Genomic DNA, 72,089 nt, shown 5'->3' on the forward strand with positions numbered 1-72,089 from the left:
GCCGCTCAAAGCACAAACTCTGAGAAGACTCACTCTTCTTGTACTTAAGTCGGCACTGTGCCTTTTATATTCAATTCCGATGCGATTTCTGTGTTTCATCGTCAATGTGAAGGTCCAAGGGATACAGTAAACCTGCACTGGTGCATCGGAATCCAATACTGGTCTCCCGGGAGCCGCTCAAACCACAAACTCTTAGGAGACTCACTCTTCTTGTACTTAAGTGGTATTGTGCCTTTTATATTCAATTCCGATGCGATTTCTGTGTTTCATTGTCAATGGGAAGGTCCAAGGGATAGAGTAAAATTGCACTGGTGCATCGGAATCCAATACTGGCCTCCCAGGAGCCGCTCAAAGCACAAACTCTGAGAATATTCACTCTTCTTGTACTTAAGTCGGCACTGTGCCTTTTATATTCAATTCCGATCCGATTTCTGTGTTTCATCGTCAATGTGAAGGTCCAAGGGATACAGTAAACCTGCACTGGTGCATCGGAATCCAATACTGGTCTCCCAGGAGCCGCTCAAAGCACAAACTCTTAGGAGACTCACTCTTCTTGTACTTAAGTCGGCACTGTGCCTTTTATATTCAATTCCGATGCGAGTTCTGTGTTTCACCGTCAATGTGAAGGTCCAAGGGATACAGTAAACCTGCACTGGTGCATCGGAATCCAATACTGGTCTCCCAGGAGCCGCTCAAAGCACAAACTCTTAGGAGACTCACTCTTCTTGTACTTAAGTCGGTATTGTGCCTTTTACATTCAATTCCGATGCGATTTCTGTGTTTCATCGTCAATGTGAAGGTCCAAGGGATACAGTAAACCTGCACTGGTGAATCGGAATCCAATTCTGGTCTCCCAGGAGCCGCTCAAAGCACAAACTCTTAGGAGACTCACTCTTCTTGTACTTAAGTCGGCACTGTGCCATTTATATTCATTTCCGATGCGATTTCTGTGTTTCATCGTCAATGTGAAGGTCCAAGGGATACAGTAAACATGCTCTGGTGCATCGGAATCCAATACTGGTCTCCCAGGAGCCGCTCAAACCACAAACTCTTAGGAGACTCACTCTTCTTGTACTTATGTCGGCACTGTGCCTTTTATATTCAATTACGATGCGATTTCTGTGTTTCATCGTCAATGTGAAGGTCCAAGGGATACAGTAAACCTGCACTGGTGCATCTGAATCCAATACTGGTCTCCCAGGACCCGCTCAAACCACAATCTCTTAGGAGACTCACTCTTCTTGTACTTAAGTCGGTATTGTGCTTTTTATATTCAATTCCGATGCGATTTCTGTGTTTCATCGTCAATGTGAAGGTCCAAGGGATAGAGTAAACCTGCACTGGTGCATCGGAATCCAATACTGGTCTCCCAGGAGCCGCTCAAAGCACAAACTCTGAGAAGATTCACTCTTCTTGTACTTAAGTCAGCACTGTGCCTTTTATATTCAATTGCGATGCGATTTCGGTGTTTCATCGTCAATGTGAAGGTCCAAGGGATACAGTAAACCTGGACTGGTGCATCGGAATCCAATACTGGTCTCCCAGGAGCCGCTCAAACCACAAACTCTTAGGAGACTCACTCTTCTTGTACTTAAGTCGGCACTGTGCCTTTTATATTCAATTGCGATGCGATTTCTGTGTTTCATCGTCAATGTGAAGGTCCAAGGGATACAGTAAACCTGCACTGGTGCATCGGAATCCAATTCTGGTCTCCCAGGAGCCGCTCAAACCACAATCTCTTAGGAGACTCACTCTTCTTGTACTTAAGTCGGTATTGTGCTCTTTATATTCAATTCCGATGCGATTTCTGTGTTTCATCGTCAATGTGAAGCTCCAAGGGATACAGTAAACCTGCACTGGTGAATCGGAATCCAATTCTGGTCTCCCAGGAGCCGCTCAAAGCACAAACTCTTAGGAGACTCACTCTTCTTGTACTTAAGTCGGCACTGTGCCTTTTATATTCATTTCCGATGCGATTTCTGTGTTTCATCGTCAATGTGAAGGTCCAAGGGATACAGTAAACCTGGACTGGTGCATCGGAATCCAATACTGGTCTCCCAGGAGCCGCTCAAACCACAAACTCTTAGGAGACTCACTCTTCTTGTACTTAAGTCGGCACTGTGCCTTTTATATTCATTTCCGATGCGATTTCTGTGTTTCATCGTCAATGTGAAGGTCCAAGGGATACAGTAAACCTGCACTGGTGCATCGGAATCCAATTCTGGTCTCCCAGGAATCGCTCAAAGCACAAACTCTTAGGAGACTCACTCTTCTTGTACTTATGTCGGCACTGTGCCTTTTATATTCGATTCCGATGCGATTTCTGTGTTTCATCGTCAATGTGAAGGTCCAAGGGATACAGTAAACCTGCACTGGTGAATCGGAATCCAATTCTGGTCTCCCAGGAGCCGCTCAAAGCACAAACTCTTAGGAGACTCACTCTTCTTGTACTTAAGTCGGCACTGTGCCTTTTATATTCATTTCCGATGCGATTTCTGTGTTTCATCGTCAATGTGAAGGTCCAAGGGATACAGTAAACATGCACTGGTGCATCGGAATCCAATACTGGTCTCCCAGGAGCCGCTCAAACCACAAACTCTTAGGAGACTCACTCTTCTTGTACTTATGTCGGCACTGTGCCTTTTATATTCAATTACGATGCGATTTCTGTGTTTCATCGTCAATGTGAAGGTCCAAGGGATACAGTAAACCTGCACTGGTGCATCGGAATCCAATACTGGTCTCCCAGGACCCGCTCAAACCACAAACTCTTAGGAGACTCACTCTTCTTGTACTTAAGTCGGTATTGTGCTTTTTATATTCAATTCCGATGCGATTTCTGTGTTTCATCGTCAATGTGAAGGTCCAAGGGATAGAGTAAAGCTGCACTGGTGCATCGGAATCCAATACTGGTCTCCCAGGAGCCGCTCAAAGCACAAACTCTGAGAAGACTCACTCTTCTTGTACTTAAGTCGGCACTGTGCCTTTTATATTCAATTGCGATGCGATTTCTGTGTTTCATCGTCAATGTGAAGGTCCAAGGGATACAGTAAACCTGCACTGGTGCATCGGAATCCAATACTGGTCTCCCAGGAGCCGCTCAAACCACAAACTCTTAGGAGACTCACTCTTCTTGTACTTAAGTCGGCACTGTGCCTTTTATATTCAATTGCGATGCGATTTCTGTGTTTCATCGTCAATGTGAAGGTCCAAGGGATACAGTAAACCTGCACTGGTGCATCGGAATCCAATTCTGGTCTCCCAGGAGCCGCTCAAACCACAATCTCTTAGGAGACTCACTCTTCTTGTACTTAAGTCGGTATTGTGCTCTTTATATTCAATTCCGATGCGATTTCTGTGTTTCATCGTCAATGTGAAGCTCCAAGGGATACAGTAAACCTGCACTGGTGAATCGGAATCCAATTCTGGTCTCCCAGGAGCCGCTCAAAGCACAAACTCTTAGGAGACTCACTCTTCTTGTACTTAAGTCGGCACTGTGCCTTTTATATTCATTTCCGATGCGATTTCTGTGTTTCATCGTCAATGTGAAGGTCCAAGGGATACAGTAAACCTGGACTGGTGCATCGGAATCCAATACTGGTCTCCCAGGAGCCGCTCAAACCACAAACTCTTAGGAGACTCACTCTTCTTGTACTTAAGTCGGCACTGTGCCTTTTATATTCATTTCCGATGCGATTTCTGTGTTTCATCGTCAATGTGAAGGTCCAAGGGATACAGTAAACCTGCACTGGTGCATCGGAATCCAATTCTGGTCTCCCAGGAATCGCTCAAAGCACAAACTCTTAGGAGACTCACTCTTCTTGTACTTATGTCGGCACTGTGCCTTTTATATTCGATTCCGATGCGATTTCTGTGTTTCATCGTCAATGTGAAGGTCCAAGGGATACAGTAAACCTGCACTGGTGAATCGGAATCCAATTCTGGTCTCCCAGGAGCCGCTCAAAGCACAAACTCTTAGGAGACTCACTCTTCTTGTACTTAAGTCGGCACTGTGCCTTTTATATTCATTTCCGATGCGATTTCTGTGTTTCATCGTCAATGTGAAGGTCCAAGGGATACAGTAAACATGCACTGGTGCATCGGAATCCAATACTGGTCTCCCAGGAGCCGCTCAAACCACAAACTCTTAGGAGACTCACTCTTCTTGTACTTATGTCGGCACTGTGCCTTTTATATTCAATTACGATGCGATTTCTGTGTTTCATCGTCAATGTGAAGGTCCAAGGGATACAGTAAACCTGCACTGGTGCATCGGAATCCAATACTGGTCTCCCAGGACCCGCTCAAACCACAAACTCTTAGGAGACTCACTCTTCTTGTACTTAAGTCGGTATTGTGCTTTTTATATTCAATTCCGATGCGATTTCTGTGTTTCATCGTCAATGTGAAGGTCCAAGGGATAGAGTAAAGCTGCACTGGTGCATCGGAATCCAATACTGGTCTCCCAGGAGCCGCTCAAAGCACAAACTCTGAGAAGACTCACTCTTCTTGTACTTAAGTCGGCACTGTGCCTTTTATATTCAATTGCGATGCGATTTCTGTGTTTCATCGTCAATGTGAAGGTCCAAGGGATACAGTAAACCTGGACTGGTGCATCGGAATCCAATACTGGTCTCCCAGGAGCCGCTCAAAGCACAAACTCTTAGGAGACTCACTCTTCTTGTACTTAAGTCGGCACTGTGCCTTTTATATTCAATTCCGATGCGATTTCTGTGTTTCATCGTCAATGTGAAGGTCCAAGGGATACAGTAAACATGCACTGGTGCATCGGAATCCAATACTGGTCTCCCAGGAACCGCTCAAACCACAAACTCTTAGGAGACTCACTCTTCTTGTACTTATGTCGGCACTGTGCCTTTTATATTCAATTACGATGCGATTTCTGTGTTTCATCGTCAATGTGAAGGTCCAAGGGATAGAGTAAACCTGCACTGGTGCATCGGAATCCAATACTGGTCTCCCAGGAGCCGCTCAAAGCACAAACTCTGAGAAGATTCACTCTTCTTGTACTTAAGTCAGCACTGTGCCTTTTATATTCAATTGCGATGCGATTTCTGTGTTTCATCGTCAATGTGAAGGTCCAAGGGATACAGTAAACCTGCACTGGTGCATCGGAATCCAATACAGGTCTACCAGGATCCGCTCAAAGCACAAACTCTTAGGAGACTCACTCTTCTTGTACTTAAGTCGGCACTGTGCCTTTTATATTCAATTCCGATGCGATTTCTGTGTTTCATCGTCAATGTGAAGGTCCAAGGGATACAGTAAACATGCACTGGTGCATCGGAATCCAATACTGGTCTCCCAGGAGCCGCTCAAACCACAAACTCTTAGGAGACTCACTCTTCTTGTACTTAAGTCGGCACTGTGCCTTTTATATTCAATTACGATGCGATTTCTGTGTTTCATCGTCAATGGGAAGGTCCAAGGGATAGAGTAAACCTGCACTGGTGCATCGGAATCCAATACTGGTCTCCCAGGAGCCGCTCAAAGCACAAACTCTGAGAAGATTCACTCTTCTTGTACTTAAGTCAGCACTGTGCCTTTTATATTCAATTGCGATGCGATTTCTGTGTTTCATCGTCAATGTGAAGGTCCAAGGGATACAGTAAACCTGCACTGGTGCATCGGAATCCAATACTGGTCTCCCAGGAGTCGCTCAAAGCACAAACTCTTAGGAGACTCACTCTTCTTGTACTTAAGTCGGCACTGTGCCTTTTATATTCAATTCCGATGCGATTTCTGTGTTTCATCGTCAATGTGAAGGTCCAAGGTATACAGTAAACATGCACTGGTGCATCGGAATCCAATACTGGTCTCCCAGGAGCCGCTCAAACCACAAACTCTTAGGAGACTCACTCTTCTTGTACTTAAGTCGGCACTGTGCCTTTTATATTCAATTCCGATGCGATTTCTGTGTTTCATCGTCAATGTGAAGGTCCAAGGGATACAGTAAACCTGCACTGGTGCATCGGAATCCAATACTGGTCTCCCAGGAGCCGCTCAAACCACAAACTCTTAGGAGACTCACTCTTCTTGTACTTAAGTGGTATTGTGCCTTTTATATTCAATTCCGATGCGATTTCTGAGTTTCATCGTCAATGTGAAGGTCCAAGGGATAGAGTAAACCTGCACTGGTGCATCGGAATCCAATACTGGTCTCCCAGGAGCCGCTCAAAGCACAAACTCTGAGAAGATTCACTCTTCTTGTACTTAAGTCGGCACTGTGCCTTTTATATTCAATTCCGATCCGATTTCTGTGTTTCATCGTCAATGTGAAGGTCCAAGGGATACAGTAAACCTGCACTGGTGCATCGGAATCCAATACTGGTCTCCCAGGAGCCGCTCAAACCACAAATTCTTAGGAGACTCACTCTTCTTGTACTTATGTCGGCACTGTGCCTTTTATATTCAATTACGATGCGATTTCTGTGTTTCATCGTCAATGTGAAGGTCCAAGGGATACAGTAAACCTGCACTGGTGCATCGGAATCCAATACTGGTCTCCCAGGAGCCGCTCAAACCACAAACTCTTAGGAGACTCACTCTTCTTGTACTTAAGTGGAATTGTGCCTTTTATATTCAATTCCGATGCGATTTCTGTGTTTCATCGTCAATGTGAAGGTCCAAGGGATAGAGTAAACCTGCACTGGTGCATCGGAATCCAATACTGGTCTCCCAGGAGCCGCTCAAAGCACAAACTCTGAGAAGATTCACTCTTCTTGTACTTAAGTCGGCACTGTGCCTTTTATATTCAATTCCGATGCGATTTCTGTGTTTCATCGTCAATGTGAAGGTCCAAGGGATACAGTACACCTGCACTGGTGCATCGGAATCCTATACTGGTCTCCCAGGAGCCGCTCAAACCACAAACTCTTAGGAGACTCACTCTTCTTGTACTTAAGTGGTATTGTGCCTTTTATATTCAATTCCGATGCGATTTCTGTGTTTCATTGTCAATGTGAAGGTCCAAGGGATACAGTAAACCTGCACTGGTGCATCGGAATCCAATACTGGTCTCCCAGGAGCCGCCCAAAGCACAAACTCTGAGAAGATTCACTTTTCTTGTACTTAAGTCGTCACTGAGCCTTTTATATTCAATTCCAATGCGATTTCTGTGTTTCATCGTCAATGTGAAGGTCCAAGGGATACAGTAAACTTGCACTGGTGCATCGGAATCTAATACTGGTCTCCCAGGAGCCGCTCAAACCACAAACTCTTAGGAGACTCACTCTTCTTGTACTTAAGTGGTATTGTGCCTTTTATATTCAATTCCGATGCGATTTCTGTGTTTCATTGTCAATGGGAAGGTCCAAGGGATAGAGTAAAACTGCACTTGTGCAACTGAATCCAATACTGGTCTCCCAGGAGCCGCTCAAAGCACAAACTCTGAGAATATTCACTCTTCTTGTACTTAAGTCGGCACTGTGCCTTTTATATTCAATTCCGATGCGATTTCTGTGTTTCATCGTCAATGTGAAGGTCCAAGGGATACAGTAAACCTGCACTGGTGCATCGGAATCCAATACTGGTCTCCCAGGAGCCGCTCAAAGCACAAACTCTTAGGAGACTCACTCTTCTTGTACTTAAGTCGGCACTGTGCCTTTTATATTCAATTCCGATGCGAGTTCTGTGTTTCACCGTCAATGTGAAGGTCCAAGGGATACAGTAAACCGGCATAGTGCATCGGAATCCAATACTGGTCTCCCAGGAGCCGCTCAAAGCACAAACTCTTAGGAGACTCACTCTTCTTGTACTTAAGTCGGTATTGTGCCTTTTACATTCAATTCCGATGCGATTTCTGTGTTTCATCGTCAATGTGAAGGTCCAAGGGATACAGTAAACCTGCACTGGTGAATCGGAATCCAATTCTGGTCTCCCAGGAGCCGCTCAAAGCACAAACTCTTAGGAGACTCACTCTTCTTGTACTTAAGTCGGCACTGTGCCTTTTATATTCATTTCCGATGCGATTTCTGTGTTTCATCGTCAATGTGAAGGTCCAAGGGATACAGTAAACATGCACTGGTGCATCGGAATCAAATACTGGTCTCCCAGGACCCGCTCAAACCACAAACTCTTAGGAGACTCACTCTTCTTGTACTTATGTCGGCACTGTGCCTTTTATATTCAATTACGATGCGATTTCTGTGTTTCATCGTCAATGTGAAGGTCCAAGGGATACAGTAAACCTGCACTGGTGCATCGGAATCCAATACTGGTCTCCCAGGACCCGCTCAAACCACAATCTCTTAGGAGACTCACTCTTCTTGTACTTAAGTCGGTATTGTGCTTTTTATATTCAATTCCGATGCGATTTCTGTGTTTCATCGTCAATGTGAAGGTCCAAGGGATAGAGTAAACCTGCACTGGTGCATCGGAATCCCATACTGGTCTCCCAGGAGCCGCTCAAAGCACAAACTCTGAGAAGATTCACTCTTCTTGTACTTAAGTCAGCACTGTCCCTTTTATATTCAATTCCGATGCGATTTCGGTGTTTCATCGTCAATGTGAAGGTCCCAGGGATACAGTAAACCTAGACTGGTGCATCGGAATCCAATACTGGTCTCCCAGGAGCCGCTCAAACCACAAACTCTTAGGAGACTCACTCTTCTTGTACTTAAGTCGGCACTGTGCCTTTTATATTCGATTCCGATGCGATTTCTGTGTTTCATCGTCAATGTGAAGGTCCAAGGGATACAGTAAACCTGCACTGGTGCATCGGAATCCAATTCTGGTCTCCCAGGAGCCGCTCAAAGCACAAACTCTTAGGAGACTCACTCTTCTTGTACTTATGTCGGCACTGTGCCTTTTATATTCAATTCCGATGCGATTTCTGTGTTTCATCGTCAATGTGAAGGTCCAAGGGATACAGTAAACCTGCACTGGTGAATCGGAATCCAATTCTGGTCTCCCAGGAGCCGCTCAAAGCACAAACTCTTAGGAGACTCACTCTTCTTGTACTTAAGTCGGCACTGTGCTTTTTATATTCATTTCCGATGCGATTTCTGTGTTTCATCGTCAATGTGAAGGTCCAAGGGATTTAGTAAACATGCACTGGTGCATCGGAATCCAATACTGGTCTCCCAGGAGCCGCTCAAACCACAATCTCTTAGGAGACTCACTCTTCTTGTACTTAAGTCGGTATTGTGCTTTTTATATTCAATTCCGATGCGATTTCTGTGTTTCATCGTCAATGTGAAGGTCCAAGGGATACAGTAAACCTGCACTGGTGAATCGGAATCCAATTCTGGTCTCCCAGGAGCCGCTCAAAGCACAAACTCTTAGGAGACTCACTCTACTTGTAATTAAGTCGGCACTGTGCCTTTTATATTCGTTTCCGATGCGATTTCTGTGTTTCATCGTCAATGTGAAGGTCCGAGGGATACAGTAAACCTGGACTGGTGCATCGGAATCCAATACTGGTCTCCCAGGAGCCGCTCAAACCACAAGCTCTTAGGAGACTCACTCTTCTTGTACTTAAGTCGGCATTGTGCCTTTTATATTCATTTCCGATGCGATTTCTGTGTTTCATCGTCAATGTGAAGGTCCAAGGGATACAGTAAACCTGCACTGGTGCATCGGAATCCAATTCTGGTCTCCCAGGAGCCGCTCAAAGCACAAACTCTTTGGAGACTCACTCTTCTTGTACTTAAGTCGGCACTGTGCATTTTATATTCAATTCCGATGCGATTTCTGTGTTTCATCGTCAATGTGAAGGTCCAAGGGATACAGCAAACCTGCACTGGTGAATCGGAATCCAATTCTGGTCTCCCAGGAGCCGCTCAAAGCACAAACTCTTAGGAGACTCACTCTTCTTGTACTTCAGTCGGCACTGTGCGTTTTATATTCATTTCCGATGCGATTTCTGTGTTTCATCGTCAATGTGAAGGTCCAAGGGATACAGTAAACATGCACTGGTGCATCGGAATCCAATACTGGTCTCCCAGGAGCCGCTCAAACCACAAACTCTTAGGAGACTCACTCTTCTTGTACTTATGTCGGCACTGTGCCTTTTATATTCATTTACGATGCGATTTCTGTGTTTCATCGTCAATGTGAAGGTCCAAGGGATACAGTAAACCTGCACTGGTGCATCGGAATCCAATACTGGTCTCCCAGGACCCGCTCAAACCACAATCTCTTAGGAGACTCACTCTTCTTGTACTTAAGTCGGTATTGTGCTTTTTATATTCAATTCCGATGCGATTTCTGTGTTTCATCGTCAATGTGAAGGTCCAAGGGATAGAGTAAACCTGCACTGGTGCATCGGAATCCAATACTGGTCTCCCAGGAGCCGCTCAAAGCACAAACTCTGAGAAGATTCACTCTTCTTGTACTTAAGTCAGCACTGTGCATTTTATATTCAATTGCGATGCGATTTCGGTGTTTCATCGTCAATGTGAAGGTCCAAGGGATACAGTAAACCTGGACTGGTGCATCGGAATCCAATACTGGTCTCCCAGGAGCCGCTCAAACCACAAACTCTTAGGAGACTCACTCTTCTTGTACTTAAGTCGTCACTGTGCCTTTTATATTCAATTCCGATGCGATTTCTGTGTTTCATCGTCAATGTGAAGGTCCAAGGGATACAGTAAACCTGCACTGGTGCATCGGAATCCAATACTGGTCTCCCAGGAGCCGCTCAAACCACAAACTCTTAGGAGACTCACACTTCTTGTACTTAAGTGGTATTGTGCCTTTTATATTCAATTCCGATGCGATTTCTGAGTTTCATCGTCAATGTGAAGGTCCAAGGGATAGAGTAAACCTGCACTGGTGCATCGGAATCCAATACTGGTCTCCCAGGAGCCGCTCAAACCACAAACTCTTAGGAGACTCACTCTTCATGTACTTAAGTCGGCAGTGTGCCTTTTATATTCAATTCCGATGCGATTTCTGTGTTTCATCGTCAATGTGAAGGTCCAAGGGATACAGTAAACATGCACTGGTGCATCGGAATCCAATACTGGTCTCCCAGGAGCCGCTCAAACCACAAACCCTTAGGAGACTCACTCTTCTTGTACTTAAGTGGTATTGTGCCTTTTATATTCAATTCCGATGCGATTTCTGTGTTTCATTGTCAATGGGAAGGTCCAAGGGATAGAGTAAAACTGCACTGGTGCATCGGAATCCAATACTGGTCTCCCAGGAGCCGCTCAAAGCACAAACTCTGAGAATATTCACTCTTCTTGTACTTAAGTCGGCACTGTGCCTTTTATATTCAATTCCGATGCGATTTCTGTGTTTCATCGTCAATGTGAAGGTCCAAGGGATACAGTAAACTTGCACTGGTGCATCGGAATCTAATACTGGTCTCCCAGGAGCCGCTCAAACCACAAACTCTTAGGAGACTCACTCTTCTTGTACTTAAGTCGGCATTGTGCCTTTTATATTCAATTCCAATGCGATTTCTGTGTTTCATTGTCAATGTGAAGGTCCACGTGATACAGTAAACCTGCACTGGTGCATCGGAATCCAATACTGGTCTCCCAGGAGCCGCTCAAAGCACAAACTCTGAGAAGATTCACTTTTCTTCTACTTAAGTCGTCACTGAGCCTTTTATATTCAATTCCGATGCGATTTCTGTGTTTCATCGTCAATGTGAAGGTCCAAGGGATACAGTAGACTTGCACTGGTGCATCGGAATCTAATACTGGTCTCCCAGGAGCCGCTCAAACCACAAACTCTTAGGAGACTCACTCTTCTTGTACTTAAGTGGTATTGTGCCTTTTATATTCAATTCCGATGCGATTTCTGTGTTTCATTGTCAATGGGAAGGTCCAAGGGATAGAGTAAGACTGCACTGGTGCATCGGAATCCAATACTGGTCTCCCAGGAGCCGCTCAAAGCACAAACTCTGAGAATATTCACTCCTCTTGTACTTAAGTCGGCACTGTGCCTTTTATATTCAATTCCGATGCGATTTCTGTGTTTCATCGTCAATGTGAAGGTCCAAGGGATACAGTAAACCTGCACTGGTGCATCGGAATCCAATACTGGTCTCCCAGAAGCCGCTCAAACCACAAACTCTTAGGAGACTCACTCTTCTTGTACTTAAGTCGGCACTGTGCCTTTTATATTCAATTCCGATGCGAGTTCTGTGTTTCATCGTCAATGTGAAGGTCCAAGGGATACAGTAAACCTGCACTGGTGCATCGGAATCCAATACTGGTCTCCCGGGAGCCGCTCAAACCACAAACTCTTAGGAGACTCACTCTCCTTGTACTTAAGTGGTATTGTGCCTTTTATATTCAATTCCGATGCGATTTCTGTGTTTCATTGTCAATGGGAAGGTCCAAGGGATACAGTAAACCTGCACTGGTGCATCGGAATCCAATACTGGCCTCCCAGGAGCCGCTCAAAGCACAAACTCTGAGAATATTCACTCTTCTTGTACTTAAGTCGGCACTGTGCCTTTTATATTCAATTCCGATCCGATTTCTGTGTTTCATCGTCAATGTGAAGGTCCAAGGGATACAGTAAACCTGCACTGGTGCATCGGAATCCAATACTGGTCTCCCAGGAGCCGCTCAAACCACAAACTCTTAGGAGACTCACTCTTCTTGTACTTAAGTGGTATTGTGCATTTTATATTCAATTCCGATGCGATTTCTGTGTTTCATTGTCAATGGGAAGGTCCAAGGGATAGAGTAAAATTGCACTGGTGCATCGGAATCCAATACTGGCCTCCCAGGAGCCGCTCAAAGCACAAACTCTGAGAATATTCACTCTTCTTGTACTGAAGTCGGCACTGTGCCTTTTATATTCAATTCCGATCCGATTTCTGTGTTTCATCGTCAATGTGAAGGTCCAAGGGATACAGAAAACCTGCACTGGTGCATCGGAATCCAATACTGGTCTCCCAGGAGCCGCTCAAACCACAAACTCTTAGGAGACTCACTCTTCTTGTACTTATGTCGGCACTGTGCCTTTTATATTCAATTCCGATGCAATTTCTGTGTTTCATCGTCAATGTGAATGTCCAAGGGATACAGTAAACCTGCACTGGTGAATCGGAATCCAATTCTGGTCTCCGAGGAGCCGCTCAAAGCACAAACTCTTAGGAGACTCACTCTTCTTGTACTTTAGTCAGCACTGTGCCTTTTATATTCATTTCCGATGCGATTTCTGTGTTTCATCGTCAATGTGAATGTCCAAGGGATACAGTAAACATGCACTGGTGCATCGGAATCCAATACTGGTCTCCGAGGAGCCGCTCAAACCACAATCTCTTAGGAGACTCACTCTTCTTGTACTTAAGTCGGTATTGTGCTTTTTATATTCAATTCCGATGCGATTTCTGTGTTTCATCGTCAATGTGAAGGTGCAAGGGATACAGTAAACCTGCACTGGTGAATCGGAATCCAATTCTGGTCTCCCAGGAGCCGCTCAAAGCACAAACTCTTAGGAGACTCACTCTTCTTGTACTTAAGTCGGCACTGTGCCTTTTATATTCATTTCCGATGCGATTTCTGTGTTTCATCGTCAATGTGAAGGTCCAAGGGATACAGTAAACCTGCACTGGTGCATCGGAATCCAATACTGGTCTCCCAGGACCCGCTCAAACCACAATCTCTTAGGTGACTCACTCTTCTTGTACTTAAGTCGGTATTGTGCCTTTTATATTCAATTCCGATGCGATTTCTGTGTTTCATCGTCAATGTGAAGGTCCAAGGGATAGAGTAAAACTGCACTGGTGCATCGGAATCCAATACTGGTCTCCCAGGAGCCGCTCAAAGCACAAACTCTGAGAAGATTCACTCCTCTTGTACTTAAGTCGGCACTGTGCCTTTTATATTCAATTCCGATGCGATTTCTGTGTTTCATCGTCAATGTGAAGGTCCAAGGGATACAGTAAACCTGCACTGGTGCATCGGAATCCAATACTGGTGTCCAGGAGCCGCTCAAAGCACAAACTCTTAGGAGACTCACTCTTCTTGTACTTAAGTCGGCACTGTGCCTTTTATATTCAATTCCGATGCGAGTTCTGTGTTTCATCGTCAATGTGAAGGTCCAAGGGATACAGTAAACCTGCACTGGTGCATCGGAATCCAATACTGGTCTCCCGGGAGCCGCTCAAACCACAAACTCTTAGGAGACTCACTCTTCTTGTACTTAAGTGGTATTGTGCCTTTTATATTCAATTCCGATGCGATTTCTGTGTTTCATTGTCAATGGGAAGGTCCAAGGGATAGAGTAAAATTGCACTGGTGCATCGGAATCCAATACTGGCCTCCCAGGAGCCGCTCAAAGCACAAACTCTGAGAATATTCACTCTTCTTGTACTTAAGTCGGCACTGTGCCTTTTATATTCAATTCCGATCCGATTTCTGTGTTTCATCGTCATTGTGAAGGTCCAAGGGATACAGTAAACCTGCACTGGTGCATCGGAATCCAATACTGGTCTCCCAGGAGCCGCTCAAACCACAAACTCTTAGGAGACTCACTCTTCTTGTACTTAAGTGGTATTGTGCCTTTTATATTCAATTCCGATGCGATTTCTGTGTTTCATTGTCAATGGGAAGGTCCAAGGGATAGAGTAAAATTGCACTGGTGCATCGGAATCCAATACTGGCCTCCCAGGAGCCGCTCAAAGCACAAACTCTGAGAATATTCACTCTTCTTGTACTTAAGTCGGCACTGTGCCTTTTATATTCAATTCCAATCCGATTTCTGTGTTTCATCGTCAATGTGAAGGTCCAAGGGATACAGTAAACATGCACTGGTGCATCGGAATCCAATACTGGTCTCCCAGGAGCCGCTCAAACCACAAACTCTTAGGAGACTCACTCTTCTTGTACTTATGTCGGCACTGTGCCTTTTATATTCAATTACGATGCGATTTCTGTGTTTCATCGTCAATGTGAAGGTCCAAGGGATACAGTAAACCTGCACTGGTGCATCGGAATCCAATACTGGTCTCCCAGGACCCGCTCAAACCACAATCTCTTAGGAGACTCACTCTTCTTGTACTTAAGTCGGTATTGTGCTTTTTATATTCAATTCCGATGCGATTTCTGTGTTTCATCGTCAATGTGAAGGTCCAAGGGATAGAGTAAACCTGCACTGGTGCATCGGAATCCCATACTGGTCTCCCAGGAGCCGCTCAAAGCACAAACTCTGAGAAGATTCACTCTTCTTGTACTTAAGTCAGCACTGTCCCTTTTATATTCAATTGCGATGCGATTTCGGTGTTTCATCGTCAATGTGAAGGTCCCAGGGATACAGTAAACCTAGACTGGTGCATCGGAATCCAATACTGGTCTCCCAGGAGCCGCTCAAACCACAAACTCTTAGGAGACTCACTCTTCTTGTACTTAAGTCGGCACTGTGCCTTTTATATTCGATTCCGATGCGATTTCTGTGTTTCATCGTCAATGTGAAGGTCCAAGGGATACAGTAAACCTGCACTGGTGCATCGGAATCCAATTCTGGTCTCCCAGGAGCCGCTCAAAGCACAAACTCTTAGGAGACTCACTCTTCTTGTACTTATGTCGGCACTGTGCCTTTTATATTCAATTCCGATGCGATTTCTGTGTTTCATCGTCAATGTGAAGGTCCAAGGGATACAGTAAACCTGCACCGGTGAATCGGAATCCAATTCTGGTCTCCCAGGAGCCGCTCAAAGCACAAACTCTTAGGAGACTCACTCTTCTTGTACTTAAGTCGGCACTGTGCTTTTTATATTCATTTCCGATGCGATTTCTGTGTTTCATCGTCAATGTGAAGGTCCAAGGGATTTAGTAAACATGCACTGGTGCATCGGAATCCAATACTGGTCTCCCAGGAGCCGCTCAAACCACAATCTCTTAGGAGACTCACTCTTCTTGTACTTAAGTCGGTATTGTGCTTTTTATATTCAATTCCGATGCGATTCCTGTGTTTCATCGTCAATGTGAAGGTCCAAGGGATACAGTAAACCTGCACTGGTGAATCGGAATCCAATTCTGGTCTCCCAGGAGCCGCTCAAAGCACAAACTCTTAGGAGACTCACTCTACTTGTACTTAAGTCGGCACTGTGCCTTTTATATTCATTTCCGATGCGATTTCTGTGTTTCATCGTCAATGTGAAGGTCCGAGGGATACAGTAAACCTGGACTGGTGCATCGGAATCCAATACTGGTCTCCCAGGAGCCGCTCAAACCACAAACTCTTAGGAGACTCACTCTTCTTGTACTTAAGTCGGCATTGTGCCTTTTATATTCATTTCCGATGCGATTTCTGTGTTTCATCGTCAATGTGAAGGTCCAAGGGATACAGTAAACCTGCACTGGTGCATCGGAATCCAATTCTGGTCTCCCAGGAGCCGCTCAAAGCACAAACTCTTTGGAGACTCACTCTTCTTGTACTTAAGTCGGCACTGTGCATTTTATATTCAATTCCGATGCGATTTCTGTGTTTCATCGTCAATGTGAAGGTCCAAGGGATACAGCAAACCTGCACTGGTGAATCGGAATCCAATTCTGGTCTCCCAGGAGCCGCTCAAAGCACAAACTCTTAGGAGACTCACTCTTCTTGTACTTCAGTCGGCACTGTGCGTTTTATATTCATTTCCGATGCGATTTCTGTGTTTCATCGTCAATGTGAAGGTCCAAGGGATACAGTAAACATGCACTGGTGCATCGGAATCCAATACTGGTCTCCCAGGAGCCGCTCAAACCACAAACTCTTAGGAGACTCACTCTTCTTGTACTTATGTCGGCACTGTGCCTTTTATATTCATTTACGATGCGATTTCTGTGTTTCATCGTCAATGTGAAGGTCCAAGGGATACAGTAAACCTGCACTGGTGCATCGGAATCCAATACTGGTCTCCCAGGACCCGCTCAAACCACAATCTCTTAGGAGACTCACTCTTCTTGTACTTAAGTCGGTATTGTGCTTTTTATATTCAATTCCGATGCGATTTCTGAGTTTCATCGTCAATGTGAAGGTCCAAGGGATAGAGTAAACCTGCACTGGTGCATCGGAATCCAATACTGGTCTCCCAGGAGCCGCTCAAACCACAAACTCTTAGGAGACTCACTCTTCATGTACTTAAGTCGGCAGTGTGCCTTTTATATTCAATTCCGATGCGATTTCTGTGTTTCATCGTCAATGTGAAGGTCCAAGGGATACAGTAAACATGCACTGGTGCATCGGAATCCAATACTGGTCTCCCAGGAGCCGCTCAAACCACAAACCCTTAGGAGACTCACTCTTCTTGTACTTAAGTGGTATTGTGCCTTTTATATTCAATTCCGATGCGATTTCTGTGTTTCATTGTCAATGGGAAGGTCCAAGGGATAGAGTAAAACTGCACTGGTGCATCGGAATCCAATACTGGTCTCCCAGGAGCCGCTCAAAGCACAAACTCTGAGAATATTCACTCTTCTTGTACTTAAGTCGGCACTGTGCCTTTTATATTCAATTCCGATGCGATTTCTGTGTTTCATCGTCAATGTGAAGGTCCAAGGGATACAGTAAACCTGCACTGGTGCATCGGAATCCAATACTGGTCTCCCAGGACCCGCTCAAACCACAATCTCTTAGGTGACTCACTCTTCTTGTACTTAAGTCGGTATTGTGCCTTTTATATTCAATTCCGATGCGATTTCTGTGTTTCATCGTCAATGTGAAGGTCCAAGGGATAGAGTAAAACTGCACTGGTGCATCGGAATCCAATACTGGTCTCCCAGGAGCCGCTCAAAGCACAAACTCTGAGAAGATTCACTCCTCTTGTACTTAAGTCGGCACTGTGCCTTTTATATTCAATTCCGATGCGATTTCTGTGTTTCATCGTCAATGTGAAGGTCCAAGGGATACAGTAAACCTGCACTGGTGCATCGGAATCCAATGCTGGTGTCCAGGAGCCGCTCAAAGCACAAACTCTTAGGAGACTCACTCTTCTTGTACTTAAGTCGGCACTGTGCCTTTTATATTCAATTCCGATGCGAGTTCTGTGTTTCATCGTCAATGTGAAGGTCCAAGGGATACAGTAAACCTGCACTGGTGCATCGGAATCCAATACTGGTCTCCCGGGAGCCGCTCAAACCACAAACTCTTAGGAGACTCACTCTTCTTGTACTTAAGTGGTATTGTGCCTTTTATATTCAATTCCGATGCGATTTCTGTGTTTCATTGTCAATGGGAAGGTCCAAGGGATAGAGTAAAATTGCACTGGTGCATCGGAATCCAATACTGGCCTCCCAGGAGCCGCTCAAAGCACAAACTCTGAGAATATTCACTCTTCTTGTACTTAAGTCGGCACTGTGCCTTTTATATTCAATTCCGATCCGATTTCTGTGTTTCATCGTCATTGTGAAGGTCCAAGGGATACAGTAAACCTGCACTGGTGCATCGGAATCCAATACTGGTCTCCCAGGAGCCGCTCAAACCACAAACTCTTAGGAGACTCACTCTTCTTGTACTTAAGTGGTATTGTGCCTTTTATATTCAATTCCGATGCGATTTCTGTGTTTCATTGTCAATGGGAAGGTCCAAGGGATAGAGTAAAATTGCACTGGTGCATCGGAATCCAATACTGGCCTCCCAGGAGCCGCTCAAAGCACAAACTCTGAGAATATTCACTCTTCTTGTACTTAAGTCGGCACTGTGCCTTTTATATTCAATTCCGATCCGATTTCTGTGTTTCATCGTCAATGTGAAGGTCCAAGGGATACAGTAAACCTGCACTGTTGCATCGGAATCCAATACTGGTCTCCCAGGAGCCGCTCAAACCACAAACTCTTAGGAGACTCACTCTTCTTGTACTTATGTCGGCACTGTGATTTTTATATTCAATTCCGATGCGATTTCTGTGTTTCATCGTCAATGTGAAGGTCCAAGGGATACAGTAAACCTGCACTGGTGAATCGGAATCCAATTCTGGTCTCCCAGGAGCCGCTCAAAGCACAAACTCTTAGGAGACTCACTCTTCTTGTACTTAAGTCAGCACTGTGCCTTTTATATTTATTTCCGATGCGATTTCTGTGTTTCATCGTCAATGTGAAGGTCCCAGGGATACAGTAAACATGCACTGGTGCATCGGAATCCAATACTGGTCTCCCAGGAGCCGCTCAAACCACAATCTCTTAGGAGACTCACTCTTCTTGTACTTAAGTCGGTATTGTGCTTTTTATATTCAATTCCGATGCGATTTCTGTGTTTCATCGTCAATGTGAAGGTCCAAGGGATACAGTAAACCTGCACTGGTGAATCGGAATCCAATTCTGGTCTCCCAGGAGCCGCTCAAAGCACAAACTCTTAGGAGACTCACTCTTCTTGTACTTAAGTCGGCACTGTGCCTTTTATATTCATTTCCGATGCGATTTCTGTGTTTCATCGTCAATGTGAAGGTCCAAGGGATACAGTAAACCTGCACTGGTGCATCGGAATCCAATACTGGTCTCCCAGGACCCGCTCAAACCACAATCTCTTAGGAGACTCACTCTTCTTGTAGTTAAGTCGGTATTGTGCTTTTTATATTCAATTCCGATGCGATTTCTGTGTTTCATCGTCAATGTGAAGGTCCAAGGGATAGAGTAAACCTGCACTGGTGCATCGGAATCCAATACTGGTCTCCCAGGAGCCGCTCAAAGCACAAACTCTGAGAAGATTCACTCTTCTTGTACTTAAGTCAGCACTGTGCCTTTTATATTCAATTGCGATGCGATTTCGGTGTTTCATCGTCAATGTGAAGGTCCAAGGGATACAGTAAACCTGGACTGGTGCATCGGAATCCAATACTGGTCTCCCAGGAGCCGCTCAAACCACAAACTCTTAGGAGACTCACTCTTCTTGTACTTAAGTCGGCACTGTGCCTTTTATATTCAATTCCGATGCGATTTCTGTGTTTCATCGTCAATGTGAAGGTCCAAGGGATACAGTAAAACTGCACTGGTGCATCGGAATCCAATACTGGTCTCCCAGGAGCCGCTCAAACCACAAACTCTTAGGAGACTCACTCTTCTTGTACTTAAGTGGTATTGTGCCTTTTATATTCAATTCCAATGCGATTTCTGAGTTTCATCGTCAATGTGAAGGTCCAAGGGATACAGTAAACCTGCACTGGTGCATCGGAATCCAATACTGGTCTCCCAGGAGCCGCTCAAAGCACTAACTCTGAGAAGATTCACTCTTCTTGTACTTAAGTCGGCACTGTGCCTTTTATATTCAATTCCGATGCGATTTCTGTGTTTCATCGTCAATGTTTAGGTCCAAGGGATACAGTAAACCTGCACTGGTGCATCGGAATCCAATACTGGTCTCCCAGGAGCCGCTCAAACCACAAACTCTTAGGAGACTCACTCTTCATGTACTTAAGTCGGCACTGTGCCTTTTATATTCACTTCCGATGCGATTTCTGTGTTTCATCGTCAATGTGAAGGTCCAAGGGATACAGTAAACCTGCACTGGTGCATCGGAATCCAATATTGGTCTCCCAGGAGCCGCTCAAACCACAAACTCTTAGGAGACTCACTCTTCTTGTACTTAAGTCGGCACTGTGCCTTTTATATTCAATTCCGATGCGAGTTCTGTGTTTCATCGTCAATGCGAAGGTCCAAGGGATACAGTAAACCTGCACTGGTGCATCGGAATCCAATACTGGTCTCCCGGGAGCCGCTCAAACCACAAACTCTTAGGAGACTCACTCTTCTTGTACTTAAGTGGTATTGTGCCTTTTATATTCAATTCCGATGCGATTTCTGTGTTTCATTGTCAATGGGAAGGTCCAAGGGATAGAGTAAAATTGCACTGGTGCATCGGAATCCAATACTGGCCTCCCAGGAGCCGCTCAAAGCACAAACTCTGAGAATATTCACTCTTCTTGTACTTAAGTCGGCACTGTGCCTTTTATATTCAATTCCGATCCGATTTCTGTGTTTCATCGTCAATGTGAAGGTCCAAGGGATACAGTAAACCTGCACTGGTGCATCGGAATCCAATACTGGTCTCCCAGGAGCCGCTCAAACCACAAACTCTTAGGAGACTCACTCTTCTTGTACTTATGTCGGCACTGTGCCTTTTATATTCAATTCCGATGCGATTTCTGTGTTTCATCGTCAATGTGAAGGTCCAAGGGATGCAGTAAACCTGCACTGGTGAATCGGAATCCAATTCTGGTCTCCCAGGAGCCGCTCAAATCACAAACTCTTAGGAGACTCACTCTTCTTGTACTTAAGTCAGCACTGTGCCTTTTATATTCATTTCCGATGTGATTTCTGTGTTTCATCGTCAATGTGAAGGTCCAAGGGATACAGTAAACACGCACTGGTGCATCGGAATCCAATACTGGTCTCCCAGGAGCCGCTCAATCCACAATCTCTTAGGAGACTCACTCTTCTTGTACTTAAGTCGGTATTGTGCTTTTTATATTCATTTCCGATGCGATTTCTGTGTTTCATCGTCAATGTGAAGGTCCAAGGGATACAGTAAACCTGCACTGGTGCATCGGAATCCAATACTGGTCTCCCAGGAGCCGCTCAAAGCACAAACTCTGAGAAGATTCACTCTTCTTGTACTTAAGTCGGCACTGTGCCTTTTATATTCAATTCCGATGCGATTTCTGTGTTTCATCGTCAATGTGAAGGTCCAAGGGATACAGTAAACCTGCACTGGTGCATCGGAATCCAATACTGGTCTCCCAGGAGCCGCTCAAACCACAAACTCTTAGGAGACTCACTCTTCATGTACTTAAGTCGGCACTGTGCCTTTTATATTCAATTCCGATGCGATTTCTGTGTTTCATCGTCAATGTGAAGGTCCAAGGGATACAGTAAACCTGCACTGGTGCATCGGAATCCAATACTGGTCTCCCGGGAGCCGCTCAAACCACAAACTCTTAGGAGACTCACTCTTCTTGTACTTAAGTGGTATTGTGCCTTTTATATTCAATTCCGATGCGATTTCTGTGTTTCATTGTCAATGGGAAGGTCCAAGGGATAGAGTAAAATTGCACTGGTGCATCGGAATCCTATACTGGCCTCCCAGGAGCCGCTCAAAGCACAAACTCTGAGAATATTCACTCTTCTTGTACTTAAGTCGGCACTGTGCCTTTTATATTCAATTCCGGTCCGATTTCTGTGTTTCATCGTCAATGTGAAGGTCCAAGGGATACAGTAAACCTGCACTGGTGCATCGGAATTCATACTGGTCTCCCAGGAGCCGCTCAAAGCACAAACTCTTAGAAAATTCACTCTTCTTGTACTTGAGTCGGTATTCTGCCTTTTATATTCGATTCCGATGCGATTTCTGTGCTTCATCGTCAATGTGATGGTCCAAGGGATACAGTAAACCTGCACTGGTGCATCGGAATCTAATACTGGTCTCCCAGGAGTCGCTCAAAGGACAAACTCTTAGGAGACTCACTCTTCTTGTACTTATGTCGGCACTGTGCCTTTTATATTCAATTCCGATGCGACTTCTGTGTTTCATCGTCAATGTGAAGGTCCAAGGGATACAGTAAACCTGCACTGGTGCATCGGAATCCAATACTGGTCTCCCAGGAGCCGCTCAAACCACAAACTCTTAGGAGACTCACTCTTCATGTACTTAAGTCGGCACTGTGCCTTTTATATTCAATTCCGATGCGATTTCTGTGTTTCATCGTCAATGTGAAGGTCCAAGGGATACAGTAAACCTGCACTGGTGCATCGGAATCCAATACTGGTCTCCCAGGAGCCGCTCAAACCACAAACTCTTAGGAGACTCACTCTTCTTGTACTTAAGTCGGCACTGTGCCTTTTATATTCAATTCCGATGCGAGTTCTGTGTTTCATCGTCAATGCGAAGGTCCAAGGGATACAGTAAACCTGCACTGGTGCATCGGAATCCAATACTGGTCTCCCGGGAGCCGCTCAAACCACAAACTCTTAGGAGACTCACTCTTCTTGTACTTAAGTGGTATTGTGCCTTTTATATTCAATTCCGATGCGATTTCTGTGTTTCATTGTCAATGGGAAGGTCCAAGGGATAGAGTAAAATTGCACTGGTGCATCGGAATCCAATACTGGCCTCCCAGGAGCCGCTCAAAGCACAAACTCTGAGAATATTCACTCTCCTTGTACTTAAGTCGGCACTGTGCCTTTTATATTCAATTCCGATCCGATTTCTGTGTTTCATCGTCAATGTGAAGGTCCAAGGGATACAGTAAACCTGGACTGGTGCATCGGAATCCAATACTGGTCTCCCAGGAGCCGCTCAAACCACAAACTCTTAGGAGACTCACTCTTCTTGTACTTAAGTCGGCACTGTGCCTTTTATATTCAATTCCGATGCGATTTCTGTGTTTCATCGTCAATGTGAAGGTCCAAGGGATACAGTAAACCTGCACTGGTGCATCGGAATCCAATACTGGTCTCCCAGGAGCCGCTCAAACCACAAACTCTTAGGAGACTCACTCTTCTTGTACTTAAGTGGTATTGTGCCTTTTATATTCAATTCCGATGCGATTTCTGAGTTTCATCGTCAATGTGAAGGTCCAAGGGATACAGTAAACCTGCACTGGTGCATCGGAATCCAATACTGGTCTCCCAGGAGCCGCTCAAAGCACAAACTCTGAGAAGATTCACTCTTCTTGTACTTAAGTCGGCACTGTGCCTTTTATATTCAATTCCGATGCGATTTCTGTGTTTCATCGTCAATGTGAAGGTCCAAGGGATACAGTAAACCTGCACTGGTGCATCGGAATCCAATACTGGTCTCCCAGGAGCCGCTCAAAGCACAAACTCTGAGAATATTCACTCTTCTTGTACTTAAGTCGGCACTGTGCCTTTTATATTCAATTCCGATCCGATTTCTGTGTTTCATCGTCAATGTGAAGGTCCAAGGGATACAGTAAACCTGGACTGGTGCATCGGAATCCAATACTGGTCTCCCAGGAGCCGCTCAAACCACAAACTCTTAGGAGACTCACTCTTCTTGTACTTAAGTCGGCACTGTGCCTTTTATATTCAATTCCGATGCGATTTCTGTGTTTCATCGTCAATGTGAAGGTCCAAGGGATACAGTAAACCTGCACTGGTGCATCGGAATCCAATACTGGTCTCCCAGGAGCCGCTCAAACCACAAACTCTTAGGAGACTCACTCTTCTTGTACTTAAGTGGTATTGTGCCTTTTATATTCAATTCCGATGCGATTTCTGAGTTTCATCGTCAATGTGAAGGTCCAAGGGATACAGTAAACCTGCACTGGTGCATCGGAATCCAATACTGGTCTCCCAGGAGCCGCTCAAACCACAAACTCTTAGGAGACTCACTCTTCATGTACTTAAGTCGGCACTGTGCCTTTTATATTCAATTCCGATGCGAGTTCTGTGTTTCATCGTCAATGTGAAGGTCCAAGGGATACAGTAAACCTGCACTGGTGCATCGGAATCCAATACTGGTCTCCCGGGAGCCGCTCAAACCACAAACTCTTAGGAGACTCACTCTTCTTGTACTTAAGTGGTATTGTGCCTTTTATATTCAATTCCGATGCGATTTCTGTGTTTCATTGTCAATGGGAAGGTCCAAGGGATAGAGTAAAATTGCACTGGTGCATCGGAATCCAATACTGGCCTCCCAGGAGCCGCTCAAAGCACAAACTCTGAGAATATTCACTCTTCTTGTACTTAAGTCGGCACTGTGCCTTTTATATTCAATTCCGATCCGATTTCTGTGTTTCATCGTCAATGTGAAGGTCCAAGGGATACAGTAAACCTGCACTGGTGCATCGGAATTCATACTGGTCTCCCAGGAGCCGCTCAAAGCACAAACTCTTAGAAAATTCACTCTTCTTGTACTTGAGTCGGTATTCTGCCTTTTATATTCGATTCCGATGCGATTTCTGTGTTTCATCGTCAATGTGAAGGTCCAAGGGATACAGTAAACCTGCACTGGTGCATCGGAATCTAATACTGGTCTCCCAGGAGTCGCTCAAAGCACAAACTCTTAGGAGACTCACTCTTCTTGTACTTAAGTCGGTATTGTGCCTTTTACATTCAATTCCGATGCGATTTCTGTGTTTCATCGTCAATGTGAAGGTCCAAGGGATACAGTAAACCTGCACTGGTGAATTGGAATCCAATTCTGGTCTCCCAGGAGCCGCTCAAAGCACAAACTCTTAGGAGACTCACTCTTCTTGTACTTAAGTCGGCACTGTGCCTTTTATATTCATTTCCGATGCGATTTCTGTGTTTCATCGTCAATGTGAAGGTCCAAGGGATACAGTAAACCTGCACTGGTGCATCGGAATCCAATACTGGTCTCCCAGGAGCCGCTCAAACCACAAACTCTTAGGAGATTCACTCTTCTTGTACTTAAGTCGGCACTGTGCCTTTTATATTCAATTCCGATGCGATTTCTGTGTTTCATCGTCAATGTGAAGGTCCAAGGGATACAGTAAACCTGCACTGGTGCATCGGAATCCAATACTGGTCTCCCAGGAGCCGCTCAAACCACAAACTCTTAGGAGACTCACTCTTCATGTACTTAAGTCGGCACTGTGCCTTTTATATTCAATTCCGATGCGATTTCTGTGTTTCATCGTCAATGTGAAGGTCCAAGGGATACAGTAAACCTGCACTGGTGCATCGGAATTCATACTGGTCTCCCAGGAGCCGCTCAAAGCACAAACTCTTAGAAAATTCACTCTTCTTGTACTTGAGTCGGTATTCTGCCTTTTATATTCGATTCCGATGCGATTTCTGTGTTTCATCGTCAATGTGAAGGTCCAAGGGATACAGTAAACCTGCACTGGTGCATCGGAATCTAATACTGGTCTCCCAGGAGTCGCTCAAAGCACAAACTCTTAGGAGACTCACTCTTCTTGTACTTAAGTCGGTATTGTGCCTTTTACATTCAATTCCGATGCGATTTCTGTGTTTCATCGTCAATGTGAAGGTCCAAGGGATACAGTAAACCTGCACTGGTGAATTGGAATCCAATTCTGGTCTCCCAGGAGCCGCTCAAAGCACAAACTCTTAGGAGACTCACTCTTCTTGTACTTAAGTCGGCACTGTGCCTTTTATATTCATTTCCGATGCGATTTCTGTGTTTCATCGTCAATGTGAAGGTCCAAGGGATACAGTAAACCTGCACTGGTGCATCGGAATCCAATACTGGTCTCCCAGGAGCCGCTCAAAGCACAAACTCTTAGGAGACTCACTCTTCTTGTACTTAAGTCGGCACTGTGCCTTTTATATTCAATTCCGATGCGATTTCTGTGTTTCATCGTCAATGTGAAGGTCCAAGGGATACAGTAAACCTGCACTGGTGCATCGGAATCCAATACTGGTCTCCCAGGAGCCGCTCAAACCACAAACTCTTAGGAGACTCACTCTTCATGTACTTAAGTCGGCACTGTGCCTTTTATATTCAATTCCGATGCGATTTCTGTGTTTCATCGTCAATGTGAAGGTCCAAGGGATACAGTAAACCTGCACTGGTGCATCGGAATCCAATACTGGTCTCCCGGGAGCCGCTCAAACCACAAACTCTTAGGAGACTCACTCTTCTTGTACTTAAGTGGTATTGTGCCTTTTATATTCAATTCCGATGCGATTTCTGTGTTTCATTGTCAATGGGAAGGTCCAAGGGATAGAGTAAAATTGCACTGGTGCATCGGAATCCAATACTGGCCTCCCAGGAGCCGCTCAAAGCACAAACTCTGAGAATATTCACTCTTCTTGTACTTAAGTCGGCACTGTGCCTTTTATATTCAATTCCGATCCGATTTCTGTGTTTCATCGTCAATGTGAAGGTCCAAGGGATACAGTAAACCTGCACTGGTGCATCGGAATCCAATACTGGTCTCCCAGGAGCCGCTCAAACCACAAACTCTTAGGAGACTCACTCTTCTTGTACTTATGTTGGCACTGTGCCCTTTATATTCAATTCCGATGCGATTTCTGTGTTTCATCGTCAATGTGAAGGTCCAAGGGATACAGTAAACCTGCACTGGTGAATCGGAATCCAATTCTGGTCTCCCAGGAGCCGCTCAAAGCACAAACTCTTAGGAGACTCACTCTTCTTGTACTTAAGTCAGCACTGTGCCTTTTATATTCATTTCCGATGCGATTTCTGTGTTTCATCGTCAATGTGAAGGTCCAAGGGATACAGTAAACACGCACTGGTGCATCGGAATCCAATACTGGTCTCCCAGGAGCCGCTCAAACCACAATCTCTTAGGAGACTCACTCTTCTTGTACTTAAGTCGGTATTGTGCTTTTTATATTCAATTCCGATGCGATTTCTGTGTTTCATCGTCAATGTGAAGGTCCAAGGGATACAGTAAACCTGCACTGGTGAATCGGAATCCAATTCTGGTCTCCCAGGAGCCGCTCAAAGCACAAACTCTTAGGAGACTCACTCTTCTTGTACTTAAGTCGGCACTGTGCCTTTTATATTCATTTCCGATGCGATTTCTGTGTTTCATCGTCAATGTGAAGGTCCAAGGGATACAGTAAACCTGCACTGGTGCATCGGAATCCAATACTGGTCTCCCAGGACCCGCTCAAACCACAATCTCTTAGGAGACTCACTCTTCTTGTACTTAAGTCGGTATTGTGTTTTTATATTCAATTCCGATGCGATTTCTGTGTTTCATCGTCAATGTGAAGGTCCAAGGGATAGAGTAAACCTGCACTGGTGCATCGGAATCCAATACTGGTCTCCCAGGAAACGCTCAAAGCACAAACTCTGAGAAGATTCACTCTTCTTGTACTTAAGTCAGCACTGTGCCTTTTATATTCAATTGCGATGCGATTTCGGTGTTTCATCGTCAATGTGAAGGTCCAAGGGATACAGTAAACCTGGACTGGTGCATCGGAATCCAATACTGGTCTCCCAGGAGCCGCTCAAACCACAAACTCTTAGGAGACTCACTCTTCTTGTACTTAAGTCGGCACTGTGCCTTTTATATTCAATTCCGATGCGATATCTGTGTTTCATCGTCAATGTGAAGGTCCAAGGGATACAGTAAACCTGCACTGGTGCATCAGAATCCAATACTGGTCTCCCAGGAGCCGCTCAAACCACAAACTCTTAGGAGACTCACTCTTCTTGTACTTAAGTGGTATTGTGCCTTTTATATTCAATTCCGATGCGATTTCTGTGTTTCATTGTCAATGGGAAGGTCCAAGGGATAGAGTAAAATTGCACTGGTGCATCGGAATCCAATACTGGCCTCCCAGGAGCCGCTCAAAGCACAAACTCTGAGAATATTCACTCTTCTTGTACTTAAGTCGGCACTGTGCCTTTTATATTCAATTCCGATCCGATTTCTGTGTTTCATCGTCAATGTGAAGGTCCAAGGGATACAGTAAACCTGCACTGGTGCATCGGAATCCAATACTGGTCTCCCAGGAGCCGCTCAAACCACAAACTCTTAGGAGACTCACTCTTCTTGTACTTATGTCGGCACTGTGCCCTTTATATTCAATTCCGATGCGATTTCTGTGTTTCATCGTCAATGTGAAGGTCCAAGGGATACAGTAAACCTGCACTGGTGAATCGGAATCCAATTCTGGTCTCCCAGGAGCCGCTCAAAGCACAAACTCTTAGGAGACTCACTCTTCTTGTACTTAAGTCAGCACTGTGCCTTTTATATTCATTTCCGATGCGATTTCTGTGTTTCATCGTCAATGTGAAGGTCCAAGGGATACAGTAAACACGCACTGGTGCATCGGAATCCAATACTGGTCTCCCAGGAGCCTCTCAAACCACAATCTCTTAGGAGACTCACTCTTCTTGTACTTAAGTCGGTATTGTGCTTTTTATATTCAATTCCGATGCGATTTCTGTGTTTCATCGTCAATGTGAAGGTCCAAGGGATACAGTAAACCTGCACTGGTGAATCGGAATCCAATTCTGGTCTCCCAGGAGCCGCTCAAAGCACAAACTCTTAGGAGACTCACTCTTCTTGTACTTAAGTCGGCACTGTGCCTTTTATATTCATTTCCGATGCGATTTCTGTGTTTCATCGTCAATGTGAAGGTCCAAGGGATACAGTAAACCTGCACTGGTGCATCGGAATCCAATACTGGTCTCCCAGGACCCGCTCAAACCACAATCTCTTAGGAGACTCACTCTTCTTGTACTTAAGTCGGTATTGTGTTTTTATATTCAATTCCGATGCGATTTCTGTGTTTCATCGTCAATGTGAAGGTCCAAGGGATAGAGTAAACCTGCACTGGTGCATCGGAATCCAATACTGGTCTCCCAGGAAACGCTCAAAGCACAAACTCTGAGAAGATTCACTCTTCTTGTACTTAAGTCAGCACTGTGCCTTTTATATTCAATTGCGATGCGATTTCGGTGTTTCATCGTCAATGTGAAGGTCCAAGGGATACAGTAAACCTGGACTGGTGCATCGGAATCCAATACTGGTCTCCCAGGAGCCGCTCAAACCACAAACTCTTAGGAGACTCACTCTTCTTGTACTTAAGTCGGCACTGTGCCTTTTATATTCAATTCCGATGCGATATCTGTGTTTCATCGTCAATGTGAAGGTCCAAGGGATACAGTAAACCTGCACTGGTGCATCAGAATCCAATACTGGTCTCCCAGGAGCCGCTCAAACCACAAACTCTTAGGAGACTCACTCTTCTTGTACTTAAGTGGTATTGTGCCTTTTATATTCAATTCCGATGCGATTTCTGTGTTTCATTGTCAATGGGAAGGTCCAAGGGATAGAGTAAAATTGCACTGGTGCATCGGAATCCAATACTGGCCTCCCAGGAGCCGCTCAAAGCACAAACTCTGAGAATATTCACTCTTCTTGTACTTAAGTCGGCACTGTGCCTTTTATATTCAATTCCGATCCGATTTCTGTGTTTCATCGTCAATGTGAAGGTCCAAGGGATACAGTAAACCTGCACTGGTGCATCGGAATCCAATACTGGTCTCCCAGGAGCCGCTCAAACCACAAACTCTTAGGAGACTCACTCTTCTTGTACTTATGTCGGCACTGTGCCCTTTATATTCAATTCCGATGCGATTTCTGTGTTTCATCGTCAATGTGAAGGTCCAAGGGATACAGTAAACCTGCACTGGTGAATCGGAATCCAATTCTGGTCTCCCAGGAGCCGCTCAAAGCACAAACTCTTAGGAGACTCACTCTTCTTGTACTTAAGTCAGCACTGTGCCTTTTATATTCATTTCCGATGCGATTTCTGTGTTTCATCGTCAATGTGAAGGTCCAAGGGATACAGTAAACACACACTGGTGCATCGGAATCCAATACTGGTCTCCCAGGACCCGCTCAAACCACAATCTCTTAGGAGACTCACTCTTCTTGTACTTAAGTCGGTATTGTGTTTTTATATTCAATTCCGATGCGATTTCTGTGTTTCATCGTCAATGTGAAGGTCCAAGGGATAGAGTAAACCTGCACTGGTGCATCGGAATCCAATACTGGTCTCCCAGGAAACGCTCAAAGCACAAACTCTGAGAAGATTCACTCTTCTTGTACTTAAGTCAGCACTGTGCCTTTTATATTCAATTGCGATGCGATTTCGGTGTTTCATCGTCAATGTGAAGGTCCAAGGGATACAGTAAACCTGCACTGGTGCATCGGAATCCAATACTGGTCTCCCAGGAGCCGCTCAAACCACAAACTCTTAGGAGACTCACTCTTCTTGTACTTAAGTCGGCACTGTGCCTTTTATATTCAATTCCGATGCGATTTCTGTGTTTCATCGTCAATGTGAAGGTCCAAGGGATACAGTAAACCTGCACTGGTGCATCAGAATCCAATACTGGTCTCCCAGGAGCCGCTCAAACCACAAACTCTTAGGAGACTCACTCTTCTTGTACTTAAGTGGTATTGTGCCTTTTATATTCAATTCCGATGCGATTTCTGAGTTTCATCGTCAATGTGAAGGTCCAAGGGATACAGTAAACCTGCACTGGTGCATCGGAATCCAATACTGGTCTCCCAGGAGCCGCTCAAAGCACAAACTCTGAGAAGATTCACTCTTCTTGTACTTAAGTCGGCACTGTGCCTTTTATATTCAATTCCGATGCGATTTCTGTGTTTCATCGTCAATGTGAAGGTCCAAGGGATACAGTAAACCTGCACTGGTGCATCGGAATCCAATACTGGTCTCCCAGGAGCCGCTCAAACCACAAACTCTTAGGAGACTCACTCTTCATGTACTTAAGTCGGCACTGTGCCTTTTATATTCAATTCCGATGCGAGTTCTGTGTTTCATCGTCAATGTGAAGGTCCAAGGGATACAGTAAACCTGCACTGGTGCATCGGAATCCAATACTGGTCTCCCGGGAGCCGCTCAAACCACAAACTCTTAGGAGACTCACTCTTCTTGTACTTAAGTGGTATTGTGCCTTTTATATTCAATTCCGATGCGATTTCTGTGTTTCATTGTCAATGGGAAGGTCCAAGGGATAGAGTAAAATTTCACTGGTGCATCGGAATCCACTACTGGCCTCCCAGGAGCCGCTCAAAGCACAAACTCTGAGAATATTCACTCTTCTTGTACTTAAGTCGGCACTGTGCCTTTTATATTCAATTCCGATCCGATTTCTGTGTTTCATCGTCAATGTGAAGGTCCAAGGGATACAGTAAACCTGCACTGGTGCATCGGAATCCAATACTGGTCTCCCAGGAGCCGCTCAAAGCACAAACTCTTAGGAGACTCACTCTTCTTGTACTTAAGTCGGCACTGTGCCTTTTATATTCAATTCCGATGCGAGTTCTGTGTTTCACCGTCAATGTGAAGGTCCAAGGGATACAGTAAACCTGCACTGGTGCATCGGAATCCAATACTGGTCTCCCAGGAGCCGCTCAAAGCACAAACTCTTAGGAGACTCACTCTTCTTGTACTTAAGTCGGTATTGTGCCTCTTACATTCAATTCCGATGCGATTTCTGTGTTTCATCGTCAATGTGAAGGTCCAAGGGATACAGTAAACCTGCACTGGTGAATCGGAATCCAATTCTGGTCTCCCAGGAGCCGCTCAAAGCACAAACTCTTAGGAGACTCACTCTTCTTGTACTTAAGTCGGCACTGTGCTTTTTATATTCATTTCCGATGCGATTTCTGTGTTTCATCGTCAATGTGAAGGTCCAAGGGATACAGTAAACATGCTCTGGTGCATCGGAATCCAATACTGATCTCCCAGGAGCCGCTCAAACCACAAACTCTTAGGAGACTCACTCTTCTTGTACTTATGTCGGCACTGTGCCTTTTATATTCAATTACGATGCGATTTCTGTGTTTCATCGTCAATGTGAAGATCCAAGGGATATAGTAAACCTGCACTGGTGCATCGGAATCCAATATTGGTCTCCCAGGACCCGCTCAAACCACAATCTCTTAGGAGACTCACTCTTCTTGTACTTAAGTCGGTATTGTGCTTTTTATATTCAATTCCGATGCGATTTCTTTGTTTCATCGTCAATGTGAAGGTCCAAGGGATAGAGTAAACCTGCACTGGTGCATCGGAATCCAATACTGGTCTCCCAGGAGCCGCTCAAAGCACAAACTCTGAGAAGATTCACTCTTCTTGTACTTAAGTCAGCACTGTGCCTTTTATATTCAATTGCGATGCGATTTCGGTGTTTCATCGTCAATGTGAAGGTCCAAGGGATACAGTAAACCTGCACTGGTGCATCGGAATCCAATACTGGTCTCCCAGGAGCCGCTCAAACCACAAACTCTTAGGAGACTCACTCTTCTTGTACTTAAGTCGGCACTGTGCCTTTTATATTCATTTCCGATGTGATTTCTGTGTTTCATCGTCAATGTGAAGGTCCAAGGGATACAGTAAACCTGCACTGGTGCATCGGAATCCAATTCTGGTCTCCCAGGAGCCGCTCAAAGCACAATCTCTTAGGAGACTCACTCTTCTTGTACTTAAGTCGGTATTGTGCTTTTTATATTCAATTCCGATGCGATTTCTGTGTTTCATCGTCAATGTGAAGGTCCAAGGGATACAGTAAACCTGCACTGGTGAATCGGAATCCAATTCTGGGCTCCCAGGAGCCGCTCAAAGCACAAACTCTTAGGAGACTCACTCTTCTTGTACTTAAGTCGGCACTGTGCCTTTTATATTCATTTCCGATGCGATTTCTGTGTTTCATCGTCAATGTGAAGGTCCAAGGGATACAGTAAACCTGGACTGGTGCATCGGAATCCAATACTGGTCTCCCAGGAGCCGCTCAAACCACAAACTCTTAGGAGACTCACTCTTCTTGTACTTAAGTCGGCACTGTGCCTTTTATATTCATTTCCGATGCGATTTCTGTGTTTCATCGTCAATGTGAAGGTCCAAGGGATACAGTAAACCTGCACTGGTGCATCGGAATCCAATTCTGGTCTCCCAGGAGCCGCTCAAAGCACAAACTCTTAGGAGACTCACTCTTCTTGTACTTAAGTCGGCACTGTGCCTTTTATATTCAATTCCGATGCGATTTCTGTGTTTCATCGTCAATGTGAAGGTCCAAGGGATACAGTAAACCTGCACTGGTGAATCGGAATCCAATTCTGGTCTCCCAGGAGCCGCTCAAAGCACAAACTCTTAGGAGACTCACTCTTCTTGTACTTAAGTCGGCACTGTGCCTTTTATATTCATTTCCGATGCGATTTCTGTGTTTCATCGTCAATGTGAAGGTCCAAGGGATACAGTAAACATGCACTGGTGCATCGGAATCCAATACTGGTCTCCCAGGAGCCGCTCAAACCACAAACTCTTAGGAGACTCACTCTTCTTGTACTTAAGTGGTATTGTGCCTTTTATATTCAATTCCGATGCGATTTATGAGTTTCATCGTCAATGTGAAGGTCCAAGGGATAGAGTAAACCTGCACTGGTGCATCGGAATCCAATACTGGTCTCCCAGGAGCCGCTCAAAGCACAAACTCTGAGAAGATTCACTCTTCTTGTACTTAAGTCGGCACTGTGCTTTTTATATTCAATTCCGATGCGCTTTCTGTGTTTCATCGTCAATGTGAAGGTCCAAGGGATAGAGTAAACCTGCACTGGTGCATCGGAATCCAATACTGGTCTCCCAGGAGCCGCTCAAAGCACAAACTCTGAGAAGATTCACTCTTCTTGTACTTAAGTCGGCACTGTGCCTTTTATATTCAATTGCGATGCGATTTCTGAGTTTCATCGTCAATGTGAAGGTCCAAGGGATACAGTAAACCTGCACTGGTGCATCGGAATACAATACTGGTCTCCCAGGAGCCGCTCAAAACACAAACTCTTAGGAGACTCACTCTTCTTGTACTTAAGTCGGCACTGTGCCTTTTATATTCAATTCCGATGCGATTTCTGTGTTTCATCGTCAATGTGAAGGTCCAAGGGATACAGTAAGCATGCACTGGTGCATCGGAATCCAATACTGGTCTCCCAGGAGCCGCTCAAACCACAAACTCTTAGGAGACTCACTCTTCTTGTACTTAAGTCGGCACTGTGCCTTTTATATTCAATTCCGATGCGATTTCTGTGTTTCATTGTCAATGTGAAGGTCCAAGGGATACAGTAAACCTGCACTGGTGCATCGGAATCCAATACTGGTCTCCCAGGAGCCGCTCAAACCACAAACTCTTAGGAGACTCACTCTTCTTGTACTTAAGTGGTATTGTGCCTTTTATATTCAATTCCGATGCGATTTATGAGTTTCATCGTCAATGTGAAGGTCCAAGGGATAGAGTAAACCTGCACTGGTGCATCGGAATCCAATACTGGTCTCCCAGGAGCCGCTCAAAGCACAAACTCTGAGAAGATTCACTCTTCTTGTACTTAAGTCAGCACTGTGCCTTTTATATTCAATTGCGATGCGATTTCTGTGTTTTATCGTCAATGTGAAGGTCCAAGGGATATAGTAAACCTGCACTGGTGCATCGGAATCCAATACTGGTCTCCCAGGAGCCGCTCAAACCACAAACTCTTAGGAGACTCACTCTTCTTGTACTTAAGTGGTATTGTGCCTTTTATATTCAATTCCGATGCGATTTCTGTGTTTCATTGTCAATGGGAAGGTCCAAGGGATAGAGTAAAACTGCACTGGTGCATCGGAATCCAATACTGGTCTCCCAGGAGCCGCTCAAAGCACAAACTCTGAGAATATTCACTCTTCTTGTACTTAAGTCGGCACTGTGCCTTTTATATTCAATTCCGATCCGATTTCTGTGTTTCATCGTCAATGTGAAGGTCCAAGGGATACAGTAAACCTGCACTGGTGCATCGGAATCCAATACTGGTCTCCCAGGAGCCGCTCAAACCACAAACTCTTAGGAGACTCACTCTTCTTGTACTTAAGTAGTATTGTGCATTTTATATTCAATTCCGATGCGATTTCTGTGTTTCATCGTCAATGTGAAGGTCCAAGGGATAGAGTAAACCTGCACTGGTGCATCGGAATCCAATACTGGTCTCCCAGGAGCCGCTCAAAGCACAAACTCTGAGAAGATTCACTCTTCTTGTACTTAAGTCAGCACTGTGCCTTTTATATTCAATTCCGATGCCATTTCTGTGTTTCATCGTCAATGTGAAGGTCCAAGGGATAGAGTAAACCTGCACTGGTGCATCGGAATCCAATACTGGTCTCCCAGGAGCCGCTCAAACCACAATCTCTTAGGAGACTCACTCTTCTTGTACTTAAGTCGGTATTGTGCCTTTTATATTCAATTCCGATGCGATTTCTGTGTTTCATCGTCAATGTGAAGGTCCAAGGGATAGAGTAAACCTGCACTGGTGCATCGGAATCCAATACTGGTCTCCCAGGAGCCGCTCAAAGCACAAACTCTGAGAAGATTCACTCTTCTTGTACTTAAGTCAGCACTGTGCCTTTTATATTCAATTGCGATGCGATTTCTGTGTTTCATCGTCAATGTGAAGGTCCAAGGGATACAGTAAACCTGGACTGGTGCATCGGGATCCAATACTGGTCTCCCAGGTGCCGCTCAAAGCACAAACCCTTAGAACATTCACTCTTCTTGTACTTAAGTCGGCATTGTGCCTTTTATATTCAATTCCGATGCCATTTCTGTGTTTCATCGTCAATGTGAAGGTCCAAGGGATAGAGTAAACCTGCACTGGTGCATCGGAATCCAATACTGGTCTCCCAGGAGCCGCTCAAAGCACAAACTCTGAGAAGATTCACTCTTCTTGTACTTAAGTCGGCACTGTGCCTTTTATATTCAATTCCGATGCGATTTCTGTGTTTCATCGTCAATGTGAAGGTCCAAGGGATACAGTAAACCTGCACTGGTGCATCGGAATCCAATACTGGTCTCCCAGGAGCCGCTCAAACCACAAACTCTTAGGAGACTCACTCTTCTTGTACTTAAGTCGGCACTGTTCCTTTTATATTCAATTCCGATGCGATTTCTGTGTTTCATCGTCAATGTGAAGGTCCAAGGGATACAGTAAACCTGCACTGGTGCATCGGAATCCAATACTGGTCTCCCAGGAGCCGCTCAAACCACAAACTCTTAGGAGACTCACTCTTCTTGTACTTAAGTGGTATTGTGCCTTTTATATTCAATTCCGATGCGATTTCTGTGTTTCATTGTCAATGTGAAGGTCCAAGGGATAGAGTAAAACTGCACTGGTGCATCGGAATCCAATACTGGTCTCCCAGGAGCCGCTCAAAGCACAAACTCTGAGAATATTCACTCTTCTTGTACTTAAGTCGGCACTGTGCCTTTTATATTCAATTCCGATGCGATTTCTGTGCTTCATCGTCAATTTGAAGGTCCAAGGGATACAGTAAACTTGCACTGGTGCATCGGAATCTAATACTGGTCTCCCAGGAGCCGCTCAAACCACAAACTCTTAGGAGACTCACTCTTCTTGTACTTAAGTCGGCATTGTGCCTTTTATATTCAATTCCGATTCGATTTCTGTGCTTCATTGTCAATGTGAAGGTCCAAGGGATACAGTAAACCTGCACTGGTGCATCGGAATCCAATACTGGTCTCCCAGGAGCCGCTCAAAGCACAAACTCTGAGAAGATTCACTTTTCTTGTACTTAAGTCGTCACTGAGCCTTTTATATTCAATTCCGATGCGATTTCTGTGTTTCATCGTCAATGTGAAGGTCCAAGGGATACAGTAAACTTGCACTGGTGCATCGGAATCTAATACTGGTCTCCCAGGAGCCGCTCAAACCACAAACTCTTAGGAGACTCACTATTCTTGTACTTAAGTGGTATTGTGCCTTTTATATTCAATTCCGATGCGATTTCTGTGTTTCATTGTCAATGGGAAGGTCCAAGGGATAGAGTAAAACTGCACTGGTGCATCGGAATCCAATACTGGTCTCCCAGGAGCCGCTCAATGCACAAACTCTGAGAATATTCACTCTTCTTGTACTTAAGTCGGCACTGTGCCTTTTATATTCAATTCCGATGCGATTTCTGTGTTTTATCGTCAATGTGAAGGTCCAAGGGATACAGTAAACCTGCACTGGTGCATCGGAATCCAATACTGGTCTCCCAGGATCCGCTCAAAGCACAAACTCTTAGGAGACTCACTCTTCTTGTACTTAAGTCGGCATTGTTCCTTTATATTCAATTCCGATGCGATTTCTGTGTTTCACCGTCAATGTGAAGGTCCAAGGGATACAGTAAACCTGCACTGGTGCATCGGAATCCAATACTGGTCTCCCAGGAGCCGCTCAAAGCACAAACTCTTAGGAGACTCACTCTTCTTGCACTTAAGTCGGTATTGTGCCTTTTACATTCAATTCCGATGCGATTTCTGTGTTTCATCGTCAATGTGAAGGTCCAAGGGATAGAGTAAACCAACACTGGTGCATCGGAATCCAATACTGGTCTCCCAGGAGCCGCTCAAAGCACAAACTCTGAGAAGATTCACTCTTCTTGTACTTAAGTCGGCACTGTGCCTTTTATATTCAATTCCGATGCGATTTCTGTGTTTCATCGTCAATGTGAAGGTCCAAGGTATACAGTAAACCTGCACTGGTGCATCGGAATCCAATACTGGTCTCCCAGGAGCCGCTCAAACCACAAACTCTTAGGAGACTCACTCTTCATGTACTTAAGTCGGCACTGTGCCTTTTATATTCAATTCCGATGCGATTTCTGTGTTTCATCGTCAATGTGAAGGTCCAAGGGATACAGTAAACCTGCACTGGTGCATCGGAATCCAATACTGGTCTCCCAGGAGCCGCTCAAACCACAAACTCTTAGGAGACTCACTCTTCTTGTACTTAAGTGGTATTGTGCCTTTTATATTCAATTCCGATGCGATTTCTGTGTTTCATTGTCAATGGGAAGGTCCAAGGGATAGAGTAAAACTGCACTGGTGCATCGGAATCCAATACTGGTCTCCCAGGAGCCGCTCAAAGCACAAACTCTGAGAATATTCACTCTTCTTGTACTTAAGTCAGCACTGTGCCTTTTATATTCAATTCCGATGCCATTTCTGTGTTTCATCGTCAATGTGAAGGTCCAAGGGATAGAGTAATCCTGCACTGGTGCATCGGAATCCATTACTGGTCTCCCAGGAGCCGCTCAAAGCACAAACTCTGAGAAGACTCACTCTTCTTGTACTTAAGTCGGCACTGTGCCTTTTATATTCAATTCCGATGCGATTTCTGTGTTTCATCGTCAATGTGAAGGTCCAAGGGATACAGTAAACCTGCACTGGTGCATCGGAATCCAATACTGGTCTCCCAGGAGCCGCTCAAACCACAAACTCTTAGGAGACTCACTCTTCTTGTACTTAAGTCGGCACTGTGCCTTTTATATTCAATTCCGATGCGATTTCTGTGTTTCATCGTCAATGTGAAGGTCCAAGGGATACAGTAAACCTGCACTGGTGCATCGGAATCCAATACTGGTCTCCCAGGAGCCGCTCAAACCACAAACTCTTAGGAGACTCACTCTTCTTGTACTTAAGTGGTATTGTGCCTTTTATATTCAATTCCGATGCGATTTCTGTGTTTCATTGTCAATGGGAAGGTCCAAGGGATAGAGTAAAACTGCACTGGTGCATCGGAATCCAATACTGGTCTCCCAGGAGCCGCTCAAAGCACAAACTCTGAGAATATTCACTCTTCTTGTACTTAAGTCGGCACTGTGCCTTTTATATTCAATTCCGATGCGATTTCTGTGCTTCATCGTCAATGTGAAGGTCCAAGGGATACAGTAAACTTGCACTGGTGCATCGGAATCTAATACTGGTCTCCCAGGAGCCGCTCAAACCACAAACTCTTAGGAGACTCACTCTTCTTGTACTTAAGTCGGCATTGTGCCTTTTATATTCAATTCCGATGCGATTTCTGTGTTTCATTGTCAATGTGAAGGTCCAAGGGATACAGTAAACCTGCACTGGTGCATCGGAATCCAATACTGGTCTCCCAGGAGCCGCTCAAAGCACAAACTCTGAGAAGATTCACTTTTCTTGTACTTAAGTTGTCACTGAGCCTTTTATATTCAATTCCGATGCGATTTCTGTGTTTCATCGTCAATGTGAAGGTCCAAGGGATACAGTAAACTTGCACTGGTGCATCGGAATCTAATACTGGTCTCCCAGGAGCCGCTCAAACCACAAACTCTTAGGAGACTCACTATTCTTGTACTTAAGTGGTATTGTGCCTTTTATATTCAATTCCGATGCGATTTCTGTGTTTCATTGTCAATGGGAAGGTCCAAGGGATAGAGTAAAACTGCACTGGTGCATCGGAATCCAATACTGGTCTCCCAGGATCCGCTCAAAGCACAAACTCTTAGGAGACTCACTCTTCTTGTACTTAAGTCGGCATTGTTCCTTTATATTCAATTCCGATGCAATTTCTGTGTTTCACCGTCAATGTGAAGGTCCAAGGGATACAGTAAACCTGCACTGGTGCATCGGAATCCAATACTGGTCTCCCAGGATCCGCTCAAAGCACAAACTCTTAGGAGACTCACTCTCCTTGTACTTAAGTCGGCATTGTTCCTTTATATTCAATTCCGATGCGATTTCTGTGTTTCACCGTCAATATGAAGGTCCAAGGGATACAGTAAACCTGCACTGGTGCATCGGAATCCAATACTGGTCTCCCAGGAGCCGCTCAAAGCACAAACTCTTAGGAGACTCACTCTTCTTGCACTTAAGTCGGTATTGTGCCTTTTACATTCAATTCCGATGCGATTTCTGTGTTTCATCGTCAATGTGAAGGTCCAAGGGATACAGTAAACCTGCACTGGTGAATCGGAATCCAATTCTGGTCTCCCAGGAGCCGCTCAAAGCACAAACTCTTTGGAGACTCACTCTTCTTGTACTTAAGTCGGAACTGTGCCTTTTATATTCAATTCCGATGCGATTTCTGTGTTTCATTGTCAATGTGAAGGTCCAAGGGATAGAGTAAAACTGCACTGGTGCATCGGAATCCAATACTGGTCTCCCAGGAGCCGCTCAAAGCACAAACTCTGAGAATATTCACTCTTCTTGTACTTAAGTCGGCACTGTGCCTTTTATATTCAATTCCGATGCGATTTCTGTGCTTCATCGTCAATTTGAAGGTCCAAGGGATACAGTAAACTTGCACTGGTGCATCGGAATCTAATACTGGTCTCCCAGGAGCCGCTCAAACCACAAACTCTTAGGAGACTCACTCTTCTTGTACTTAAGTCGGCATTGTGCCTTTTATATTCAATTCCGATTCGATTTCTGTGCTTCATTGTCAATGTGAAGGTCCAAGGGATACAGTAAACCTGCACTGGTGCATCGGAATCCAATACTGGTCTCCCAGGAGCCGCTCAAAGCACAAACTCTGAGAAGATTCACTTTTCTTGTACTTAAGTCGTCACTGAGCCTTTTATATTCAATTCCGATGCGATTTCTGTGTTTCATCGTCAATGTGAAGGTCCAAGGGATACAGTAAACTTGCACTGGTGCATCGGAATCTAATACTGGTCTCCCAGGAGCCGCTCAAACCACAAACTCTTAGGAGACTCACTATTCTTGTACTTAAGTGGTATTGTGCCTTTTATATTCAATTCCGATGCGATTTCTGTGTTTCATTGTCAATGGGAAGGTCCAAGGGATAGAGTAAAACTGCACTGGTGCATCGGAATCCAATACTGGTCTCCCAGGAGCCGCTCAATGCACAAACTCTGAGAATATTCACTCTTCTTGTACTTAAGTCGGCACTGTGCCATTTATATTCAATTCCGATGCGATTTCTGTGTTTTATCGTCAATGTGAAGGTCCAAGGGATACAGTAAACCTGCACTGGTGCATCGGAATCCAATACTGGTCTCCCAGGATCCGCTCAAAGCACAAACTCTTAGGAGACTCACTCTTCTTGTACTTAAGTCGGCATTGTTCCTTTATATTCAATTCCGATGCGATTTCTGTGTTTCACCGTCAATGTGAAGGTCCAAGGGATACAGTAAACCTGCACTGGTGCATCGGAATCCAATACTGGTCTCCCAGGAGCCGCTCAAAGCACAAACTCTTAGGAGACTCACTCTTCTTGCACTTAAGTCGGTATTGTGCCTTTTACATTCAATTCCGATGCGATTTCTGTGTTTCATCGTCAATGTGAAGGTCCAAGGGATAGAGTAAACCAACACTGGTGCATCGGAATCCAATACTGGTCTCCCAGGAGCCGCTCAAAGCACAAACTCTGAGAAGATTCACTCTTCTTGTACTTAAGTCGGCACTGTGCCTTTTATATTCAATTCCGATGCGATTTCTGTGTTTCATCGTCAATGTGAAGGTCCAAGGTATACAGTAAACCTGCACTGGTGCATCGGAATCCAATACTGGTCTCCCAGGAGCCGCTCAAACCACAAACTCTTAGGAGACTCACTCTTCATGTACTTAAGTCGGCACTGTGCCTTTTATATTCAATTCCGATGCGATTTCTGTGTTTCATCGTCAATGTGAAGGTCCAAGGGATACAGTAAACCTGCACTGGTGCATCGGAATCCAATACTGGTCTCCCAGGAGCCGCTCAAACCACAAACTCTTAGGAGACTCACTCTTCTTGTACTTAAGTGGTATTGTGCCTTTTATATTCAATTCCGATGCGATTTCTGTGTTTCATTGTCAATGGGAAGGTCCAAGGGATAGAGTAAAACTGCACTGGTGCATCGGAATCCAATACTGGTCTCCCAGGAGCCGCTCAAAGCACAAACTCTGAGAATATTCACTCTTCTTGTACTTAAGTCAGCACTGTGCCTTTTATATTCAATTCCGATGCCATTTCTGTGTTTCATCGTCAATGTGAAGGTCCAAGGGATAGAGTAATCCTGCACTGGTGCATCGGAATCCATTACTGGTCTCCCAGGAGCCGCTCAAAGCACAAACTCTGAGAAGACTCACTCTTCTTGTACTTAAGTCGGCACTGTGCCTTTTATATTCAATTCCGATGCGATTTCTGTGTTTCATCGTCAATGTGAAGGTCCAAGGGATACAGTAAACCTGCACTGGTGCATCGGAATCCAATACTGGTCTCCCAGGAGCCGCTCAAACCACAAACTCTTAGGAGACTCACTCTTCTTGTACTTAAGTCGGCACTGTGCCTTTTATATTCAATTCCGATGCGATTTCTGTGTTTCATCGTCAATGTGAAGGTCCAAGGGATACAGTAAACCTGCACTGGTGCATCGGAATCCAATACTGGTCTCCCAGGAGCCGCTCAAACCACAAACTCTTAGGAGACTCACTCTTCTTGTACTTAAGTGGTATTGTGCCTTTTATATTCAATTCCGATGCGATTTCTGTGTTTCATTGTCAATGGGAAGGTCCAAGGGATAGAGTAAAACTGCACTGGTGCATCGGAATCCAATACTGGTCTCCCAGGAGCCGCTCAAAGCACAAACTCTGAGAATATTCACTCTTCTTGTACTTAAGTCGGCACTGTGCCTTTTATATTCAATTCCGATGCGATTTCTGTGCTTCATCGTCAATGTGAAGGTCCAAGGGATACAGTAAACTTGCACTGGTGCATCGGAATCTAATACTGGTCTCCCAGGAGCCGCTCAAACCACAAACTCTTAGGAGACTCACTCTTCTTGTACTTAAGTCGGCATTGTGCCTTTTATATTCAATTCCGATGCGATTTCTGTGTTTCATTGTCAATGTGAAGGTCCAAGGGATACAGTAAACCTGCACTGGTGCATCGGAATCCAATACTGGTCTCCCAGGAGCCGCTCAAAGCACAAACTCTGAGAAGATTCACTTTTCTTGTACTTAAGTTGTCACTGAGCCTTTTATATTCAATTCCGATGCGATTTCTGTGTTTCATCGTCAATGTGAAGGTCCAAGGGATACAGTAAACTTGCACTGGTGCATCGGAATCTAATACTGGTCTCCCAGGAGCCGCTCAAACCACAAACTCTTAGGAGACTCACTATTCTTGTACTTAAGTGGTATTGTGCCTTTTATATTCAATTCCGATGCGATTTCTGTGTTTCATTGTCAATGGGAAGGTCCAAGGGATAGAGTAAAACTGCACTGGTGCATCGGAATCCAATACTGGTCTCCCAGGATCCGCTCAAAGCACAAACTCTTAGGAGACTCACTCTTCTTGTACTTAAGTCGGCATTGTTCCTTTATATTCAATTCCGATGCAATTTCTGTGTTTCACCGTCAATGTGAAGGTCCAAGGGATACAGTAAACCTGCACTGGTGCATCGGAATCCAATACTGGTCTCCCAGGATCCGCTCAAAGCACAAACTCTTAGGAGACTCACTCTCCTTGTACTTAAGTCGGCATTGTTCCTTTATATTCAATTCCGATGCGATTTCTGTGTTTCACCGTCAATGTGAAGGTCCAAGGGATACAGTAAACCTGCACTGGTGCATCGGAATCCAATACTGGTCTCCCAGGAGCCGCTCAAAGCACAAACTCTTAGGAGACTCACTCTTCTTGCACTTAAGTCGGTATTGTGCCTTTTACATTCAATTCCGATGCGATTTCTGTGTTTCATCGTCAATGTGAAGGTCCAAGGGATACAGTAAACCTGCACTGGTGAATCGGAATCCAATTCTGGTCTCCCAGGAGCCGCTCAAAGCACAAACTCTTTGGAGACTCACTCTTCTTGTACTTAAGTCGGAACTGTGCCTTTTATATTCATTTCCGATGCGATTTCTGTGTTTCATAGTCAATGTGACGGTCCAAGGGATACAGTAAACATGCACTGGTGCATCGGAATCCAATACTGGTCTCCCAGGAGCCGCTCAAACCACAAACTCTTAGGAGACTCACTCTTCTTGTACTTATGTCGGCACTGTGCTTTTATATTCAATTACGATGCGATTTCTGTGTTTCATCGTCAATGTGAAGGTCCAAGGGATACAGTAAACCTGCACTGGTGCATCGGAATCCAATACTGGTCTCCCAGGAGCCGCTCAAACCACAATCTCTTAGGAGACTCACTCTTCTTGTACTTAAGTCGGTATTGTGCCTTTTATATTCAATTCCGATGCGATTTCTGTGTTTCATCGTCAATGTGAATGTCCAAGGGATAGAGTAAACCTGCACTGGTGCATCGGAATCAAATACTGGTCTCCCAGGAGCCGCTCAAAGCACAAACTCTGAGAAGATTCACTCTTCTTGTACTTAAGTCAGCACTGTGCCTTTTATATTCAATTGCGATGCGATTTCTGTGTTTCATCGTCAATGTGAAGGTCCAAGGGATACAGTAAACCTGGACTGGTGCATCGGGATCCAATACTGGTCTCCCAGGTGCCGCTCAAAGCACAAACCCTTAGAACATTCACTCTTCTTGTACTTAAGTCGGCATTGTGCCTTTTATATTCAATTCCGATGCGATTTCTGTGTTTCATTGTCAATGTGACGGTCCAAGGGATACAGTAAACCTGCACTGGTGCATCGGAATCTAATACTGGTCTCCCAGGAGCCGCTCAAAGCACAAACTCTGAGATGATTCACTCTTCTTGTACTTAAGTTGGCACTGTGCCTTTTATATTCGATTCCGATGTGATTTCTGTGTTTCATCGTCAATGTGAAGGTCCAAGGGATACAGTAAACCTGCACTGGTGCATCGGAATCTAATACTGGTCTCCCAGGAGCCGCTCAAACACAAACTCGTAGAAGATTCACTTTTCTTGTACTTAAGTCGGCATTGTGCCTTTTATATTCAATTCCGATGCGATTTCTGTGTTTCATCGTCAATGTGAAGGTCCAAGGGATACAGTAAACCTGCACTGGTGCATCGGAATCCAATACTGGTCTCCCAGGATCCGCTCAAAGCACAAACTCTTAGAAGATTCACTCTTCTTGTACTTAAGTTGGCATTGTGCCTTTTATATACAAATTCCGATGCGATTTCTGTGTTTCATCGTCAATGTGAAGGTCCAAGGGATACAGTAAACCTGCACTGGTGCATCGGAATCCAATACTGGTCTCCCAGGAGCCGCCCAAAGCACAAACTCGTAGAAGATTCACTCTTCTTGTACTTAAGTCGGCACTGGGCATTTTATATTCAATTCCGATGCGATTTCTGTGTTTCATCGTCAATGTGAAGGTCCAAGGGATACAGTAAACTTGCACTGGTGCATCGGAATCTAATACTGGTCTCCCAGGAGCCGCCCAAACCACAAACTCTTAGGAGACTCACTCTTCTTGTACTTAAGTCGGCATTGTGCCTTTTATATTCAATTCCGATGCGATTTCTGTGTTTCATCGTCAATGTGAAGGTCCAAGGGATAGAGTAAACATGCACTGGTGCATCGGAATCCAATACTGGTCTCCCAGGAGCCGCTCAAAGCACAAACTCTGAGAAGATTCACTCTTCTTGTACTTAAGTCGGCACTGTGCCTTTTATATTCAATTCCGATGCGATTTCTGTGTTTCATCGTCAATGTGAAGGTCCAAGGGATACAGTAAACCTGCACTGGTGCATCGGAATCCAATACTGGTCTCCCAGGATCCGCTCAAAGCACAAACTCTTAGGAGACTCACTCTTCTTGTACTTAAGTCGGCATTGTGCCTTTTATATTCAATTCCGATGCGATTTCTGTGTTTCATTGTCAATGTGAAGGTCCAAGGGATACAGTAAACCTGCACTGGTGAATCGGAATCCAATACTGGTCTCCCAGGAGCCGCTCAAACCACAAACTCTGAGAAGATTCACTCTTCTTGTAGTTAAGTCGTCACTGTGCCTTTTATATTCAATTCCGATGCGATTTCTGTGTTTCATCGTCAATGTGAAGGTCCAAGGGATACAGTAAACCTGCACTGGTGCATCGGAATCTAATACTGGTCTCCCAGGAGCCGCTCAAACCACAAATTCTTAGGAGACTCACTCTTCTTGTACTTAAGTGGTATTGTGACTTTTATATTCAATTCCGATGCGATTTCTGTGTTTCATTGTCAATGGGAAGGTCCAAGGGATAGAGTAAAACTGCACTGGTGCATCGGAATCCAATACTGGTCTCCCAGGAGCCGCTCAAAGCACAGACTCTGAGAATATTCACTCTTCTTGTACTTAAGTCGTCACTGTGCCTGTTATATTCAATTCCGATGCGATTTCTGTGTTTCATCGTCAATGTGAAGGTCCAAGGGATGCAGTAAACTTGCACTGGTGCATCGGAATCCAATACTTTTCTCCCAGGATCTGCTGAAAGCACAAACTCTTAGGAGACTCACTCTTCTTGTACTTAAGTCGGCATTGTGCCTTTTATATTCAATTCCGATGCGATTTCTGTGTTTCATCGTAAATGTGAAGGTCCAAGGGAGACAGTAAACCTGCACTGGTGCATCGGAATCCAATACTGGTCTCCCAGGTGCCGCTCAAAGCACAAACCCTTAGAAGATTCACTCTTCTTGTACTTAAGTCGGCATTGTGCCTTTTATATTCAATTCCGATGCGATTTCTGTGTTTCATTGTCAATGTGACGGTCCAAGGGATACAGTAAACCTGCACTGGTGCATCGGAATCTAATACTGGTCTCCCAGGAGCCGCTCAAAGCACAAACTCTGAGAAGATTCACTCTTCTTGTACTTAAGTCGGCACTGTGCCTTTTATATTCAATTCCGATGCGATTTCTGTGCTTCATCGTCAATGTGAAGGTCCAAGGGATACAGTAAACTTGCACTGGTGCATCGGAATCTAATACTGGTCTCCCAGGAGCCGCTCAAACCACAAACTCTTAGGAGACTCACTCTTCTTGTACTTAAGTCGGCATTGTGCCTTTTATATTCAATTCCGATGCGATTTCTGTGTTTCATTGTCAATGTGAAGGTCCAAGGGATACAGTAAACCTGCACTGGTGCATCGGAATCCAATACTGGTCTCCCAGGAGCCGCTCAAAGCACAAACTCTGAGAAGATTCACTTTTCTTGTACTTAAGTTGTCACTGAGCCTTTTATATTCAATTCCGATGCGATTTCTGTGTTTCATCGTCAATGTGAAGGTCCAAGGGATACAGTAAACTTGCACTGGTGCATCGGAATCTAATACTGGTCTCCCAGGAGCCGCTCAAACCACAAACTCTTAGGAGACTCACTATTCTTGTACTTAAGTGGTATTGTGCCTTTTATATTCAATTCCGATGCGATTTCTGTGTTTCATTGTCAATGGGAAGGTCCAAGGGATAGAGTAAAACTGCACTGGTGCATCGGAATCCAATACTGGTCTCCCAGGATCCGCTCAAAGCACAAACTCTTAGGAGACTCACTCTTCTTGTACTTAAGTCGGCATTGTTCCTTTATATTCAATTCCGATGCAATTTCTGTGTTTCACGGTCAATGTGAAGGTCCAAGGGATACAGTAAACCTGCACTGGTGCATCGGAATCCAATACTGGTCTCCCAGGATCCGCTCAAAGCACAAACTCTTAGGAGACTCACTCTTCTTGTACTTAAGTCGGCATTGTTCCTTTATATTCAATTCCGATGCGATTTCTGTGTTTCACCGTCAATGTGAAGGTCCAAGGGATACAGTAAACCTGCACTGGTGCATCGGAATCCAATACTGGTCTCCCAGGAGCCGCTCAAAGCACAAACTCTTAGGAGACTCACTCTTCTTGCACTTAAGTCGGTATTGTGCCTTTTACATTCAATTCCGATGCGATTTCTGTGTTTCATCGTCAATGTGAAGGTCCAAGGGATACAGTAAACCTGCACTGGTGAATCGGAATCCAATTCTGGTCTCCCAGGAGCCGCTCAAAGCACAAACTCTTTGGAGACTCACTCTTCTTGTACTTAAGTCGGAACTGTGCCTTTTATATTCATTTCCGATGCGATTTCTGTGTTTCATAGTCAATGTGACGGTCCAAGGGATACAGTAAACATGCACTGGTGCATCGGAATCCAATACTGGTCTCCCAGGAGCCGCTCAAACCACAAACTCTTAGGAGACTCACTCTTCTTGTACTTATGTCGGCACTGTGCTTTTATATTCAATTACGATGCGATTTCTGTGTTTCATCGTCAATGTGAAGGTCCAAGGGATACAGTAAACCTGCACTGGTGCATCGGAATCCAATACTGGTCTCCCAGGAGCCGCTCAAACCACAATCTCTTAGGAGACTCACTCTTCTTGTACTTAAGTCGGTATTGTGCCTTTTATATTCAATTCCGATGCGATTTCTGTGTTTCATCGTCAATGTGAAGGTCCAAGGGATAGAGTAAACCTGCACTGGTGCATCGGAATCCAATACTGGTCTCCCAGGAGCCGCTCAAAGCACAAACTCTGAGAAGATTCACCCTTCTTGTACTTAAGTCAGCACTGTGCCTTTTATATTCAATTGCGATGCGATTTCTGTGTTTCATCGTCAATGTGATGGTCCAAGGGATACAGTAAACCTGGACTGGTGCATCGGGATCCAATACTGGTCTCCCAGGTGCCGCTCAAAGCACAAACCCTTAGAACATTCACTCTTCTTGTACTTAAGTCGGCATTGTGCCTTTTATATTCAATTCCGATGCGATTTCTGTGTTTCATTGTCAATGTGACGGTCCAAGGGATACAGTAAACCTGCACTGGTGCATCGGAATCTAATACTGGTCTCCCAGGAGCCGCTCAAAGCACAAACTCTGAGATGATTCACTCTTCTTGTACTTAAGTCGGCACTGTGCCTTTTATATTCGATTCCGATGTGATTTCTGTGTTTCATCGTCAATGTGAAGGTCCAAGGGATACAGTAAACCTGCACTGGTGCATCGGAATCTAATACTGGTCTCCCAGGAGCCGCTCAAACACAAACTCGTAGAAGAATCACTTTTCTTGTACTTAAGTCGGCATTGTGCCTTTTATATTCAATTCCGATGCGATTTCTGTGTTTCATCGTCAATGTGAAGGTCCAAGGGATACAGTAAACCTGCACTGGTGCATCGGAATCCAATACTGGTCTCCCAGGATCCGCTCAAAGCACAAACTCTTAGAAGATTCACTCTTCTTGTACTTAAGTTGGCATTGTGCCTTTTATATACAAATTCCGATGCGATTTCTGTGTTTCATCGTCAATGTGAAGGTCCAAGGGATACAGTAAACCTGCACTGGTGCATCGGAATCCAATACTGGTCTCCCAGGAGCCGCCAAAAGCACAAACTCGTAGAAGATTCACTCTTCTTGTACTTAAGTCGGCACTGGGCATTTTATATTCAATTCCGATGCGATTTCTGTGTTTCATCGTCAATGTGAAGGTTCAAGGGATACAGTAAACCTGCACTGGTGCACCGGAATCCAATACTGGTCTCCCAGGAGCCGCTCAAACCACAAACTCTTAGGAGACTCACTCTTCTTGTACTTAAGTCGGCACTGTGCCTTTGATATTCAATTCCGATGCGATTTCTGTGTTTCATCGTCAATGTGAAGGTCCAAGGGATACAGTAAACCTGCACTGGTGCATCGGAATCTAATACTGGTTTCCCAGGAGCCGCCCAAACCACAAACTCTTAGGAGACTCACTCTTCTTGTACTTAAGTCGGCATTGTGCCTTTTATATTCAATTCCGATGCGATTTCTGTGTTTCATCGTCAATGTGAAGGTCCAAGGGATAGAGTAAACCTGCACTGGTGCATCGGAATCCAATACTGGTCTCCCAGGAGCCGCTCAAAGCACAAACTCTGAGAAGATTCACTCTTCTTGTACTTAAGTCGGCACTGTGCCTTTTATATTCAATTCCGATGCGATTTCTGTGTTTCATCGTCAATGTGAAGGTCCAAGGGATACAGTAAACCTGCACTGGTGCATCGGAATCCAATACTGGTCTCCCAGGATCCGCTCAAAGCACAAACTCTTAGGAGACTCACTCTTCTTGTACTTAAGTCGGCATTGTGCCTTTTATATTCAATTCCGATGCGATTTCTGTGTTTCATTGTCAATGTGAAGGTCCAAGGGATACAGTAAACCTGCACTGGTGAATCGGAATCCAATACTGGTCTCCCAGGAGCCGCTCAAAGCACAAACTCTGAGAAGATTCACTCTTCTTGTAGTTAAGTCGTCACTGTGCCTTTTATATTCAATTCCGATGCGATTTCTGTGTTTCATCGTCAATGTGATGGTCCAAGGGATACAGTAAACCTGCACTGGTGCATCGGAATCTAATACTGGTCTCCCAGGAGCCGCTCAAACCACAAATTCTTAGGAGACTCACTCTTCTTGTACTTAAGTGGTATTGTGACTTTTATATTCAATTCCGATGCGATTTCTGTGTTTCATTGTCAATGGGAAGGTCCAAGGGATAGAGTAAAACTGCACTGGTGCATCGGAATCCAATACTGGTCTCCCAGGAGCCGCTCAAAGCACAGACTCTGAGAATATTCACTCTTCTTGTACTTAAGTCGTCACTGTGCCTGTTATATTCAATTCCGATGCGATTTCTGTGTTTCATCGTCAATGTGAAGGTCCAAGGGATGCAGTAAACTTGCACTGGTGCATCGGAATCCAATACTGGTCTCCCAGGAACTGCTGAAAGCACAAACTCTTAGGAGACTCACTCTTCTTGTACTTAAGTCGGCATTGTGCCTTTTATATTCAATTCCGATGCGATTTCTGTGTTTCATCGTAAATGTGAAGGTCCAAGGGAGACAGTAAACCTGCACTGGTGCATCGGAATCCAATACTGGTCTCCCAGGTGCCGCTCAAAGCACAAACCCTTAGAAGATTCACTCTTCTTGTACTTAAGTCGGCATTGTGCCTTTTATATTCAATTCCGATGCGATTTCTGTGTTTCATTGTCAATGTGACGGTCCAAGGGATACAGTAAACCTGCACTGGTGCATCGGAATCTAATACTGGTCTCCCAGGAGCCGCTCAAAGCACAAACTCTGAGAAGATTCACTCTTCTTGTACTTAAGTCGGCACTGTGCCTTTTATATTCGATTCCGATGCGATTTCTGTGTTTCATCGTCAATGTGAAGGTCCAAGGGATACAGTAAACCTGCACTGGTGCATCGGAATCTAATACTGGTCTCCCAGGAGCCGCACAAACACAAACTCGTAGAAGATTCACTTTTCTTGTACTTAAGTCGGCACTGTGCCTTTTATATTCAATTCCGATGCGATTTCTGTGTTTCATTGTCAATGTGAAGGTCCAAGGGATACAGTAAACCTGCACTGGTGCATCGGAATCCAATACTGGTCTTCAGGAGCCGCTCAAACCACAAACTCTTAGGAGACTCACTCTTCTTGTACTTAAGTCGGCATTGTGCCTTTTATATTCAATTCCGATGCGATTTCTGTGTTTCATCGTCAATGTGAAGGTCCAAGGGATACAGTAAACCTGCACTGGTGCATCGGAATCCAATACTGGTCTCCCAGGATCCGCTCAAAGCACAAACCCTTAGAAGATTCACTCTTCTTGTACTTAAGTCGGCATTGTGCCTTTTATATACAAATTCCGATGCGATTTCTGTGTTTCATCGTCAATGTGAAGGTCCAAGGGATACAGTTAACCTGCACTGGTGCATCGGAATCCAATACTGGTCTCCCAGGAGCCGCCCAAAGCACAAACTCGTAGAAGATTCACTCTTCTTGTACTTAAGACGGCACTGGGCCTTTTATATTCAATTCCGATGCGATTTCTGTGTTTCATCGTCAATGTGAAGGTTCAAGGGATACAGTAAGCCTGCACTGGTGCATCGGAATCCAATACTGGTCTCCCAGGAGCCGCTCAAACCACAAACTCTTAGGAGAGTCACTCTTCTTGTTCTTAAGTCGGCACTGTGCCTTTGATATTCAATTCCGATGCGATTTCTGTGTTTCATCGTCAATGTGAAGGTCCAAGGGTAGAGTAAACCTGCACTGGTGCATCGGAATCTAATACTGGTCTCCCAGGAGCCGCTCAAAGCACAAACTCTGAGAAGATTCACTCTTCTTGTACTTAAGTCGGCACTGTGCCTTTTATATTCAATTCCGATGCGATTTCTGTGTTTCATCGTCAATGTGAAGGTCCAAGGGATACAGTAAACCTGCACTGGTGCATCGGAATCCAATACTGGTCTCCCAGGATCCGCTCAAAGCACAAACTCTTAGGTGACTCACTCTTCTTGTACTTAAGTCGGCATTGTGCCTTTTATATTCAATTCCGATGCGATTTCTGTGTTTCATTGTCAATGTGAAGGTCCAAGCGATACAGTAAACCTGCACTGGTGAATCGGAATCCAATACTGGTCTCCCAGGAGCCTCTCAAAGCACAAACTCTGAGAAGATTCACTCTTCTTGTACTTAAGTCGTCACTGTGCCTTTTATATTCAATTCCGATGCGATTTCTGTGTTTCATCGTCAATGTGAAGGTCCAAGGGATACAGTAAACCTGCACTGGTGCATCGGAATCTAATACTGGTCTCCCAGGAGCCGCTCAAACAACAAATTCTTAGGAGACTCACTCTTCTTGTACTTAAGTGGTATTGTGCCTTTTATATTCAATTCCGATGCGATTTCTGTGTTTCATTGTCAATGGGAAGGTCCAAGGGATAGAGTAAAACTGCACTGGTGCATCGGAATCCAATACTGGTCTCCCAGGAGCCGCTCAAAGCACAAACTCTGAGAATATTCACTCTTCTTGTACTTAAGTCGGCACTGTGCCTGTTATATTCAATTCCGATGCGATTTCTGTGTTTCATCGTCAATGTGAAGGTCCAAGGGATGCAGTAAACTTGCACTGGTGCATCGGAATCCAATACTGGTCTCCCAGGATCTGCTCAAAGCACAAACTCTTAGGAGACTCACTCTTCTTGTACTTAAGTCGGCATTGTGCCTTTTACATTCAATTCCGATGCGATTTCTGTGTTTCATCGTCAATGTGAAGGTCCAAGGGATACAGTAAACCTTCACTGGTGCATCGGAATTCAATACTAATCTCCCAGGAGCCGCTCAAAGCACAAACTGTTAGGAGACTCACTCTTCTTGTACTTAAGTCGGTATTGTGCCTTTTATATTCAATTCCGTTGCGATTTCTGTGTTTCATCGTCAATGTGAAGGTCCAAGGGATACAGTAAACCTGCACTGGTGCATTGGAATCCAATACTGGACTCCCAGTATCCGCTCATAGCACAAACTCTAAGGAGACTCACTCTTCTTGTACTTAAGTCGGCATTGTGCCTTTATATTCAATTCCAATGCGATTTCTGTGTTTCATCGTCAATGTGAAGGTCCAAGGAATACAGTAAACCTGCACTGGTGCATCGGAATCCAATACTGGTCTCCCAGGAGGCGCTCAAAACACAAACTCTTAGGAGACTCACTCTTCTTGTACTTAAGTCGGTATTGTGCCTTATATATTCAATTCCGATGCGATTTCTGTGTTTCATCGTCAATGTGAAGGTCCAAGGGATACAGTAAACCTGCACTGGTGAATCGGAATCCAATACTGGTCTCCCAGTAGCCGCTCAAAGCACAAACTCTGAGAAGATTCACTCTTCTTGTACTTAAGTCGGCACTGAGCCTTTTATATTCAATTCCGATGCGATTTCTGTGTTTCATCGTCAATGTGAAGGTTCAAGGGATACAGTAAACCTGCACTGGTGCATCGGAATCCAATATTGGTCTCCCAGGAGCCGCTCCAACCACAAACTCTTAGGAGACTCACTCTTCGTGTACTTAAGTCGGCACTGTGCCTTTGATATTCAATTCCGATGCGATTTCTGTGTTTCATCGTCAATGTGAAGGTCCAAGGGATACAGTAAACCTGCACTGGTGCATCGGAATCTAATACTGGTCTCCCAGGAGCCGCTCAAACCACAAACTCTTAGGAGACTCACTCTTCTTGTACTTAAGTCGGCATTGTGCCTTTTATATTCAATTCCGATGCGATTTCTGTGTTTCATCGTCAATGTGAAGGTCCAAGGGATACAGTAAACCTGCACTGGTGCATCGGAATCCAATACTGGTCTCCCAGGATCCGCTCAAAGCACAAACTCTTAGAAGATTCACTCTTCTTGTACTTAAGTCGGCATTGTGCCTTTTATATACAAATTCCGATGCGATTTCTGTGTTTCATCGTCAATGTGAAGGTCCAAGGGTTACAGTAAACCTGCACTGGTGCATCGGAATCCAATACTGGTCTCCCAGGAGCCGCCCAAAGCACAAACTCGTAGAAGATTCACTCTTCTTGTACTTAAGTCGGCACTGGGCCTTTTATATTCAATTCCGATGCATTTTCTGTGTTTCATCATCAATGTGAAGGTTCAAGGGATACAGTAAACCTGCACTGGTGCATCGGAATCCAATACTGGTCTCCCAGGAGCCGCTCAAACCACAAACTCTTAGGAGACTCACTCTTCTTGTACTTCAGTCGGCACTGTGCCTTTGATATTCAATTCCGATGCGATTTCTGTGTTTCATCGTCAATGTGAAGGTCCAAGGGATACAGTAAACCTGCACTGGTGCATCGGAATCTAATACTGGTCTCCCAGGAGCCGCTCAAACCACAACTCTTAGGAGACTCACTCTTCCTTTACTTAAGTCGGCATTGTGCCTTTTATATTCAATTCCGATGCGATTTCTGTGTTTCATCGTCAATGTGAAGGCCCAAGGGTTACAGTAAACCTGCACTGGTGCATCGGAATCCAATACTGGTCTCCCAGGATCCGCTCAAGGCACAAACTCTTAGGAGACTCACTCTTCTTGTACTTAAGTCGGCATTGTGCCTTTATATTCAATTCCGATGCGATTTCTTTGTTTCATGGTCAATGTGAAGGTCCAAGGGATACAGTAAACCTGCACTGGTGCATCGGAATCCAATACTGGTCTCCCAGGATCCGCTCAAAGCACAAACTCTTAGGAGACTCACTCTTCTTGTACTTAAGTCGGCATTGTGCCTTTTATATTCAATTCCGATGCGATTTCTGTGTTTCATTGTCAATGTGAAGGTCCAAGGGATACAGTAAACCTGCACTGGTGAATCGGAATCCAATACTGGTCTCCCAGGAGCCGCTCAAAGCACAAACTCTGAGAAGATTCACTCTTCTTGTACTTAAGTCGTCACTGTGCCTTTTATATTCAATTCCGATGAGATTTCTGTGTTTCATCGTCAATGTGAAGGTCCAAGGGATACAGTAAACCTGCACTGGTGCATCGGAATCTAATACTGGTCTCCCAGGAGCCGCTCAAACCACAAATTCTTAGGAGACTCACTCTTCTTGTACTTAAGTGGTATTGTGCCTTTTATATTCAATTCCGATGCGATTTCTGTGTTCTATTGTCAATGGGAAGGTCCAAGGGATAGAGTAAAACTGCACTGGTGCATCGGAATCCAATACTGGTCTCCCAGGAGCCGCTCAAAAGCACAAACTCTGAGAATATTCACTCTTCTTGTACTTAAGTCGGCACTGTGCCTGTTATATTCAATTCCGATGCGATTTCTGTGTTTCATCGTCAATGTGAAGGTCCAAGGCATGCAGTAAACTTGCACTGGTGCATCGTAATCCAATACTGGTCTCCCAGGAGCCGCTCAAAGCACAAACTCTTAGGAGACTCACTCTTCTTGTACTTAATTCGGCATTGTGCCTTTTATATTCAATTCCGATGCGATATCTGTGTTTCATCGTCAATGTGAAGGTCCAAGGGATACAGTAAACCTGCAATGGTGCATCGGAATTCAATATTAATCTCCCAGGAGCCGCTCAAAGCACAAACTGTTAGGAGACTCACTCTTCTTGTACTTAAGTCGGCATTGTGCCTTTATATTCAATTCCGATGCGATTTCTGTGTTTCATCGTCAATGTGAAGGTCCAAGGGATACAGTAAACCTGCACTGGTGCATCGGAATCCAATACTGGTCTCCCAGGAGCCGCTCAGACCACAAACTCTTAGGAGACTCACTCTTCTTGTACTTAAGTCGGTATTGTGCCTTTTATATTCAATTCCGATGCGATTTCTGTGTTTCATCGTCAATGTGAAGGTCCAAGGGATACAGTAAACCTGCACTGGTGGATAGAAATCCAATACTGGTCTCCCAGGAGCCGCTCAAAGCACAAACACTTAGGAGACTCACTCTTGTTGTACTTAAGTCGGTATAGTGCCATTTATATTCAATTCCGATGCGATTTCTGTGTTTCATCGTCAATGTGAAGGTCCAAGGGATACAGTAAACCTGCACTGGTGAATCGGAATCCAATACTGGTCTCCCAGGAGCCGCTCAAAGCACAAACTCTTAGGAGACTCACTCTTCTTGTACTTACGTCGGCACTGTGCCTTTTATATTCAATTCCGATGCGATTTCTGTGTTTCATCGTCAATGTGAAGCTTCAAGGGATACAGTAAACCTGCACTGGTGCATCGGAATCCAATACTGGTCTCCCAGGAGCCGCTCAAACCACAAACTCTTAGGAGACTCACTCTTCTTGTACTTAAGTCGGCACTGTGCCTTTGATATTCAATTCCGATGCGATTTCTGTGTTTCATCGTCAATGTGAAGGTTCAAGGGATACAGTAAACCTGCACTGGTGCATCGGAATCTAATACTGGTCTCCCAGGAGCCGCTCAAACCACAAACTCTTAGGAGACTCACTCTTCTTGTACTTAAGTCGGCATTGTGTCTTTTATATTCAATTCCGATGCGATTTCTGTGTTTCATCGTCAATGTGAAGGTCCAAGGGATTGAGTAAACCTGCACTGGTGCATCGGAATCTAATACTGGTCTCCCAGGAGCCGCTCAAAGCACAAACTCTGAGATGATTCACTCTTCTTGTACTTAAGTCGGCATTGTGCCTTTTATATACAAATTCCGATGCGATTTCTGTGTTTCATCGTCAATGTGAAGGTCCAAGAGTTACAGTAAACCTGCACTGGTGCATCGGAATCCAATACTGGTCTCCCAGGAGCCGCCCAAAGCACAAACTCGTAGAAGATTCACTCTTCTTGTACTTAAGTCGGCACTGTGCCTTTGATATTCAATTCCGATGCGATTTCTGTGTTTCATCGTCAATGTGAAGGTCCAAGGGATACAGTAAACCTGCACTGGTGCATCGGAATCTAATACTGGTCTCCCAGGAGCCGCTCAAACCACAACTCTTAGGAGACTCACTCTTCCTTTACTTAAGTCGGCATTGTGCCTTTTATATTCAATTCCGATGCGATTTCTGTGTTTCATCGTCAATGTGAAGGCCCAAGGGATACAGTAAACCTGCACTGGTGCATCGGAATCCAATACTGGTCTCCCAGGATCCGCTCAAAGCACAAACTCTTAGGAGACTCACTCTTCTTGTACTTAAGTCGGCATTGTGCCTTTATATTCAATTCCGATGCGATTTCTGTGTTTCATCGTCAATGTGAAGGGCCAAGGGATACAGTAAACCTGCACTGGTGCATCGGAATCCAATACTGGTCTCCCAGGATCCGCTCAAAGCACAAACTCTTAGGAGACTCACTCTTCTTGTACTTAAGTCGGCATTGTGCCTTTTATATTCAATTCCGATGCGATTTCTGTGTTTCATTGTCAATGTGAAGGTCCAAGGGATACAGTAAACCTGCACTGGTGAATCGGAATCCAATACTGGTCTCCCAGGAGCCGCTCAAAGCACAAACTCTGAGAAGATTCACTCTTCTTGTACTTAAGTCGTCACTGTGCCTTTTATATTCAATTCCGATGAGATTTCTGTGTTTCATCGTCAATGTGAAGGTCCAAGGGATACAGTAAACCTGCACTGGTGCATCGGAATCTAATACTGGTCTCCCAGGAGCCGCTCAAACCACAAATTCTTAGGAGACTCACTCTTCTTGTACTTAAGTGGTATTGTGCCTTTTATATTCAATTCCGATGCGATTTCTGTGTTCTATTGTCAATGGGAAGGTCCAAGGGATAGAGTAAAACTGCACTGGTGCATCGGAATCCAATACTGGTCTCCCAGGAGCCGCTCAAAAGCACAAACTCTGAGAATATTCACTCTTCTTGTACTTAAGTCGGCACTGTGCCTGTTATATTCAATTCCGATGCGATTTCTGTGTTTCATCGTCAATGTGAAGGTCCAAGGCATGCAGTAAACTTGCACTGGTGCATCGGAATCCAATACTGGTCTCCCAGGAGCCGCTCAAAGCACAAACTCTTAGGAGACTCACTCTTCTTGTACTTAATTCGGCATTGTGCCTTTTATATTCAATTCCGATGCGATATCTGTGTTTCATCGTCAATGTGAAGGTCCAAGGGATACAGTAAACCTGCAATGGTGCATCGGAATTCAATATTAATCTCCCAGGAGCCGCTCAAAGCACAAACTGTTAGGAGACTCACTCTTCTTGTACTTAAGTCGGCATTGTGCCTTTATATTCAATTCCGATGCGATTTCTGTGTTTCATCGTCAATGTGAAGGTCCAAGGGATACAGTAAACCTGCACTGGTGCATCGGAATCCAATACTGGTCTCCCAGGAGCCGCTCAGACCACAAACTCTTAGGAGACTCACTCTTCTTGTACTTAAGTCGGTATTGTGCCTTTTATATTCAATTCCGATGCGATTTCTGTGTTTCATCGTCAATGTGAAGGTCCAAGGGATACAGTAAACCTGCACTGGTGCATAGAAATCCAATACTGGTCTCCCAGGAGCCGCTCAAAGCACAAACACTTAGGAGACTCACTCTTGTTGTACTTAAGTCGGTATAGTGCCATTTATATTCAATTCCGATGCGATTTCTGTGTTTCATCGTCAATGTGAAGGTCCAAGGGATACAGTAAACCTGCACTGGTGAATCGGAATCCAATACTGGTCTCCCAGGAGCCGCTCAAAGCACAAACTCTTAGGAGACTCACTCTTCTTGTACTTAAGTCGGCACTGTGCCTTTTATATTCAATTCCGATGCGATTTCTGTGTTTCATCGTCAATGTGAAGCTTCAAGGGATACAGTAAACGTGCACTGGTGCATCGGAATCCAATACTGGTCTCCCAGGAGCCGCTCAAACCACAAACTCTTAGGAGACTCACTCTTCTTGTACTTAAGTCGGCACTGTGCCTTTGATATTCAATTCCGATGCGATTTCTGTGTTTCATCGTCAATGTGAAGGTTCAAGGGATACAGTAAACCTGCACTGGTGCATCGGAATCTAATACTGGTCTCCCAGGAGCCGCTCAAACCACAAACTCTTAGGAGACTCACTCTTCTTGTACTTAAGTCGGCACTGTGTCTTTTATATTCAATTCCGATGCGATTTCTGTGTTTCATCGTCAATGTGAAGGTCCAAGGGATAGAGTAAACCTGCACTGGTGCATCGGAATCTAATACTGGCCTCCCAGGAGCCGCTCAAAGCACAAACTCTGAGATGATTCACTCTTCTTGTACTTAAGTCGGCACTGTGCCTTTTATATTCAATTCCGATGCGATTTCTGTGTTTCATTGTCAATGTGAAGGTCCAACGGATACAGTAAACCTGCACTGGTGCATCGGAATCTAATACTGGTCTCCCAGGAGCCGCTCAAACCACAACTCTTAGGAGACTCACTCTTCCTTTACTTAAGTCGGCATTGTGCCTTTTATATTCAATTCCGATGCGATTTCTGTGTTTCATCGTCAATGTGAAGGTCCAAGGGATAGAGTAAACCAACACAGGTGCATCGGAATCTAATACTGGTCTCCCAGGAGCCGCTCAAACACAAACTCTGAGAAGATTCACTCTTCTTGTACTTAAGTCGGCACTGTGCCTTTTATATTAAATTCCGATGCGATTTCTGTGTTTCATCGTCAATGTGAACGTCCAAGGGATACAGTAAACCTGCACTGGTGCATCGGAATCCAATACTGGTCTCCCAGGATCCGCTCAAAGCACAAACTCTTAGGAGACTCACTCTTCTTGTACTTAAGTCGGCATTGTGCCTTTTATATTCAATTCCGATGCGATTTCTGTGTTTCATTGTCAATGTGAAGGTCCAAGGGATACAGTAAACCTGCACTGGTGAATCGGAATCCAATACTGGTCTCCCAGGAGCCGCTCAAAGCACAAACTCTGAGAAGATTCACTCTTCTTGTACTTAAGTCGTCACTGTGCCTTTTATATTCAATTCCGATGAGATTTCTGTGTTTCATCGTCAATGTGAAGGTCCAAGGGATACAGTAAACCTGCACTGGTGCATCGGAATCTAATACTGGTCTCCCAGGAGCCGCTCAAACCACAAATTCTTAGGAGACTCACTCTTCTTGTACTTAAGTGGTATTGTGCCTTTTATATTCAATTCCGATGCGATTTCTGTGTTTCATTGTCAATGGGAAGGTCCAAGGGATAGAGTAAAACTGCACTGGTGCATCGGAATCCAATACTGGTCTCCCAGGAGCCGCTCAAAAGCACAAACTCTGAGAATATTCACTCTTCTTGTACTTAAGTCTGCACTGTGCCTGTTATATTCAATTCCGATGCGATATCTGTGTTTCATCGTCAATGTGAAGGTCCACGGCATGCAGTAAACTTGCACTGGTGCATCGGAATCCAATACTGGTCTCCCAGGAGCCGCTCAAAGCACAAACTCTTAGGAGACTCACTCTTCTTGTACTTAATTCGGCATTGTGCCTTTTATATTCAATTCCGATGCGATATCTGTGTTTCATCGTCAATGTGAAGGTCCAAGGGATACAGTAAACCTGCAATGGTGCATCGGAATTCAATATTAATCTCCCAGGAGCCGCTCAAAGCACAAACTGTTAGGAGACTCACTCTTCTTGTACTTAAGTCGGCATTGTGCCTTTATATTCAATTCCGATGCGATTTCTGTGTTTCATCGTCAATGTGAAGGTCCAAGGGATACAGTAAACCTGCACTGGTGCATCGGAATCCAATACTGGTCTCCCAGGAGGCGCTCAAAACACAAACTCTTAGGAGACTCACTCTTCTTGTACTTAAGTCGGTATTGTGCCTTATATATTCAATTCCGATGCGAATTCTGTGTTTCATCGTCAATGTGAAGGTCCAAGGGATACAGTAAACCTGCACTGGTGAATCGGAATCCAATACTGGTCTCCCAGTAGCCGCTCAAAGCACAAACTCTGAGAAGATTCACTCTTCTTGTACTTAAGTCGGCACTGAGCCTTTTATATTCAATTCCGATGCGATTTCTGTGTTTCATCGTCAATGTGAAGGTTCAAGGGATACAGTAAACCTGCACTGGTGCATCGGAATCCAATACTGGTCTCCCAGGAGCCGCTCAGACCACAAACTCTTAGAATACTCACTCTTCTTGTACTTAAGTCGGTATTGTGCCTTTTATATTCAATTCCGATGCGATTTCTGTGTTTCATCGTCAATGTGAAGGTCCAAGGGATACAGTAAACCTGCACTGGTGCATTGGAATCCAATACTGGACTCCCAGTATCCGCTCATAGCACAAACTCTAAGGAGACTCACTCTTCTTGTACTTAAGTCGGCATTGTGCCTTTATATTCAATTCCAATGCGATTTCTGTGTTTCATCGTCAATGTGAAGGTCCAAGGGATACAGTAAACCTGCACTGGTGCATCGGAATCCAATACTGGTCTCCCAGGAGGCGCTCAAAACACAAACTCTTAGGAGACTCACTCTTCTTGTACTTAAGTCGGTATTGTGCCTTATATATTCAATTCCGATGCGAATTCTGTGTTTCATCGTCAATGTGAAGGTCCAAGGGATACAGTAAACCTGCACTGGTGAATCGGAATCCAATACTGGTCTCCCAGTAGCCGCTCAAAGCACAAACTCTGAGAAGATTCACTCTTCTTGTACTTAAGTCGGCACTGAGCCTTTTATATTCAATTCCGATGCGATTTCTGTGTTTCATCGTCAATGTGAAGGTTCAAGGGATACAGTAAACCTGCACTGGTGCATCGGAATCCAATACTGGTCTCCCAGGAGCCGCTCCAACCACAAACTCTTAGGAGACTCACTCTTCGTGTACTTAAGTCGGCACTGTGCCTTTGATATTCAATTCCGATGCGATTTCTGTGTTTCATCGTCAATGTGAAGGTCCAAGGGATACAGTAAACCTGCACTGGTGCATCGGAATCTAATACTGGTCTCCCAGGAGCCGCTCAAACCACAAACTCTTAGGAGACTCACTCTTCTTGTACTTAAGTCGGCATTGTGCCTTTTATATTCAATTCCGATGCGATTTCTGTGTTTCATCGTCAATGTGAAGGTCCAAGGGATACAGTAAACCTGCACTGGTGCATCGGAATCCAATACTGGTCTCCCAGGATCCGCTCAAAGCACAAACTCTTAGAAGATTCACTCTTCTTGTACTTAAGTCGGCATTGTGCCTTTTATATACAAATTCAGATGCGATTTCTGTGTTTCATCGTCAATGTGAAGGTCCAAGGGTTACAGTAAACCTGCACTGGTGCATCGGAATCCAATACTGGTCTCCCAGGAGCCGCCCAAAGCACAAACTCGTAGAAGATTCACTCTTCTTGTACTTAAGTCGGCACTGGGCCTTTTATATTCAATTCCGATGCAATTTCTGTGTTTCATCATCAATGTGAAGGTTCAAGGGATACAGTAAACCTGCACTGGTGCATCGGAATCCAATACTGGTCTCCCAGGAGCCGCTCAAACCACAAACTCTTAGGAGACTCACTCTTCTTGTACTTAAGTCGGCATTGTGCCTTTATATTCAATTCCGATGCGATTTCTGTGTTTCATCGTCAATGTGAAGGTCCAAGGGATACAGTAAACCTGCACTGGTGCATCGGAATCCAATACTGGTCTCCCAGGATCCGCTCAAAGCACAAACTCTTAGGAGACTCACTCTTCTTGTACTTAAGTCGGCATTGTGCCTTTTATATTCAATTCCGATGCGATTTCTGTGTTTCATTGTCAATGTGAAGGTCCAAGGGATACAGTAAACCTGCACTGGTGAATCGGAATCCAATACTGGTCTCCCAGGAGCCGCTCAAAGCACAAACTCTGAGAAGATTCACTCTTCTTGTACTTAAGTCGTCACTGTGCCTTTTATATTCAATTCCGATGAGATTTCTGTGTTTCATCGTCAATGTGAAGGTCCAAGGGATACAGTAAACCTGCACTGGTGCATCGGAATCTAATACTGGTCTCCCAGGAGCCGCTCAAACCACAAATTCTTAGGAGACTCACTCTTCTTGTACTTAAGTGGTATTGTGCCTTTTATATTCAATTCCGATGCGATTTCTGTGTTCTATTGTCAATGGGAAGGTCCAAGGGATAGAGTAAAACTGCACTGGTGCATCGGAATCCAATACTGGTCTCCCAGGAGCCGCTCAAAAGCACAAACTCTGAGAATATTCACTCCTCTTGTACTTAAGTCGGCACTGTGCCTGTTATATTCAATTCCGATGCGATTTCTGTGTTTCATCGTCAATGTGAAGGTCCAAGGCATGCAGTAAACTTGCACTGGTGCATCGGAATCCAATACTGGTCTCCCAGGAGCCGCTCAAAGCACAAACTCTTAGGAGACTCACTCTTCTTGTACTTAATTCGGCATTGTGCCTTTTATATTCAATTCCGATGCGATATCTGTGTTTCATCGTCAATGTGAAGGTCCAAGGGATACAGTAAACCTGCAATGGTGCATCGGAATTCAATATTAATCTCCCAGGAGCCGCTCAAAGCACAAACTGTTAGGAGACTCACTCTTCTTGTACTTAAGTCGGCATTGTGCCTTTATATTCAATTCCGATGCGATTTCTGTGTTTCATCGTCAATGTGAAGGTCCAAGGGATACAGTAAACCTGCACTGGTGCATCGGAATCCAATACTGGTCTCCCAGGAGCCGCTCAGACCACAAACTCTTAGGAGACTCACTCTTCTTGTACTTAAGTCGGTATTGTGCCTTTTATATTCAATTCCGATGCGATTTCTGTGTTTCATCGTCAATGTGAAGGTCCAAGGGATACAGTAAACCTGCACTGGTGCATCGGAATCCAATACTGGTCTCCCAGGATCCGCTCATGGCACAAACTCTGAGAATATTCACTCTTCTTGTACTTAAGTCGGCATTGTGCCTTTATATTCAATTCCGATGCGATTTCTGTGTTTCATCGTCAATGTGAAGGTCCAAGGGATACAGTAAACCTGCACTGGTGCATAGAAATCCAATACTGGTCTCCCAGGAGCCGCTCAAAGCACAAACACTTAGGAGACTCACTCTTGTTGTACTTAAGTCGGTATAGTGCCATTTATATTCAATTCCGATGCGATTTCTGTGTTTCATCGTCAATGTGAAGGTCCAAGGGATACAGTAAACCTGCACTGGTGAATCGGAATACAATACTGGTCTCCCAGGAGCCGCTCAAAGCACAAACTCTTAGGAGACTCACTCTTCTTGTACTTAAGTCGGCACTGTGCCTTTTATATTCAATTCCGATGCGATTTCTGTGTTTCATCGTCAATGTGAAGCTTCAAGGGATACAGTAAACCTGCACTGGTGCATCGGAATCCAATACTGGTCTCCCAGGAGCCGCTCAAACCACAAACTCTTAGGAGACTCACTCTTCTTGTACTTAAGTCGGCACTGTGCCTTTGATATTCAACTCCGATGCGATTTCTGTGTTTCATCGTCAATGTGAAGGTTCAAGGGATACAGTAAACCTGCACTGGTGCATCGGAATCTAATACTGGTCTCCCAGGAGCCGCTCAAACCACAAACTCTTAGGAGACTCACTCTTCTTGTACTTAAGTCGGCATTGTGTCTTTTATATTCAATTCCGATGCGATTTCTGTGTTTCATCGTCAATGTGAAGGTCCAAGGGATAGAGTAAACCTGCACTGGTGCATCGGAATCTAATACTGGTCTCCCAGGAGCCGCTCAAAGCACAAACTCTGAGATGATTCACTCTTCTTGTACTTAAGTCGGCACTGTGCCTTTTATATTCAATTCCGATGCGATTTCTGTGTTTCATTGTCAATGTGAAGGTCCAAGGGATACAGTAAACCTGCACTGGTGCATCGGAATCTAATACTGGTCTCCCAGGAGCCGCTCAAACCACAACTCTTAGGAGACTCACTCTTCCTTTACTTAAGTCGGCATTGTGCCTTTTATATTCAATTCCGATGCGATTTCTGTGTTTCATCGTCAATGTGAAGGTCCAAGGGATAGAGTAAACCAACACTGGTGCATCGGAATCTAATACTGGTCTCCCAGGAGCCGCTCAAACACAAACTCTGAGAAGATTCACTCTTCTTGTACTTAAGTCGGCACTGTGCCTTTTATATTCAATTCCGATGCGATTTCTGTGTTTCATCGTCAATGTGAACGTCCAAGGGATACAGTAAACCTGCACTGGTGCATCGGAATCCAATACTGGTCTCCCAGGATCCGCTCAAAGCACAAACTCTTAGGAGACTCACTCTTCTTGTACTTAAGTCGGCATTGTGCCTTTTACATTCAATTCCGATGCGATTTCTGTGTTTCATTGTCAATGTGAAGGTCCAAGGGATACAGTAAACCTGCACTGGTGAATCGGAATCCAATACTGGTCTCCCAGGAGCCGCTCAAAGCACAAACTCTGAGAAGATTCACTCTTCTTGTACTTAAGTCGTCACTGTGCCTTTTATATTCAATTCCGATGAGATTTCTGTGTTTCATCGTCAATGTGAAGGTCCAAGGGATACAGTAAACTTGCACTGGTGCATCGGAATCTAATACTGGTCTCCCAGGAGCCGCTCAAACCACAAATTCTTAGGAGACTCACTCTTCTTTTACTTAAGTGGTATTGTGCCTTTTATATTCAATTCCGATGCGATTTCTGTGTTTCATTGTCAATGGGAAGGTCCAAGGGATAGAGTAAAACTGCACTGGTGCATCGGAATCCAATACTGGTCTCCCAGGAGCCGCTCAAAAGCACAAACTCTGAGAATATTCACTCTTCTTGTACTTAAGTCTGCACTGTGCCTTTATATTCAATTCCGATGCGATTTCTGTGTTTCATCGTCAATGTGAAGGTCCAAGGCATGCAGTAAACTTGCACTGGTGCATCGGAATCCAATACTGGTCTCCCAGGAGCCGCTCAAAGCACAAACTCTTAGGAGACTCACTCTTCTTGTACTTAATTCGGCATTGTGCCTTTTATATTCAATTCCGATGCGATATCTGTGTTTCATCGTCAATGTGAAAGTCCAAGGGATACAGTAAACCTGCAATGGTGCATCGGAATTCCATATTAATCTCCCAGGAGCCGCTCAAAGCACAAACTGTTAGGAGACTCACTCTTCTTTTACTTAAGTCGGCATTGTGCCTTTATATTCAATTCCGATGCGATTTCTGTGTTTCATCGTCAATTGCGAAGGTCCAAGGGATACAGTAAACCTGCACTGGTGCATCGGAATCCAATACTGGTCTCCCAGGAGCCGCTCAGACCACAAACTCTTAGGAGACTCACTCTTCTTGTACTTAAGTCGGTATTGTGCCTTTTATATTCAATTCCGATGCGATTTCTGTGTTTCATCGTCAATGTGAAGGTCCAAGGGATACAGTAAACCTGCACTGGTGCATCGGAATCCAATACTGGTCTCCCAGGATCCGCTCATAGCACAAACTCTAAGGAGACTCACTCTTCTTGTACTTAAGTCGGCATTGTGCCTTTATATTCAATTCCGATGCGATTTCTGTGTTTCATCGTCAATGTGAAGGTCCAAGGGATACAGTAAACCTGCACTGGTGCATCGAAATCCAATACTGGTCTCCCAGGAGCCGCTCAAAGCACAAACACTTAGGAGACTCACTCTTGTTGTACTTAAGTCGGTATAGTGCCATTTATATTCAATTCCGATGCGATTTCTGTGTTTCATCGTCAATGTGAAGGTCCAAGGGATACAGTAAACCTGCACTGGTGAATCGGAATCCAATACTGGTCTCCCAGGAGCCGCTCAAAGCACAAACTCTTAGGAGACTCACTCTTCTTGTACTTAAGTCGGCACTGTGCCTTTTATATTCAACTCCGATGCGATTTCTGTGTTTCATCGTCAATGTGAAGGTTCAAGGGATACAGTAAACCTGCACTGGTGCATCGGAATCCAATACTGGTCTCCCAGGAGCCGCTCAAACCACAAACTCTTAGGAGACTCACTCTTCTTGTACTTAAGTCGGCACTGTGCCTTTGATATTCAATTCCGATGCGATTTCTGTGTTTCATCGTCAATGTGAAGGTTCAAGGGATACAGTAAACCTGCACTGGTGCATCGGAATCTAATACTGGTCTCCCAGGAGCCGCTCAAACCACAAACTCTTAGGAGACTCACTCTTCTTGTACTTAAGTCGGCATTGTGTCTTTTATATTCAATTCCGATGCGATTTCTATGTTTCATCGTCAATGTGAAGGTCCAAGGGATAGAGTAAACCTGCAATGGTGCATCGGAATCTAATACTGGTCTCCCAGGAGCCGCTCAAACACAAACTCTGAGAAGATTCACTCTTCTTGTACTTAAGTCGGCACTGTGCCTTTTGTATTCAATTCCGATGCGATTTCTGTGTTTCATCGTCAATGTGAACGTCCAAGGGATACAGTAAACCTGCACTGGTGCATCGGAATCCAATACTGGTCTCCCATGATCCGCTCAAAGCACAAACTCTTAGGAGACTCACTCTTCTTGTACTTAAGTCGGCATTGTGCCTTTTATATTCAATTCCGATGCGATTTCTGTGTTTCATTGTCAATGTGAAGGGCCAAGGGATACAGTAAACCTGCACTGGTGAATCGGAATCCAATACTGGTCTCCCAGGAGCCGCTCAAAGCACAAACTCTGAGAAGATTCACTCTTCTTGTACTTAAGTCGTCACTGTGCCTTTTATATTCAATTCCGATGAGATTTCTGTGTTTCATCGTCAATGTGAAGGTCCAAGGGATACAGTAAACCTGCACTGGTGCATCGGAATCTAATACTGGTCTCCCAGGAGCCGCTCAAACCACAAATTCTTAGGAGACTCACTCTTCTTGTACTTAAGTGGTATTGTGCCTTTTATATTCAATTCCGATGCGATTTCTGTGTTTCATTGTCAATGGGAAGGTCCAAGGGATAGAGTAAAACTGCACTGGTGCATCGGAATCCAATACTGGTCTCCCAGGAGCCGCTCAAAAGCACAAACTCTGAGAATATTCACTCTTCTTGTACTTAAGTCGGCACTGTGCCTGTTATATTCAATTCCGATGCGATTTCTGTGTTTCATCGTCAATGTGAAGGTCCAAGGCATGCAGTAAACTAGCACTGGTGCATCGGAATCCAATACTGGTCTCCCAGGAGCCGCTCAAAGCACAAATTCTTAGGAGACTCACTCTTCTTGTACTTAATTCGGCATTGTGCCTTTTATATTCAATTCCGATGCGATATCTGTGTTTCATCGTCAATGTGAAGGTCCAAGGGATACAGTAAACCTGCAATGGTGCATCGGAATTCAATATTAATCTCCCAGGAGCCGCTCAAAGCACAAACTGTTAGGAGACTCACTCTTCTTGTACTTAAGTCGGCATTGTGCCTTTATATTCAATTCCGATGCGATTTCTGTGTTTCATCGTCAATGTGAAGGTCCAAGGGATACAGTAAACCTGCACTGGTGCATCGGAATCCAATACTGGTCTCCCAGGAGCCGCTCAGACCACAAACTCTTAGGAGACTCACTCTTCTTGTACTTAAGTCGGTATTGTGCCTTTTATATTCAATTCCGATGCGATTTCTGTGTTTCATCGTCAATGTGAAGGTCCAAGGGATACAGTAAACCTGCACTGGTGCATCGGAATCCAATACTGGTCTCCCAGGATCCGCTCATAGCACAAACTCTAAGGAGACTCACTCTTCTTGTACTTAAGTCGGCATTGTGCCTTTATATTCAATTCCGATGCGATTTCTGTGTTTCATCGTCAATGTGAAGGTCCAAGGGATACAGTAAACCTGCACTGGTGCATCGAAATCCAATACTGGTCTCCCAGGAGCCGCTCAAAGCACAAACACTTAGGAGACTCACTCTTGTTGTACTTAAGTCGGTATAGTGCCATTTATATTCAATTCCGATGCGATTTCTGTGTTTCATCGTCAATGTGAAGGTCCAAGGGATACAGTAAACCTGCACTGGTGAATCGGAATCCAATACTGGTCTCCCAGGAGCCGCTCAAAGCACAAACTGTTAGGAGACTCACTCTTCTTGTACTTAAGTTGGCACTGTGCCTTTTATATTCAATTCCGATGCGATTTCTGTGTTTCATCGTCAATGTGAAGGTTCAAGGGATACAGTAAATCTGCACTGGTGCATCGGAATCCAATACTGGTCTCCCAGGAGCCGCTCAAACCACAAACTCTTAGGAGACTCACTCTTCTTGTACTTAAGTCGTCACTGTGCCTTTGATATTCAATTCCGATGCGATTTCTGTGTTTCATTGTCAATGTGAAGGTACAAGGGATAGAGTAAACCTGATGTGGTGCATCGGAATCCAATACTGGTCTCCCAGGTGCCGCTCAAACCACAAACTCTTAGGAGACTCACTCTTCTTGTACTTAAGTCGATATTGTGCCTTTTATATTCAATTCCGATGCGATTTCTGTGTTTCATCGTCAATGTGAAGGTCCAAGGGATACAGTAAACCTGCACTGGTGCATCGGAATCCAATACTGGTCTCCCAGGAGCCGCTCAAAGCACAATCTCTGAGAAGATTCACTCTTCTTGTACTTAAGTCGTCACTGTGCCTTTTATATTCAATTCCGATGCGATTTCTGTGTTTCATCGTCAATGTGAAGGTCCAAGGGATACAGTAAACCTGCACTGGTGCATCGGAATCTAATACTGGTCTCCCAGGAGCCGCTCAAACCACAAATTCTTAGGAGACTCACTCTTCTTGTACTTAAGTGGTATTGTGCCTTTTATATTCAATTCCGATGCGATTTCTGTGTTTCATTGTCAATGGGAAGGTCCAAGGGATACAGTAAAACTGCACTGGTGCATCGGAATCCAATACTGGTCTCCCAGGAGCCGAACAAAGCACAAACTCTGAGAATATTCACTCTTCTTGTACTTAAGTCGGCACTGTGCCTGTTATATTCAATTCCGATGCGATTTCTGTGTTTCATCGTCAATGTGAAGGTCCAAGGGATACAGTAAACTTGCACTGGTGCATCGGAATCCAATACTGGTCTCCCAGGATCTGCTCAAAGCACAAACTCTTAGGAAACTCTCTCTTCTTGTACTTAAGTCGGCATTGTGCCTTTTATATTCAATTCCGATGCGATTTCTGTGTTTCATCGTCAATGTGAAGGTCCAAGGGATACAGTAAACCTGCACTGGTGCATCGGAATTCAATACTAATCTCCCAGGAGCCGCTCAAAGCACAAACTGTTAGGAGACTCACTCTTCTTGTACTTAAGTCGGTATTGTGCCTTTTATATTCAATTCCGATGCGATTTCTGTGTTTCATCGTCAATGTGAAGGTTCAAGGGATACAGTAAACCTGCACTGGTGCATCGGAATCTAATACTGGTCTCCCAGGAGCCGCTCAAACCACAAACTCTTAGGAGACTCACTCTTCTTGTACTTAAGTCGGCATTGTGCCTTTTATATTCAATTCCGATGCGATTTCTGTGTTTCATCGTCAATGTGAACGTCCAAGGGATACAGTAAACCTGCACTGGTGCATCGGAATCTAATACTGGTCTCCCAGGAGCCGCTCAAACCACAAACTCTTAGGAGACTCACTCTTCTTGTACTTAAGTCGGCATTGTGCCTTTTATATTCAATTCCGATGCGATTTCTGTGTTTCATCGTCAATGTGAAGGTCCAAGGGATACAGTAAACCTGCACTGGTGCATCGGAATCCAATACTGGTCTCCCAGGATCCGCTCAAAGCACAAACTCTTAGAAGATTCACTCTTGTTGTACTTAAGTCGGCATTGTGCCTTTTATATACAAATTCCGATGCGATTTCTGTGTTTCATCGTCAATGTGAAGGTCCAAGGGTGACAGTAAACCTGCACTGGTGCATCGGAATCCAATACTGGTCTCCCAGGAGCCGCCCAAAGCACAAACTCGTAGAAGATTCACTCTTCTTGTACTTACGTCGCACTGGGCCTTTTATATTCAATTCCGATGCGATTTCTGTGTTTCATCATCAATGTGAAGGTTCAAGGGATACCGTAAACCTGCACTGGTGCATCGGAATCCAATACTGGTCTCCCAGGAGCCGCTCAAACCACAAACTCTTAGGAGACTCACTCTTCTTGTACTTAAGTCGGCACTGTGCCTTTGATATTCAATTCCGATGCGATTTCTGTGTTTCATCGTCAATGTGAAGGTCAAAGGGATACAGTAAACCTGCACTGGTGCATCGGAATCTAATACTGGTCTCCCAGGAGCCGCTCAAACCACAACTCTTAGGAGACTCACTCTTCTTGTACTTAAGTCGGCATTGTGCCTTTTATATTCAATTCCGATGCGATTTCTGTGTTTCATCGTCAATGTGAAGGTCCAAGGGATAGAGTAAACCTGCACTGGTGCATCGGAATCTAATACTGGTCTCCCAGGAGCCGCTCAAACACAAACTCTGAGAAGATTCACTCTTCTTGTACTTAAGTCGGCACTGTGCCATTTATATTCAATTCCGATGCGATTTCTGTGTTTCATCGTCAATGTGAAGGTCCAAGGGATACAGTAAACCTGCACTGGTGAATCGGAATCCAATACTGGTCTCCCAGGAGCCGCTCAAAGCACAAACTCTTAGGAGACTCACTCTTCTTGTACTTAAGTCGGCACTGTGCCTTTTATATTCAATTCCGATGCGATTTCTGTGTTTCATCGTCAATG

This window comes from Schistocerca nitens, chromosome 12 (genome assembly GCF_023898315.1).
Source record: "Schistocerca nitens isolate TAMUIC-IGC-003100 chromosome 12, iqSchNite1.1, whole genome shotgun sequence".
Lineage (NCBI taxonomy): Eukaryota > Metazoa > Arthropoda > Insecta > Orthoptera > Acrididae > Schistocerca > Schistocerca nitens.